General features: G+C 40.4%; 1 protein-coding gene across 1 annotated transcript; it reads right to left on the bottom strand.

Annotated features, from left to right (window-relative positions):
* Window positions 1-18,508: 18,508 nt before the first annotated feature.
* Window positions 18,509-65,380, bottom strand: LRIG3 (leucine rich repeats and immunoglobulin like domains 3). The gene is made up of 19 exons (XM_060111720.1): window positions 64,843-65,380; window positions 59,053-59,124; window positions 58,741-58,815; window positions 38,164-38,295; window positions 37,255-37,398; window positions 36,075-36,218; window positions 35,621-35,764; window positions 35,067-35,210; window positions 34,037-34,117; window positions 32,720-32,791; window positions 30,229-30,300; window positions 29,545-29,708; window positions 27,117-27,437; window positions 25,033-25,314; window positions 23,599-24,051; window positions 22,659-22,817; window positions 20,651-20,794; window positions 20,285-20,560; window positions 18,509-19,031 (listed from the first exon to the last, which is right to left on the bottom strand). Exons 1-19 carry the CDS (start codon window positions 65,076-65,078, stop codon window positions 18,787-18,789), a joined length of 3,360 nt encoding a protein of 1,119 aa, XP_059967703.1. The 5' UTR covers window positions 65,079-65,380; the 3' UTR covers window positions 18,509-18,786.
* Window positions 65,381-72,089: the final 6,709 nt, after the last annotated feature.

Here is a 72,089-nt window from a genome sequence, read left to right as displayed (position 1 = left end):
TGGCATCCAGATTTTTATTTTTAATATGAGAGAAATAACACTGGTCTGTATCCTTATTTTAAAAATCCAGAATAGAGAGAAAAATTGATAATGACAAAGGGGAAATTACTGGGTCAGTGGCCTTGAGAAGGCAAGGGAGTATCTAGTGCACAACAAAAATTGTCTTCGTGAAGTTCCCTAGAAAAACAAAGCTTCACATGGTATCATTTCATTGGGAGGGTGAAGTCTCAAGGAAGCAGAAATGTGGATAAAGAGAGTATGGTGGGAAAGGAAGAAAAACAAGAGAATCTTACTGATCTGACTACACCTTTGTGACAAACTGATCACTCTGTCTTGAGGGACATCTTCAGAGATGCCATATCAGAGACATTAAGTCCTTAAAGAGTCCAGAATTTATTCAACAGTTCATGCCTCCCATCTGTCAAAGTTGTCTTGCTTAGGAGGAGAGCCAGGGTAGGAGGCGAGAGGTGTGCATGCATAGCAAAGGAGTAAAAGAAGTTGCCATTGGGTTGTGCTCACGGTAAGTCTGGAGACTGACAGCAGAGCCCAGAATGGGCCCCTTGTCCTGTAACAGCAGTGATGGCAGTAGCATACACCTGGCTCTTTGATGGTGTAAACTGTTGCTAGGGTGCTCCAGGCAGAGGACAGGACAGTGCACTGGTCTGGGTGAGGCATAAACTGGAAATAGTACAGAAAGATCAAGCCTTTGGTTGAAGAATTGATAGTTCATCTAAAGTAAGAGAGATGGCAAGTTATTTGGACATTGATGCAGATAGGTGGGTAGTGGTGGAGTTTGTGAAAATTCTGTTCTGTTTGCTTCCATTTTCTCAGTAAAGTTCTCTGAGGACAGGAGATGAGGAGGTGTGGGAGGCTTGTGGAGAGAGGAGGTTAAAATGATCATCTAGGAGAATGGGAAGACTTGCCTTATCTAGGGAGTCTGTAAAATCTTCCTGGGGAAGGGGATCTTGAAGCTGAGACATTAAGAATGAGCTGGAGTCAACAGAATGGACAGGGGACTTAACCTTCTAAAAAAGGGAATATAGTATATGTGCTAAGACCTGGGGACCAGGAAAAGCATAACACAATTGAATATAAATATTGCTGAGTATAGTACACAATGAGCAAAAAGCAGGAGTTGAGTTTGTAGAAATAGATAGGTGAAAGGTTTACTCTTCCTGCCTTATATTTCATGGGACTATATAGATAATACCTGTAATAAGAAAGAAAGATTAAAATATATTAACAAAGAGATAATTATTCTTAACTACTTAATTACTTTTGACTAGGTAGGAATTTGGTCTTCTCTGACATTGATAATAAAAATACTTGGTGAATTAGGATTCTTCAAGTGCAAGTCAAGAGTTAAGGAATTTATAAATACTTAGGAAATTCAGATACACTGGGACTTATTGATATCCACAATTAAAGTTACACTTAGTCCCATGAATGGAAAAGTAAGCATAACTGTGAAATACAAATATGAAAAGTATTAATCATTTCACAGACAATAGACTATATTATCTTTAGCTCTGTAATGTCTTTATAGCTACTATATCAGATGGGAATTTAATGACATATAATACTTCATATCTTTAGAAGTATCCTAAGAGCATACTCAGAATTACACAAACACACATCTATGCACATACATAGATATTCATAACTTTGGCAGGGACGCTAGACAAAATGTGAAATGGAAGAGCGTAAAAATAAAACCAATTACTATCTTGGTAATAAGAGTTCTTTCGCTCTACTTAGGCATCTCTCTGAAAATAAGAGTATGCATTAACATCAATTCAGATAGTAATATGTTTTGATACTTATATCTCTAAAAGGTTTTTATTCCTCTCATAAATACTCAAAATATACTTGGACATAATGACATCTAAAACTCTAAAGAATTAAAAGCAAATTTGACAGAGTAATGAGACTCCAGTTTAAGAACAAGTCACGCTTGCGGTATATTCAAATTTTAGACGTTCAACTAAACTTGCTAATACTGCCCTACTTATCTTGTGTCCTGATATAATGCATCTTTGAGGACACCCCTTTGATTTTATTCATTCCTCACTGCAGTATTTTCGTGTCTACTATGTACTCAGAGTTATGCTAAAAGCGATGGAAAATACTAAAAGAAGTACCTACCCTTGGGAAGGTTCACAGAGAAAACTTGTGAAAACTACCTTTCTCCCTCCATCCTCCACTCAGATAAGATAATTGGCTTAAATCCATGAGGCTTCTCAAAGTGGAAGAGGGGTCAGGTAGAATCACATGAATCATGTATGTGTCCATCATTAGCCATACTTGGCCGGCAGTGTTCTTTTCCTTTCTTCCTCCCCTCTATTCTCTACACCCCATTCTCCTCTCCCCCTCCCTTTCCGCCCCACCCCGCCTTTTTTGGTCTGAATTTGATGAAGTTTAAGTGGTTGAATTAAATCACACCTTGCTTTGGTTAATCATCTAGGGAGCTCTTTAGGAATTGGGGAAACATTTTATTTACGACTCAGCTTTCCACCTGTGCTGACATGGCATGGAATTTACAGCTATATTGAAAGTGTTATAACCAGCATATCAGAAATTCCACATTCTCTTGAGCTGTATTATTATGGAACATTTGTCAGGCAGCCAATTGCTGTGTCAGCCCCTAATTGATTTATATTAGCATCTGTAGGAATGAGGTGGAGTGAGGGTTGCGGGGAGGCTGGGTCCACTTCAGACTACCCAGTTCCCAAGTTTCCTGTGGACAGGAGAGGTTTGTGAACAAAATTGAACATAGACACCATGTTTTTCTGACTGTTTTACTTTTACACGAAATGTTTAAAATTACAGATGTTAACAAAACCAGTATAAACTTTTATGACGTTGTGAACAGTTGGTTGAGCTTAGCCTCTCCCTGCCATGCTATCACTTAACTGAAAAGAACACCTGGCCCTAAAAGGTGGGCTTCATTTTTCCCTGAGGGGTGAGGATAAAGAAACCAAGAAACTCCTTCAGAATGTTTTCCTCTGACAGCCTTCATTTACCAAAAAAAGAGTAGTTAGCTTTAATAGCTCTTTTTTATACTTAGATTCCACTCTTCCTGGATTAGAAACATAAATCTATATTACTCATTTAGAAACACCTGGTCTGAGGTTAGGTCCAAGTTGAGAGAAACTGGAGAAATCAGCCAAAGGGGAGGGCACTGAGAATGCCAACGGCATTCCGTTCACTGCAACATTTGGTCCTTGGGCACAAATGGTTTATACAAGAGCTCCCAAACAGCGGAGCCCCCAGAGTGTCTTGGGCAACATGATTTTAGCTGTTGGCATCATTAATAGACACCACAGTCCCTGCCACTCCCTAATGTATCCTATCTGGCTCCATCACACATTTAGGTTATGTGCCTAGACTCTGTTGGTATGTGAGTTTGCAACGATTTACACAGTGCCATCCTGAAGCTTCTGCAAGATGTGTATGGCAGGAGTGGGGGATGAGAGGAGATAGGCATGGTGTGAGCATGGAGACTATGAGCTCTATGATGAAGGAAAGGAGTTACTTAGGTTTACCTGCGTCTCTGGCTGTGGGGTGGCCACAGCTGAGAGTAACTCTAGGGAAGGGGCCTCTTTCTGCTGCTCCCGGAGAACTACTGGCTTGTCAACGGGGTCCTGGTGGCAGGCCAGGGGCACAGTGTGCCTGGGTCATAGAACTCCTGAGCCACAGCAGACCTGGGTTACAGTGTTCCTTGATCCCCATGTGCCTGGGTTACACTGGGTACATTTTGTTCATAGCATGCCTCGGTCACAGGGCTCCTTGGGTACCATTTACTTTGATCACAACTTGCTTCAGTTACAGACTCCTTCGACCTGGCACATCTTGGTCAGAATGTACCTGGGTCACACCATGATTGGGTCACAGTGCTCCTTGGTCCCCATACGACTTGGTCCCAGAATGTTGGCACAGAGCTCCTCTGACATGGTATATCTTTGTAATGGCACCAATGTTCATTGGTTGTATGATATCTTGGCCACAGCTTTCTTTCTCATGCAGGTATCTATGTGGATGGGGCTCAGCAGCCCTTGGTTATCGTGGGTCTCTGTCTCCATGTACTTGAGTCAGAGTATCTAGCATGCCTTGGTCACTAGTTACACAACGGTCACCATGTACCTGGGTCACTGTGTGCCGCAATCATAGCTCATCTGGGTCACAGCATGATGTGGCTACAATGTGACCACTGTTTGCAAAGTAATGGTAATTAGAAATAATCTCTTAGAGTATGGTGGTGGAGGGCAAGGGTAGGATTCCAGAAGCCAAGCAACAGAGACATAAATATAGCCGGGAAGATAGGTACTCAAAATCAGATTGATACACGGAGTAAAAGATACACAGTATTTAAGTTGATACATAGTAAAAGAATTTGTGCCCCATAATGTTAAAGTGGGCATTTTGGAAATATGTATGCATACACACAGAAGATAGCTACAGGATTTACACCTAAATGTTAATAATTAGTTCTCTGGGGAGTGTATTACAGTCCACTTTTATTCTTTGTAAACTTCTATGTTGTTTTTCAAAGTTCTAATTAATTTACTTTAGGGAAAATAAAGCACTTTATTCTTCAAGACTCACCTCTGATGTGACCACCACTGGGAAATCTTGCCAGATGGTTGCCAGTCAGAATCAATCACTTCTCCCTTTGGCTTACAGTCACGGTCTCTGCCATTGTCAGGGACCACACTGAGGTAGTGGCGGCCATGGACAGGAATCTGCCCCTTCATCTTATTCATCATTGTCTCTTTAAAAACATGCCTCTCCTTCACCAACAGAATATAACAGCACATTTCTATTCACAAACTACTCAGTGAACCTTTGCAATTATTTTGCAAGAATTATTCTGCAAGAATAAAACCTTTGCAAGAATTATCTGTAGCCCACTCCACTCTCCCCATCACTGTATAAATTCTGTATAGCTTAAGGAAAAAATATATAGAGATCATTTTCTCATATTTCTTCCTTCATGTTGAAATGGGGCTGACACCTTCTAGAGAGCAGGTCACTTTGCTATTCTGAAGAACAGAAGACAGGTGATTCTACAACATCCTTTAGACCACTGCAGCTGAAGAAATCTTTTCATAGTCAAATCTGGGTCTTCTTCTTCAGTGGAGGCTTACTGCTGATCCCAAGAGCAATGAAAGGACCTGCCTCAACATCCTTCAAAAACTATCAGCTCAAACACAATAAGAACATGGAATCCATTTTCGACGGTGGGGTCCTGGGCCCTTTACACTCAGCTGTGTCTAGGGCACTGTAGTCTGAGTGCTTTCAGATATGTCATTTCCCTGATCTCCACAACATTCCTGTGACAAATACTTTACTCATTTTATGTACCATATTTTAAAAGTGAGGAAATAAAAAATAGTTCCCAGAAACACTCAAAGTATAATTTCAGGTCAAATGGAGAACCCAAATCTCTGTCCTCAAAGATATAGCTTTTCATTTACATCTACAATTTCAGAGTGAGATAAGTATACGAGAAGGTCTTTTTTCTTTTCCCCATTACAAAGAATTTGTCCAAGATTTTCACTGGCAGAAATGAAACCAGGTTTCCTATTTGCTCTATGTTATTCAATAATAGAGTAAGAGTAAAATAAATAATAATAGTAGCTATCTTTATTTAACCCAGGTGCTTGGAACCATATTCTTTTGTATAACATAATCTTCACAGAAACTCTAGAAAGTAGGTGTTATCGCCCAATGGCATATAGGGAAACTGAGGTTTGGAGATATTAAATAATTCACATCTTAGGTAATTGGAGTTAGAGCAGGGATGTCTGATTCCTGAATCTGGGACTTTACCACTAAACTGATGTGTCTCATTCAATTATAAACACTTGTTTTATTTGTAATATAATAGTCTCAATGCTTGTTCCAAAAATAAACACGAAGCACTGATGAGGTTTGATCTAATTTGTTTGTATAGGAAGTTTCTCTCTTATTCTCACCCCCTTCACACACTTATCTCTCATTCAATAGTGAATGCTCCCCCAAAATTCCAAAAATATGGCCTCCCTGAAAATAAATTGAATTGTGAATCCTAAAATGTTAGGTAGGTTTCATTCATACATTTCTTTCCAACCTGCCCCTCAGAAAGTTGTTGAGACTTCTTGATTATGGAAAGGTGGATACATAATTTGACCATGGTTACCAATATGTATTAAAATGGTCACAAATTAGTAAGTTAATCATACAATAATTGCATCGTTAAAGAGTTAGCTTATCCTGTCATTCATGAAGCTTTAAAATGTGGCCAGGAGGAATCCAGAGTTTATGAGCCATCTCTTCAGGTTCTTAGAAAGCATTGTGTTGGTGGAAGTGCATTGTCTGAGTTACATCACTCTCTTACTCTGCTGAGATCAAATCAATCTCTAACATTCCTCCTTTATTTCAATCTCAGCCAACTTCTTGTTCACTGAGAAGTTAGAAGATATTATTGACAGAAGAGAACTCCCACTATCTCCCATCACCGCATGTACCCACCCTCCAGTATCAGTGTCCACATGGTCCACTTTCTCTCCTGACACCAGGGTGGATGTCACCCATGCTCATGGTTTCATGATTAAGGTGGCCCACTGGTACACTAAACTCTGGTCCTGAAATTCTCTCTCTCTCTCTCCCTCTCTTTCTCATGCATTAGCAATTTTTAATTCTCCACTAGATTTTTCTCATTAGACTAAAAACATACCAGGATTTTACTGACCGTCTTATAAAACAAAATCAATCAAACAAACAAACCTCTCTTTGCCTGGCTTTTCTCTTGCAGTGGCTGCCCTATTTCTCTTTTCTGTTACAGTAGAACACCTTGAAATAATCATTTATACTTTCTGTACCTAAATTCTTTCTTTCCACTCTCCCTTGAACCCACTCTAATCAAGTTTTCACACCCGTGACTCCACCAAAACAGGTTACTGTCAAGGTCACAAACGATCTCCACATTGCTAAATCCAATGATAAATTCTCGGTCCTGCTTTTTCTTGATCTGAATTAGCAGATTTGACACGGTCCACTATTCCCTTCTCCTTGACACACTTTTTTTTTCTGCTTGGCTTCCAAAGACACTGTCTTTGCTTGTTTCTCTCCTACTTAACTACTGGCTTCTCAGTCAGTGTAGATGGATTTTCCTCATCTCCCAGTCCTCATTGTTGGGGAAACCCAGAGCTCAGCCTTGGACTCCTTCTCTGGCTATGCTCATTCCCTAGGTGAGCTGATTTGGTCCAAAGACTTTAAATACCATCTTTATGCTAATGATTCCTGAATTTGTAAAGCCATCCAAGACTCATTTTCAACGACCAACTTGACATTTCCACTTGGATGTCACTAAGAATTCATGGATCTGTCCAAATCCGAGCTGATATTCTCTAACCTGATCTTCCCACAGTCTTCCCCATCTGAGATAAGACAACTCCAACCCTCAGTTGCTCAGACTAGAGCCCTTATGGTCATCCTTGATTCCACTTTTTCTCTCACACCTCACATCTGACCTATCAGTAATCCTGTTAACTCTAGATTCAAAATATATAAACAATATAATCCTCACTACCTTCACAACTATAACTTTAGCCCAAAGGACTATCACATCTTGCCTGGATTAATAAAATGGTCACATCATTAGTCTCTTTATTTCCAATGTGCCCTCTTTAGTCTATTGTCAACACAGCCATGAGATGAACCTGTTAACATAGAAGTCTTTCCTCAGATCAAAGCCCTTCAAGGTCTATGCCTGCTGCACTGAGAAAAGGCCAAAATCCTTGCAATGGCCCCTATGGCCCCATGATCTGACCCCTGTGTTACCTCTCCAGCAGCATCTCCTACTCTTTTCTCCCTTGTCTCCTCCCCCCCCACCCCAGTTGAATGCTCCTGCTTCAACATCCTTGCACTCGCAGTTTTTCCACTCTGTGTGGACTGCTCTGCCCCCAGATATCAACGTGGCTGAAACCCTCACTTTTTTTTTAAATTGGAGTATAGTTGCTTTACAATGTTGTGTTAGTTTCTACTGTACAGCAAAGTGAATCAGTTATGTATAAAATAGATAACTAGTGAGAACCTACTATAGAGCACAGGGAACTTTACTCAGTGCTCTGCGGTGACCTAAATGGATGGATCCCTCACTTTTTAAAGACCACTCAAATGATAGTGAATTTTCTTTGGCCACCCCGTATAAAAATTTTAGCCCCATCCCTGATACCTCTAAACCCATTTTTTTGTTTCATTTTTCTTTTTAGCATTTGTCACTAGGTAACATACTATGTATTTAACTCATTTTGCTTATTGTCTATCCTCCACATTAAGTTCAGTGAAGGCAGCAACTTCCATTTATTTTGTTTGTCCTTGTATTCCCTGCAAGTGGAATAATGCTTGACATATAAGAAGTGCTCAATACATGTTTGTTAAATAAATGAATGAATACTAGGCAATTAATACATTTTAAGTCTCCTTTTTATTCTTTATTTTTCTTTTACTTTTCTGAAAACTCTTTCCAGGCTTCATCGCTAATTCCACTTCATTGATCTGTCCCCTATACTTTTGGCTCTTATCTACTCACCCTACAAACTTTCTTGGTCTCATAACTTCTCAGGGCTTAGACTAACTTACGTGATAATGATTCACATCTATCCATCAGGAGCATTTTTCACTCTCCTGAGCTGTATGTTCTCTTCCTAACAGCCTCCTGAAATTTTCACTTGCTTTGCTAATAAGTTCTTCAAATTGTGTAAAATAAAATTCATTCCCCTCTCTCTCCAACCTTACCATGTTCTGTGTCTTGGTTAACAGTGCTACCATCTATCTAATCACAGAAGCTACAGCTTTGGTATCTTCTTCAGTTTCTCCCTCAGAATCACTTTCAATTTCAGTTAGAGGATCTTTTTCCTGGTCAGGCAGGATGACATGATTTCTTGCTTCAATCTTCACCCAGCAAGTATAAACACCTATGTATGTATGGTGATTTTATATATATATATATATATATTATAAAATATATATATATTTGTGTGTGTGTGTGCACGCACACATATATGACACAGTGACTCTCAAAAATGACATGAAAATATCTATGGACCAACTCAAGTAACAAAAAAATAGCAACACACAGCAGTAACAGAGGCTAAAGTCATGGTTCTATTAAGCTTTAAGTCAGAAAACTAGCAGATAGAACCAGAAGTTTGACCAAGAGTCAAAAGTTTCCCAGGTGTCAAAGGGAATGAAGCCAGGCTCACTGCATGAAACTGGACATGGGGACAGGGTTTCTACCTGTGAAATGTTGTAGAAAAATCAGTGACTACTGACCAGGTCTAAGGCATTTGTCAATCTGTTCACTTGTAGTGTTTGAAGGAGACAGGCTGGACTTACCCCAAGCTGCCGGTCAGCTCTTGTGATTGAATCTGAAAAGTGCCCCAGATCATGTTTAGCTTCCAATATTAAACTTCCTTCTGGACTAGGGGTCCAGCAGTGCCCCCAAGGCAATTGTAAGATGACTACAGAGGGAAAGTGGTCCTTAAATAAGCAAAGAAGAATTATAAACCTGCAAACAGAAAAATCCCAAAGCACATAATTAAAACTAACATTAAAAGAGATAGCCAACAAGATCTACAAGTGGAAGACTGTGTCAGTCTTGAAAAAATAAAAATAATGGAACAATCTATATGGAACAATCTATACATGATTCCGAAATCATTTTGTTTTAAGATTCTCAGAGACACAAAAATGTAAGACCCAGAAAAAAAATTGTGAAACACAAACTAGCAGATATAACTCAAGAAGAAATGACTAAAAACAGAAACAACCAGCGATCATGTATAGAGTCCTTGACTTTAAAAAAGAGAACCTTCTAGAATGTCATTAAAGAATTAGAGGATTCAGATACTACTGAGCTTGTTCCTAGAAAGAACACAGAGGAGAGTAAAAGAAAAATGCGAAAGATTATTTGAGGCTTCAAAACACATCTTAAAGAAGTTTGAGAATTCAACAAAAACAAACAAAGACAGATAAGCAGTTTTCTAGAAACTAATTTTTCAGAATTGAGGACATGCATTTTCATATTAAAAGTACATCCTTAGTGTCAGATATGTTAAATAAAAATAAACCCACATCTAGCTAGACCCATGTCTGTGAAATTGAAAAGCATGAAAGATAAAGTGAAAAGTATTAAAAGCTACCAGAGAGAAAAGATGAATTAGCAGCAAAAAGAAAATTACACTTAGAACTGATTTCAACAAATGATACTGGAAGACAATGGAGTAATATTTTTGAAATGTTAAGGGACAACTACCATCAATTTAACAGTTTATACTAAGCTAAACCATAATTCAAGAGTGAGGACAATATGAAGATATCTTTAGACCCACAAAAGCCATGAAAATGTAGCTTTCAGCAGGTTAAAAGAATTCCCAAATAATACAGTCCATCATAAAAAAAGTGAACCAAACTTAATGAAATTAAATATGAAAACAAAAATGATTAAAGGGGTGGTAAAAATGTGTTGGGCAATCTATATTTCATGCAAAAAAATTCCAGAAACGTCAGTAGTGATGGTGGGGGTAGTAGGATGTGGTGGGAACTCAGTGTGTAGGAAATATGTGTTTAAGTTATTACCTGGTTTGAGAGAAGGACAGAAAAGTTTCACCTTTTGTTAGGAAAAAAGAAGGAAGAGACAGAAAAAGAGAGAGAGAGAGAAATACATGTCAAAATTTTAGTGGTAACTTCCTAAAGAATAAAAAAAAATAGAGGAAAGAAAAGTAAACAAGGAAAATTTCAGTAATGTAATAGAAGTCAGGAAGGGGAGAAATGAAGAAAGCAAAGAAAAAGGATGGGAAACAGAACAAAATAAAATGGCAGAAATAATTCCAAGTATAGTAGTGATGCGAAATGATAACAGCTTGAACTCCTCTATTAAAAACTAAAGAACACCGCAGTGACTGGAGTCTGTCATACAGAGTGAAGTAAGCCAGAAAGAGAAAAACAAATATCGTATGTTAACGCATATACGTGGAATCTAGAAAAATGGTACAGATGAGCCTATTTGCAGGGCAGGAAAAGAGACATAGACGTAGAGAACAGACATGTGGACACAGGGGTGGAAGGGGAGGGTGGGACGAATTGGGAGATCAGGATTGACATATATACACTACCATGTGTAAAACAGATAGCTAGTGGGAACCTGCTGTATTGCACAGGAAGCTCAGCTCGGTGCTCTGTGATGACCTAAATGGGTGGGGTAGGGAGTAGGTGGGAGGGAGGTCCAAGAGGGAGGGGATATAGGTATACATATAGCTGATTCACTTCATTGTACAGCAGAAACTGACACAACATTGTAAAGCAATTATACTCCAATAAAAAAAACAACAACAACAACAACCAGAAAAAACTAAAGAACACCATGTAGGGAAAAATTTCAGGTACATATTCAATAGTGTTAAGTGTATTCACATTGTTGTGAAACGGATCTCCAGAATTTTTCCATCTTGTAAATTTGAAACTCTATACCTATTGAACAACGACTCCCATTGTCCCCCTCCCCCTGCCCATGGTAACCACTATTCTACTTACTGCTTCTATGAACTTGATTACTTTAGGTACCTCAAATAAGTAAACTGTACTTTAAAAATTGCACAGAAAGATTGAAAATGACAGTACTGGAGAAGATTACACCAAGCAAATAAAAATTAACTTGGTATAGAATAAATAGATGGACGTTAGGCACTCCAATCAGGTTAAGCCCTGAGCAGCATTGCTTTTTAAGAAGTGGGTCATGGAAGAAGCTTCAGTGAAGGAGAACAAGAAAAAACTGATCGGCAAAACACCAGCAGAACTAGAAGAATGTAGAGTTTCAGAAAGGAAGGAGCATGCAACAATGTATCCAGTCAATAAGGAATATTGATGAGCTCTTTTGGTGATCTTGGCAAAAGCAAATTCAGTTAAATTCGAGCAAATTCCTAACTCCCAAGTTGAAGAGGAATTATGCTTTTGAGAAGTTTGAGGAAAAATAAGAGAGAGGATTACCTAGAGGTGAGGTTAAGGAAAGATGACTATTGCTTTATAGGACTCATATAACCATAGGTTGAGGACAAAGAGATTAAGATGGAGGGGTGGCAACTTCTCTTTTCAGTTACATCTCATTAGTCTCCCCGACATAAATCACATTCTCTAACCCAAGGCCACTCACTGGTCCCTGAATAGCCTTACACATTCACCTCTCTTGATATTGGTTACAGTTTCCAGAGTCTGGAATTCCAATCCCTTTTTTGCCACTTCTTTGGACTCAGCTCAAATATGCCCTCCTCTGGAAAATCTCTGACCCCTCTCCTAGGAGAAACAAACCCTCCTTCTACTGTATCCATTGAGTTTGTAAAAACAGTCTTTTCTTCTATAACAAGGTTAAATATGTTATTTATATATGGAATATAGTTACAATGAGTTTTTAAACATCCTATCTACTAATTTTATTATCTGTGTCATTTCTAGATATGTTTCTAGCCATGGATATTTCCTCTTTATTACAAGTCATGTTTTCCTGCTTCTTTCCATGCCTGGTAATGTTTTATTGTATATCAAATAGTGTGAATTTGACCATGTTGAGTGCTGGATATTTCTGAATTCCTATAAATATTCTTGAGCTTTGCTCTGAAAGACAGCTAAGTTACTTGAAAACAGGTTGATCCTTTCAAGGCTTGCTTTTGAAGCTTTTTTAGGTCGAACAAGAGCAGTCTTCAGCCCAGGCTTAATTTTGCCCCACTGCTGAGGCAATGTCCTTAGTACTCTCCCTGTTGCCCGTTTGAACCATGAGGTTTTCCACTCTGGTTGGCGGGCACCTCTGGGAGTGCCAAGAATTGTTCGTTCTAATCCTTTTACAGGTTCCTCTTTCCCTGGTCTTTGGTAGTTGCCTTACATGCAGGTTCTGATTGGTATTCAGCCAAAGACTTGAGGCGGACCCTCTGCAGATCTCTGGGATTCTCTATCTGTGCAGTTCTCTCTTTTGTAGTGCCCTAGTGGCCTTGGCCTTCCCAGACTCCCAGCTCTGCCCCCTTGACTCAGATAGATGGCTGGCCCCATTTTCCTCCTGTGCTACAGCCTAGTACATGGGTCTCACCTGGTATCATAGGGCTCACCTCATTTGTTTCCCTTTTCTTAGGTATCACACTGCCCTGTGAGGCCTAATGCATAATGCCTGAAAACTATTGCTTCAATTATAATTATGGTTCAATGAGGAAAATAAGGGGAGGTCTAGGGGCTAGTCGTTTTCAGATTAAAAAAAATAAATGTCAATAATAAAGTTTTTACGTTATAAATGTATAACTATAAATTTTAAATATTATGGAGAAAATTCTAACTTTTGATCACAAGGAGTTTTTGCACAGATTTAATGGCTTTTCTTTTCCTACACTGCTGTTATTATTATTAGCGTAGTTTCTTAGATATTAGCATCCATGTAACATATGTGAATTATAAGGCCACTCAAAAGAACTATGCTGCGTGGGTGACAGCACTTTTTATTTTTATTGTTTTTTTGAGTAGTGATCAGCTGCGTCATAAGAAAGGCAAATCACATCCACTAATTATTGATCATATTAATATCTTTTATTATGACACACCTAGTCACCTGTTTACCTTTAGTAGACCTTTAATAGACTGAATGTGAGTTGATTTTCCTGATGAGTGATAGACCAAAACATCTGGTGATTTTTAAAAAAAAAATCCACTGATCTTTTAACTTACTTTATTTCTTCCTAGAAAATGTCCTATTGACATACAAGTTAACTGTTCTTAGTATTTCTTATACAATGACATCACAGCTGGCTCTGTAATTAACAGTTTCCCTGTGGTTTTTCTCACGATGGTTCATAGAAAGTCCTAAGGGAAGAAGTTGTTGTGCTTGGGGTAAAAGGAAAGGCTTGGTTTTGAAAAAGGAGCTGGATTCTGCCAGATAAAAGAAAAAACATTTCAGGGTAGTAATTCTGTCATCTGTCTAGGAGCTTTTGGGGGGAAGAATATTTGTTTTAATGGTATTACAGCTCAAGCAGTTAAGACAGCACCTAGTGTAGTAGTCACTCAAAAAATGTTGAACCAAAGATAAAATATGCACAGGGACAACTGACAGTGTTGTTACCAAATTCCAACTCTGAGCTGTATATATGTCAAAATAAAGCCACAGAGGGGCATAGGGGCTGGTCACAGGTATTGTGTGTACAAATGTTGGGAGTTGGGTGGGGAGGGGACATGGCTTGAAGGGTGGGCTGGGATCAGTGTGTAAAAGGTCTTGTACACTGTAACTAGGATTGAAAGTTTAGCCATCGGAGGTTTTAAACAGAAAAGTGACCCATTTAGATCTATTTTAGAAACATAATTCTGGTAACAGTGAAACAGAGGGAGAGAGACAAGGGACAAGAAGATACCACAGCAAGAGACAGATAAGGGTCTGAAGTTGGCTATGGCAATGGGATAAGGCGGAAGATATAAACAGCTCTGAGAAAATTCAGGGGCAAAACAACAGGAATGGTGATGACTGATGATTAAACAAAAAAGGGAGTGCCAGATCTGGAATCGTTTGGGGACGCAGGTGGAAAAACCAGGTAATCAGCTTGTTCTAGGACATGCTGAGTGAGCGCATGTAACACATCGAGGTAGTTCAGTTAGAATTAGACAAAATTGGTGCCAGTGACAGGCTCCCTACTAACCCATAGCATTTAACACATTGTATGATAAGAATTTATTTATGAACCTGTTTCCTGTCCCACTGGTAATTGGGACAAGGATCATTTTAATCATTTCACATCACCTATGCAAAATAAATACATAAAAAAATTTGACAACTGATGGTGTGTTGTTACCAAATTCCAACTCTGAGCTGTAGATAGGTCAAAATAAAGCCATATGCGGGGGGCTGGGGGGGAGAAATTAGGCATTTAGGATTAACATATACACAACTATTATATATAAAATAGATAACAAGGACCTACTGTATAGCACAGGGAACTATACTCAATATTTTGCAATAACCTATATGGGAAAAGAATCTGAAAAAGAATATATATATATGTGTACATAAATACATATATGTATAACCGAATCACTTTGCTGTACACCTGAAACTAACACAACATTGTAAATCAAGTATACTTCAATTAAAAAAATTTTTTTAAAGAGATAGCTCTAGATGATACATTAAAAAGTGTGGATGTATATCTGTTATATGTAGTTTTACTCTGTACTATTATTTTTCTCCCACTCTGTAATCAGTGGGGGAAAAGAGCCATATGCAGAGATATCACAATACCACCAAAACAATGACAGTACTCTCAATGTATTGTCAAACAATGAAGGCACTAGGTGTTATATTCAAACATGATTTAAGAAAAAAGTTAAACTTGTTCTTTAAAGGCCAAATCAACCATGAAACCCAATAAAGACAGAAGAAAAAAATAGTTGTAGAAGAAATCCAAGAATGAAATTGTAACAGTCGTGAATTGCTTTGCCTTATGCTTTAAAATGTATTCTTAAAAATTCTTTAATTAAAAAAATAATTCTAATAAAAAGCTACAGGTGAATAGTAGATATAATTTCTGTGTTCATAGGTATCAATCATTGTATGGGAGGATATGGAATTCAGGATATAGAATTCAGATCCTTGATACTAAACAGAATACAAATGGGAAAAGAACTTGAAATTTTTGCAATGGTAAGAATGTATTCGATAAACTGTATATCTTTCAATCTATAATAGACTTTTATGTATGTTTTATTTTGATTGTATGCCTCAGGTAAAATCGAACATCTTTATTAAAAGACACCCTACCAGTATCAGATTTCTCAAAACAAAACAAAACCCAAAAACCAAATGGCCCCAAATATTGGGATAATTCAGTATAAATATTGTGGGCAAATCCTCTTCTCTTTTAAAAGAAAATACCTACTAAAGTACCTCTGAGCCATTTTAGGTCAAATCTGCAACCTCTCGAGACTGTTCAGTACTCTCTATACGTTAGTTTAAGAAATGCCCCACAGAAATGATAAGTTCCAGTAATGGGATATTTCTGGAATACTGAAGCTATTCAATTCATGAAGAAACCGTACCCCTCTGTGAAGACTTTAATAGCTTCTTTGGCAGGACATTGTGTTTTTCAATGTGTTAAAAGAATGCTGTCTTAAAAAATAGTGAGTTCTAAATTATCCCATTACACAATTCCAATCACTGCAGATTCCAAGAGCAGGAGAGACAGAGAAGGCATTTTGCAATGACAGTTGGTTCTCATTCTCTTTGAAAAATACCAGGGTAGCACATCTATTGTAATATTGGTTATAAAGTACTCCCTATCACATTAAATCAAGAGGACTAAAACTCCTCAAGTGTGTACAAATACCAAATCATCCCTTCTTTTTTCTATCAAGTTTTTAAAATGGTAACTACCATTGGCTTTATTCTGAGAAATAACTTTCGGTTTCTTTCTTTTTTTGGTTTTCTTTCTTTCTTGGTTATTTTCTAACTGAAAATAAATGGTGATGTTTCACAGAAATTTAATTTTCATAAAATGTTGCCTACCACAATTAAGGAATATTTATTCCCCAATATCTTAAAAAAACAGATAAGATTAAACTATCCCATCATTTAGTGTCAATAGTGGAACTGAGAGAAAATATACAAAAGTTGTGTGAACATCTATTAAGATACATTGTAAAAGAATAGTCTTGTACCAGAAAGCACAGAAAGATCAAACTGAAAATTGTAAGCATTCCTTCTCATAAATAAGCCAAGTGATTTGATATTTATCTACATTTTTAATTAAGTCTATGTTATTTTAGGATATCTTAACCTACTAGATTCACTTTGTTAATTCAATATGGAGTCTCAAAATTATAGATATTCTTTTCCTGCAAATGTCAAAGGGAAATTAAGCTCCCGCTGTTTCTCCAGACAGCTAAGATTATATGTCATCCATAAGTTTCAGCACACAAGAAGAGTAAAACAAAAATCATGTTAATGTAGAGTGAATCTAACTTTTGAATTTCAGGTGTTAATGATTTAAACCTTTGTGCTTAAGTCCGGAAAAATTAAATCCTTTAAAAGAAGTTCCTAATCCTTGCATAGACCCCTTATCAATGCCTGGATCACATCTGGCAATAATGAAGACAAATTAACACGATTTGGAAGATCTAGCAATATGATAAAGCCAAACCATACAAAATCACTTCTCTGCTCTTAGTCACTGGTGGTCCCAGGAAGGATCAACTTCCTGTCTTGGACTCTGGTGTCTAAATTAAAGGAGGAAAATCTTACTGCAATCTGGGTTCCAGGCTTCTGGCTCACAAACAACAAAGCTCTAAACTCACTAAATAGGAAAACTTTACCTCCAACATACCCTCTGAGAAGAATCTGCTTTTCTAATACATGCTTTTAATTTAGTTCAAAGAACTGACAATGACATAAATTCACACCTTCAACAGGTTAGTAAATTTTAAAGTTTAATGTACTATATTAACTCCTTCAGTGCTAATAAAGGAAAAAAAAGTTTCATTGAATTATTAAACTTAATATTTGTTTCATTCAATTACTTCAAACTATGTCACTTAATTTTGGAAATGACTATATTCTTTTTTGTATGTGTATATAGGCCAGTCATGTAATGATATTTTCACCTAAATACTGCTTAAAACAAGTATTTAAAATAATTGTATACATTTAAGTAACAGATTTGATACTCAGTTTTTAACAAGTAGAGTTGTGGTGACCAAATTAGGAAAATATTTTAATTCTTCAAGAATATTGCAGAATAGCTTAAGAGTACCTTTTCTGTAAGAACTGTTCATTTAGCAGAAAACCAAGCACAGCAAAGAATTCCACCAGCATCCCATTATAACCTGGAACAGAAGATGAACACCACATCTGCTCTAGACATTTTAACTATAGAAATGCGAAATAAACCATTCTTGTTATAATTAAAGTGATGGTGGATGTGAAACTATTTGGAAAAGCACAAAGCATTAGACGACATAAAGCATTATTATAATTAAGGAAACGTGGCGTGAGCAGTGATTTCAGCAATGGTGGTTGTACTACCGTACACCGGACTACAACAACACATCTTTTCATTTGTAGAGTTAGAAATAAATTAATGTACCTCAGATCTCTGTAGCTCCCTCTCATTTACAATGTGCTTTCACATACACTAATCTGGTTTGAGTCTATATTACAACCACCCTGGGAGGTACGAAGAACGATCATTTGCTCATATTTTAACGTGCTGAATGTAATTTTCACCAATGTGAGACATGATAATATGAAATCATTAAGCCTAAAGTGTGTTGAAAACAATAAAGATTGTTATTGTATAGATGGGGCTTGGGATCAAAATGACACATTTATTAAATGTAATGTGCAAAATAAAATGAAGTGACCTCTATTCAAAAAACGTACAAGACAGTTATTGTTTAAAATGCTTTAGTACTCATTTTCAATAAAAAGGAATCTGGCATTATAAAAATACATAAAATAGTCATGGATTTATACCATTAATTTACATAAGATATTTTCTGTATAAAGCAAAGTTATAAAATAGTAAAATAGTTTTAAAAGGTATTCTTATATGAAAGTTACTCCCAGTATAAAATTTTTATAACTTTTTGTAATTTTGGTCCGTCGGTATAAATAAGACATTTTATCCTCTTAAAATTCATAGCTCCACTTAAAAACATAGGATTCTCTCTCTTTTAAATAAAAGTCCACTTGAGGTAGTATGTTAGAACTCTTCCTTGGTCTCATTCAGTCTATGTGTCCAAGTCATAGGACTGAAAATTGGAAGTCCTGTGGTTTTCTAAGGTCTGTTTATAGGTACATGTGTGATTTTCTTGCTGAAAATCTGTCCTTTCTTTCCCATCTTCCTCTGACTCACAGTCCAAGTTCGGGGAAGAACAAGCTTTCAAGTGAAAGGTTCTTGGCTGACAATCTGACGACTGTCCAGAGCTTGAAAAGGCATCCAAGTGAGGTCTTCTCAGAGGCTTTCCAAATGTTCCTGAAAGAAAGAATCCCCTTGAGCACATGGGGCCTTTTGGAGCAATCAACAAAATGCATTTCAAATGAAGGAGCATCTGCTCCCATGAATGTGAACACCCCATGGACGTTCTACAAGTCCACATTATGGGACTCAGGTGTATGGTTGTATATCTATGCTATGGAGAAAGACCTTACAGAATGGACCCGAGGGCACGTGTGCCCCTCTTACACACACATCCACTGAATACAAGCAGCCCTTCTTTACCACATCTCAGGACTTATAGTAACATTCATCATTGAGCAATGAAGTTCCCCAACAGAAGTTCTCCTGAGTCCTAGCTGCATTAATTGAGAGCCCCCAATTCTCCACAAAGCGCATTTGGATAGTAACGTACAACTGTTCCTGAGTATAGTACATTTCTCTCAAAACAACCCGTATGTCTTGCCCTTTCTTTCTTAGTAGCAAATTATTATTCCATTGACTCAAATTATTGCCTCAGTCATGTAAAAGATATTATTTTCATTTTTTCAAAAAGGAATATGAATAATTATACCACGACAGAACATGAAATTTCTTAAAGCTCGGTAAAATATTTAAAAATTCTATTAAAAAAAAAGTTGTGGTTCATTTTTCCATATTTCCATGCAGTGAAAAGATGATCTCAGTTCTTCCATCTCATCGTCCTCATGCACTAGACTAAAAAATCCACAAATGAACCTCAGCGCCAGCCAGTGTCCACCAGCACTACCGACGGCTTTAGGGCTCTGACAGCCTCCTTTGCAGGAGGTAGTCCAGCTTGGCTGACGAGCAGCTGCTGCCAGGTAGGACGCCGTCTGCCCTTTGACTGTGAGTTCAGTTATAAACCACCAGACATCCCAAACCACAGTCATGCTGTGCACACAACTCCACCCCAAAGGCTGTTGTAGCCCAAAACCACTTTTTCCACATGACTGACAAACTGTACTCCTCAGTCACTTCCAAAACTCTTGTCTTCTAGATGATGCCACACACAGAGCTGCCCAGAAAGTTCCTAAGGCTTAGCGCTGGAGTAAATACATAATCAAGTAAAATCCCCACATCTGCTTTTGCTTTTAGAAACAAAGATACAAATACAATGTCACGGCAGCATCATTAAAAAGAAAAACAAACAAAAAAAACAACACCAAAAACTATATTTCACCAGTCTGGCATTCAAAGCTCTCATGGCTCTCCCGCATGCAACTTGGAATGTGGGTCCTGAGTCAAGGTGTCTAATAATTTAATAAACTTACCCATGAAAGATTTACTCAAAGTAACTGATGCTGGCTCTGGACTTGGACTAAAATCTGCCAAAGACTTGTTCAGACATAAGTTGCTCATTCCAGGTCCTTCGTGTTGAGAGTAAGAAGAGCTGAGTAACTTCCTCACATGGGAAGGCCATCCTGTATCACTGACACTCTGCTCGCAGGATTCTTCTGAAGGATGAGGACACGGGTAGCCCTCCTTCTTCTTTATGTAACTGGGCTCAAAGTGTTCCATTAAGGCTGTTCTTGGGTCAGGACCACAACCTTTTAAATTTGGGGACAATATCAGGAGACAGAGTTAACGCTTCTGGAGGTCTCTCCAGGAAACGGAACTCAGATAAGAAAAACACATACCTGTATGATAGGCTTCAAAAGGATCTGAGCCATACATGCTCCCCTTCAAATACACAGGGCCTGAGGGTCCCAGAAAGGGACAAAGGAATGGGTCTGTGGCAGCTTCCACATCGGCTTCACTGCTGTTGTCAATGTGGCATGTCCCTTTAAAAACCACATCTTAGTCACTGAATCAATTTTGTTCAAGTACCATTCAACAGTCTCTCTCCACTTCTGACAGTTTCCATATTTATAGATGAAAAGTTTAGATAGACTATTATACAAAGGAAACACTGCAGAAATTTATGGTAGAGTTTTTTCAAAATTTATTGATGCTTACGGATTAGTAACTGAGTAAATGTGTGATATCTTACTAAAGGAGGACTTGATTAACCATTGAACTGGAGCTAACTTCATTGCTGGCCCCACCTAGTTTCCAAGAGACACTGATCTGTGTATGGACACTGCAGCTGAAGCAGCCATGGTCTGAACCACATGATGCCGCCAGCACTGCCTGCTTCCTCCAGAAAGTCACTGATGACCAGGATAAGGCATTGGCATTTAACCAATGACTGCTTAATGGCCAGTCAAAGATGAGCCCGGCCAAACAAACAAACAAAAAAACGTATCCATGAGTATCTGAGCTAAATGACCCAGAAATGATATGCTGGTTAGTAGCAGACACAGCAGCTGAAGGACAAGAGACATCATGAGGGTGAGAGATGCCATGATGGACCATGTGCCTGGGCAGTCAGAGGGTGGGTGGTGGTCTCAGCGAGAAGCAAGTGTGCAGAATGTGACTCAGTAATGCTAGTGGCCTCTAGGGCTGCTCTGAGGGGGAACCAATCTCCAGCCCCAGCATCCAGGCGACATGGCACTACTGTGCTCCAGTTGTCCCTTTAGACTTTTGTAAGCATCTTTTCAGTAAACCCTGCTCCAGCTGAATGAGCTTGGGCCTCTGATCTTTGCAGCCAAATGAGTCTAACAGGGACTACACCTTTTTTTTTTTTTTTTTTTTTTTTTGCGGTGCGTGGGCCTCTCACTGCTGTGGCCTCTCCCGTTGCGGAGCACAGGCTCCGGACACACAGGCTCAGCGGCCATGGCTCACGGGCCTAGCGGCTCGGTGGCATGTGGGATCTTCCCAAACCGGGGCACGAACCCGTGTCCCCTGCATCGGCAGGCGGACTCTCAACCACTGCGCCACCAGGGAAGCCCAGGACTACAGCTTTTTTGCTCAGATCTTCTACCTCCATACCCTCTATCACTGCCTTGCCAAGCACTTTGTAATTATTTGTGGAATTTTTTGTCTCACCACTGACTAAACTGTGAAACTGAAAACAAATATTCTTCCCTCCCAACTACGGAGTCCATCACAGAGCAGACATTCAATCAACACTTGTGGGAAAAGATGGTAAGATGTTTGAGAATAGTGTCACTAGCTGCTAGTTACTGAGCCCTTAATATGTGTCATTTTCCGTTATCATTGTATTTAATGCTCACAACAACTTAATATTGTTAAGTTGGGAAGGAATATAGCTGCCCAAGGTTACACAGGGAGCGTCAGAAGTGGGTTTTGAACCAAGCTGATGCCCTTGTATTACGCTGCCTCCTTATTATTCTTTAAACAATACAGTTCTTAAAGTGAGAGTCAGTATTAGATGTCTCTAACAGAATGCTTTTAAATCCTTTGACTTTTTTTTTTAAGACCACACATGAAACTAGTTAATGTCATTTAAGTAAGAAGAACACTCAGGGCCAAAGAACATTTACAACGTAAAGGAAGTATTACATTGCCTGGAGGAATTAAATTTTATTTAACCTACTTGTCTTCTGTTGTTGCTAGAAACAAAGATTTTTCTAGTATTTAAGAGAAGGGCATAACTATTTAATTTCAGCTTTGCTAGTGATTTTGGGCCAGGGCCCTCCATATATGGGGGTATCAATTTCTTGTGAAAATTAATATTATATTTGAACTTTCCATTGGGTTATTTCAAAACAACTACAGCCCACGTTCATTTTAAGCACGTACCATTACTGCCGTGTTGTGGTAAGAAAAATCCACCTCCTGAAGAAGTAACGAACTGGTGGTGGCTTCCACTTTCTGAGGAGACGTACCCATCCTGTCTGTCAGCTAATGTTCCCTGAGATGACAAATAACTCGGGGTGTCAGCCGGCAAGTTGGTCTCATCTGGAATCAAACAACAGCATTCCATTAACCAAGAATGATCGTAAACACCACACGGGCTTCCCTGATGAACGGTACATTCCGTTTGGTTTTCGGTTCAAATCAAATCAATCGACTCTTGCAAAACCATCTTGATGTAAGGCAAACCAGGGCTCTGCTGCTCTGGAGCGCCTGAGCTGACTTTCTACTTTATGGCCTGTGGGATATTCCTCCCAAATTTCATAAACAACAAATGCTGACAAAAGTAAAGGTAATTTTCATGAGAGCGTATCTAAGGTTTTGAATTAAGCTTGATTTCTGCCATATTCCCAACTTAATATTATTCACTGATGTAGGAGTTTTGCACATATAAGTCAAAGCCCCTCTCCTACCAATAACTAGAATCTTCCCTAGATGCCTGTACACACACATGCACAAATGCTCACACATGACAAAACGAAAAACGACGGCAGGGTGTAAGCCTCATGACTGAAGGGCTGTTCCTGGTCCTCCATCACCAGCTTGTGACAGGGTCAGACTGGTTTACGCTGTGATTTGGATCGTCTCTCATAGCCAACAGGATACTCTGATGAGGTTTTGACAGAAAGCACTCATCTTTAACCATCAGCTTTACTCTGGGCCAGGGTGTTATTTTTAGCTAACCGTAGTTCTGCAGCTTGAAACAAATGAGTCACCCTTGTGACACGGCCTGAGACTGTGAGACACACACTCAGAAGGAAATCACGGCGGGGCCATAAGCACACACACGACTCCTGCACCCTGTGCCAGGCTTCTGTTGACACACCTGTGTTGGTGATGCTGCAATCTTCATTCCTCCGCCGTGTGTGGTATATGATGACCACCCACACAAGCGACGTGCCCACCACACAGCAAACCACCGCAATGATCACGATGCCCACGGTGGCCCATCCATCATCGTCCAGTGATGAGGCAGTCATCTGAGGGGAGTCGCAGGTGGGGGTGGGGATCACACTGAGGCGCACGTGGCCCCTCTCGGTGCCCAGGGTATTAGACATTTCACATGTGTACTTCCCGGCGTCCCTGACATCAGAGTCCACAATGATTAGCAGCTGGTTGCCTGCTGCAAAAAAGTGCCTTTCAGTGACCACCAAAGGGCTGTCATCCTTGGTCCAGTTCAATCTGGGAGGAGGGCTCCCTCCCGCGATGCACTGCAGGACGGCCGTTTCCCCCTTGGTTACAGTTCGATCTAACAGGGGCCGCAAAAATGATGGCGTCTCTGAAATGACAAGTTATGTTTTAATCTCTGACATGAAATTAGGGTTCACACAGCATGAGACCTCGTGCTTAAATTTATTCAGATGGGAGCTGAAAACTGTATTCTCCCACAACCTCATGCCCATGCTTCTTTAAGACCCTAAACATGTATACAGCATCTGGGATTTCATTTCATCATTTGGCTGTCATTTACTTATAACATCAGTTAAGAATAATATTTACTATTCCTTTCTCTCAGTCTGTCTCACTCTTGGCAAGGCTGGGGAATGGTGGAAATGGGGCAAAGCAAAACATTTTAGACATTTTTTAGAATTAGGAAATGTATAAAAATAATTTCAAGCACAACTGTGTGTTGATGGATGAAAAAAATCAGAATGTTTACATTTTTAAAGGGAAACTTCCTAGTGCTAGATGTCCCAGCCTATGTTAAAATTCTGAAAGTAATTTACTTTTATTATTTGGTGTTCATAGGTTACTCTGATTTACTCTTTCAAAGATACACAAATGATTAACATGCTCACATTTTAAAAAAGCATCTGTTTAGGTAAATGATAAAAGATGAACTCAGATTTCCACAGTGGTTATGGCAGGCTGAGAAAAAAGTTAGGGCCCTTTCAATTTGTTTATACACTTATTTTCTTATATTCTTTATATTGTTAAGATTTCTGGTAGACTGCATGATGGAAACAGCAGAGAAAGGTGACTCCTGCAAAAGGGAAAGCATCAAAGCATTTACTTTTCCCCCTCCTCACATGGGAGGGAGCAGATTCATTTCACTGGCCACAGGCCTGAAGGTGTAATACACTCACGACTTCAAAGCTTCTGAGAAGCCATTGTCCCCTCCAGGAGAGGGCAGTGTCCTATGGATCATCTCTCACCCTCTCAACTTCGGACACAACTTCTCACAGCTTCTTAGGGCCTTTGGGTGAGCTGGTATATTTAAGACTAACGTATATCACAAAATCTGAAAATATCCACTTACCGAGGACAGTCAGAGTTGCATTTGCAGAAATGCTTCCTGCACTGTTTTGAGCGGTGCAGCTATACACCCCAATGTCCTCTATCTTCACGTCCACGATAAAGAACACGTCATCCTCGGGCATTACATGCATGCGTCTCTCCCTCGCGGCCGGGAAGTCTGTGCCCCCGTCCTTTTGCCAGGCTATCTGTGGGGCCGGGTGTCCCAGGGCAGCGCATTCCAAGCGTGCCATGGCCCCGGCGCGGATGGTGAGGTCCATGGGGGTTTTGGTGAACGAAGGAAGCACTGAAATCAGAGACACAACACGGGCAGTTAGCATTCTGGAGTCTGAGAGGTTCATTTTCATTCCCTTTTTTTTTTTTTTTTGATACTTATGAATGTCCCTGACATAGTAAAGGCAGGGGTTATTTCCAACCGCAAGATGAGATGGAGTGATTAAGGTATTCCCTCAAGGTTACACAGGTACAGAAATGATGGAGTCAGGATGAAACAGGTCACCTGAGCTTCAGACTGATGGTTTTTCTGCTATTTTCCAGTTGCTTTTTAGTTTCCTCAATAATTATCTGTGAGACTTTAGGCAAATCAGTTTATCTCTTTGTTACCCTGACCACACCATCTTTTTTTTTTTTTTTAAGTTCCTCCTGGCTCTAACATTCTATGACTTTAGACGTGTTTTGTCCCACAATTTTTTGTTCTATGTGTCAGGCCTCAGCAACCATTTATTGAATGAATGCATTAATGAATCATATTTTCTACCATGAAAGATACAAACAATTAAATGATAAACTGTAAAACTGTCTACCTGCCACACAAAGCACAGGATGAGATACTTTTATGAACAGCAGCTAACACTTATTGCATTTACTGAGCACTTACTCTATTCTAGGCATTCTGCTAAGTTCTTTACACAAATTATTTTATTTAACAATAATCATACCTCTATAAGGTAGGTACTATTACTCCTAACTGAAAGATGTGGAAAAGGAGGCACAGAGAGGTTAGGTAACTTGCTGAGAGTTCCACAGCTGTAAGCAGGAGTGGCAGGCTTCAAACCCAGATCTCTGAGCTAAGGGTGGTGTGCTTTCTGTTGGTGGGAATGTAAATTGGTGCAGCCACTATGGAAAACAGTATGGAGGTTTCCCCAAAAAATTAAAAATAGAGCTACCGTATGACCCAGCAATTCCACTCCTGGGCATATATCTGGAAAAGATGAAAACTCTAATTCAAAAAGATATATGCACCCCAATGTTCATAGCAGCACTATTTACAATAGCCAAGACATGGAAGCAACCTAAGTGCCCATCAATAGACAACTGGTTTAAGAAGATGTGGTACATATATACAATGGAATATTTACTCTGCCATAGAAAAGAATGAAATATTACCATTTGCAGCAACATGGATGGACCTAGAGAATTTCATGCTAAGTGAAGTCAGACAGAGAAAGACAAATATTATCACTTATATCTGGAATCTAAAAAATAAACTAATATATACATAAAAAAACAAACAGACTCACAGACACAGAAAACAAACTTACGGTTACCAAAGGGGAAAGGGAGAGGGGGAGAGATAAACTAGGAGTATGGGATTAACAGATAGAAACTATTTTACATAAAATAGATAAGCAACAAGAATTTACTGTATAACACAGGGAACTATATTCAATATCTTGTAATAACCTATAATGGAAAATTATCTGAAAAATTTACATGTAACTGAACCACTTTGCTGTACACCTGAAACTAACACAGTATTGTTAAGTCAACTATACTTCAGTTTAAAAAAAAGGTGGTATCCTTTAACTCCATACTTCATGGCTTCCCACATCAGACCAGTATATTGTGAACTCTCACAGAGCAAAAAGTGTCTGGTTCATCTTGGTTACCCACCATGCTAAGTATGGGGTCTTCAACACAAAAATTGCTTGCTTAACCAAGACTATTAATCTTGTGGAGTGAGAAGGCTTAGGTGGAGAACTGTAAGAGCAGAAGATAGGGTTAGCAGTAAGAAAAAGAGAGGAAACCAGGTGCTTTCTGTTGCTAAAACATATCTTTAAACGCAAAAGGAAAAGTCAGATCACATACTATTTACTGTGAGCTTGGCTTTGACAGAGTAGGATGACCCGAAGTGATTGGAGATGACACACTGGTATTTCCCTTCACTGGTAAATTCCACACTGCGGAGCCGAAGAATGGTGGTGTACTCCATCACTTCCCCACCCTGGGCCCGGAGGTGTGCATAATTTTCCATTTCAGCATCATGCAGTAGTTCATTGTCTTTTTTCCAAGCAAAAGTCATTGGGGAATCACTGCTGCTGGCAGCTGAGCAGATAAAACTCAAATTGGAACCTTTTATTGCCGACTGTGTTTCTGGCTGAACTGTGATCTGGGGTTTAGGAAAATCATCTGTTCAAAATGGAGAGGAGGAAACAAAACAGTTTTAAGCTTGAGTCCAAATGCCACTCAGATCTGAACACCAAGAAACTCGAAACAAACAGTGGTTTAGGTTTTTACCCTCTGTGTATGTTTCACAGATGGACCAGCAGTCCCAGTGTTGAAAATAACAGACTGGGAGAGAGTTTATAAAGTAATTCATTCATTTCAACTAGAGACTGAGCCCTATTTATCCATCAGTAACTGGGAGGAGACTGACATTTTGGAATACAGTTTATTGCAGACCTCTTGTGTTTTTTTTTTTTTTTAACATAAATACAAGAAGAAATCGGTTAAGACACTTCCAGGCTCATGGATCATCTTTAAATGATACTATTAGGAACTGCATTTTCCCCCCATATTCTTCATAAATAAGCGGAAAAATTAAGAAATCAACCATCAGTAATGATAATCAATACCACTAAAGACAGCAAATTAACACCCCACTTACCAAAAATAGAACTCATTAAAAAGACCAGTCATTTTTAGGTAGAGCAGGAAAAAACAATCCTGTAGTGAAAGGAAAAGCATTTCTCAAGCTCCCTGTGAGCCCCCGGCTCCAGCCTGGAGTTTAGAGTGTACAGTCCATCAGGTCGCTGTGCCACACTGTCAGGGCTACATTATAATTACAGCTAAGCAACTCTTTCATTCCAAACAGTTATTTTTAGTTCTCTGTTACTTTTTGGAAAAGTTACCTTTTTGAACTTCAGTTTCTCAGAGATGGCCTAAACCCAGAAGGAAGCATCTTAAAGCAACCAAAATGTATTATTTGGGTGCTCTGAAAAAAATAACGTGTGTGTGTGTGTGTGTGTGTGTGTGTGTGTGTATGTTTATGAATGGGGTATGGGGGACCCTCTGACAACTGCAATGCAGGTAATTTCCAATGCCACGCCTGCATGCTGTAATCAAGATAGTTTCTTCTTCTGTGTGATTATTCTAAAATTCTCATCTGGTAAAAAAATCTATGGGTACTATATAGATATGAGAGTGTGTGTGTGTGTGTGTGTGTGTGTGTGTGTCTCAAAGTAATAGAGAGTTCAAATCTCAAAGACTACAGAACTGAGAAATCAAGACCATGGAAAAGGAATAGCTCAGGCCCTTACAGATGAATGCCAAATGCTTATTTAGATCCAAAAGCTACATCAGATGTTTTATTTCCAGAAACTGTTGGCACCACTTAATGCTGCAACCTAAAAAAAATATGGTTTTCTTGTACTTAGCTAAACAATCATAGGCAAAGCAGTTTTAAATAAAATTTTAAAGGCCAATGTAGAATTAGATTCTGCAGTATCTTAACACACATACTAAAATTCAAACAAATTTTGATTTCATGTTCTGTATGCACATTTAGTTTTACAAAGGTCTCCATGGCAGCAAATAGTAAACAGCAGTGTAGTGCAGCAGACGGAAGACGGCACCAGAGAGATGAAAACTTGGGTTATTGATCCAGATCTGCTAACTAGCTATCTGAAGATGGGTAAGCAAATTTCTAATGCTGAGATGCTTAGATGCTAAGACAATGGACCTTAAATTTATTTACAATAAACTCAAACTTTCTGTTACTTGTAATGTTTTACCCACTAATAGTAAAATTTTTAGCAGACTATAAATCACTAGCTAATAATTTTCTCTTTCTACTCACCAGAAACAGCATCTGCACAGGATTTAAGTCAGTCTCTTCACTGAGCTCACAAGAGCCTCTCAACAACCCCTGGAACTGGGGAGAGCAGAGAGCAGCACTCCCATTTCATAGATGCGAAGACTGAGATTTAGGGAATCACAGTTAAGTAGAAGGGCAGTGACTATCCTTCAGTTCTCCCAAGATCCAACATCATTCTCTTTCTACCAAAGCACTCTGATGCCAATTTTATAAATTATAGAAAAAATTATAGAAAAAATTTTTCTCTCCGTTAGTAAAACTGTGATCATCCGCAAGCTACAGATCCATTCTCATCTACCTCAGCAGAAATAAGAGCTTTATTAAGGGAACATAAACTTATTGAAGTCCATTATTTGGACAAATGGGAGAAAAAAAACAAGAAGAATGAATAAAAAAGTCAAAGGCCATAGTTCCACTCACCACACACAAAGCCATCTGGGCTAACAGCAAAAATACTTCTTCCCTTCAGCAACTGAGGATGGGCACAACTGGCGTTTACAAAGCTCTGAAAGTTGTTTTCCGCCACCCACTGTGGGAGCCATTTTAGTTGGCAATCGCACAAAAGGCTTGATGTATTTAAGTGCCTGAGGAGAGTAATTACATTCAATTTGTTTGGTACGAAATGCAGATTTCTACAAGTATAAACTAAACTCAAGTAAATATTAACAAAGCAATGAATGGGGAAACCAAATACACACATCCCATGGACTAAATATTCTATAGTCTATCTTAAACTGCAAGATATGGAACTAGCACTGTTTTTTTTGTGTGTTGGTGGTGTTCTTACTGACCAGCAGAGACAGAAGTGCTGACACAAGGAAAATATCTTACTACGGAAAATTGGTTACTATGATGAGGCACTGTACTGTATTGGGTCCCACAAATTTCAACCGCCAATTTGTAACAGAAAGAAAAAGTAACTCCTCTTTTCAACAAAGGGAACAAAAAAACCAACTCCTCTTGCTTTCCGGTAACAAAAAGTTAAGTGGTGTGATGAATGTGCCAGACACTTTCTATGGATACATAATCCAGGATGATCCACCCCACGTCAGTTTCCCCCTCGATGCTTTATGTGAAACTCTTGGAAGGAAAAGAAAAGCTTACAGTTGCTGAAGTTTCTTCATTTGTGAGAATGCATTGCCTTGTAATGACATGATTGCGTTGTCACTCAGGTCTCTGAAAAAGCAACCAAATCAAATACATTCGAGGGAATTATGGTCACTATGTGCCTTCAGGCCAAGGGTGGGCCAACACTGCCCAAGCCATTCGCCACAAAAATACTCTCTGTGCTGATGCACAAATGGGGGTGACTAGAACTCATTAGGAAGCTTGGATTCAAGAACAAGGATATCTGCATCAGAGGCAGGTTCTGTTACAGTGAGAGAGATTTCATACCACCACATACAGGTTTTTTGACTCTTAAGGGCCTAAGCTGTTCTGCCATGGTATTTTATTACACTTCTTATTATTCAAATTCGTAACCATCAGTAACTTTTAAACGCACAAATAAAATTCCTCATAATTATGCTTTTAAAAAACCATCACGTATAGAATACCTTCTATGATACGCAACCATGTTAAGTGATTTACGTTTACACATTATTACATTTAATCCTCACATCAACCCAAAAGCAGATGGTATAACTACCTTGGCTTGGCATGAAAGGGGCAGATAAGATTTGAACTCAATTATTTTCAATTTCCAAACCTATGCTCTCAGTCACTAGCCTATTCTGTCACACACAACTCACTCACGGGGAGACAGGTAGGTGTTCAGACAAGAGGTTCTCACTAAAACAAACAAATCAACAAACACTTCAGGCAGGACATTTATAAAATGAGAGAATATTCTGGGCTGGCTTTATTTTTAACTGGTGCTTATGAGCGCTCTGGATTAAAGTCCTCTCCACAGTGATTACTACTCTGTTTTCCTTTAAAAGGGTCAGAGTGGAGAAAAGGGATTTTGAATGAGACAAGTGGCAACAGAAGACAGAATCGAGGTCCCAAACGTGGGCAGAGAAAGAGGCTGAGAGAGTCATGAAGGTTTAGGAAACTGAAGCAGAGGCTAATGCTCCATGGATCCACTAACTCCACTTTCCCAGAAATGGAATGGGTCAGATGACAAACCCTTTTGGCTAGCTTCCCTCTGAAAATAACTTGTTTCAGTAAGCCCAGCCATACTGGCCCGCCTTTCCAGATGACGCTTTGCAGAGTTGTCCCCTACAACCTGCCCTGCTACACTGTCGGCGTGGCTGGCGATCCAGAGCTCCCTGCAACCAACGGGTCATTGCGAAGAGGGCAAGATGGTGGTGCACAGATTAACAGCTAAACACACAGCACCAATGACGGTACCAAGCAAACGTGTATTTTACGTGATAACTTCTTTTGTCTGGGTTAACAGATAACACAACTTTTGGCTATAAGCATTCCTTAATAGTCAAGGTGGACACACTTGATGCTGCTTCAGACTCCCACTGAACACATATACGTGCACCCACAGTTATCAGAAGCTGGTTGGCTCTGTGCTCATGCAGGCTTTGACTCCTATCAAAGCTGGTTAGCTTGTGCTCCTCGTGCCTGAAACTATTCGAGTGCCTAAGTGTCATTTCAGAAACGTGTGCCAGGGGTTACTGGGGGCAGAAGATGTGAAGGCAAGAGCTGCTATGACAGCAGGGGCTGCCCTGGTTGGAGCCCTGCTTCGGCCAGCTGCTAACTTACAGGTTAGTTGCAAAAGAGAGTGAGAAAAAGAATACAGGAGGAAAAACAGGTTGTATGCTTTATAATTAAACAAAAGTAACGATAAACAAAATTCTCAAAGTAGTGTTAAAACTCTCCTGTCCCTCTCCAGGCCTGGAGGGATCATCTTTTTTGAGCGTCAAGATGTGCATTGCCTTCTTAACTGTCCGATGGAATCAATGAACCCTCAGAGCCACTACATCTGAACTTAAAAATTAAGATAGTCGGGCCTCCCTGGTGGCGCAAGTGGTTAAGAGTCTGCCTGCCGATGCAGGGGATACGGGTTCGTGCCCCGGTCTGGGAGGATCCCATATGCCGCGGAGCGGCTGGGCCCGTGAGCCATGGCCGCTGGGCCTGCGCATCCGGAGCCTGTGCTCCGCAACGGGAGAGGCCACAACAGTGAGAGGCCCACATACCGCAAAAAGAAAGAAAGAAAAAAAAAAAAAAAATTAAGATAGTAATAGCTATTAAATAGTTTTCTCGTGAGGATTAAATGAGAAAATATAAATAAATACCTAGCATGATGCCTGATGTGCAGTGGGTGTGTGATAAATGGTAGTTTTTAAAAAAATTAAATATACCACTGCTTGAGAGAAATAACTAAGAGAAAACCCAAAAGTGATGTATAGCAATACTCTTAAAGGCAAAAGAAATACACACCTGTACACTTATACTTTCATATAGATATACAGACGGATAAGTAGGTAGGTAGGTAGACAAAGGACGGATAGATGTGTATATTTTATTGTACTGAGAGGATACCAACAAAATTATGTATTAGTTTGTGTTACCTTTCATGACATATAAGTAGATAACCATTTCAGACTGTCTTTAGAGTAACTAAATTCCTGCTACTCACAGATGTTCTAATGCATCCAAACCAGTGAAGGCTTTTTTGGTAATGGATCGAATCCGGTTTCCCTGGAGTATCCTTAAAAAAAAAAAAATTATAATGGAACAGTTAGTAAAAGCCATTTTGGAGTGCAACTCTCCTGAAAAGAATTGCTTTTTAAATCATTTGTGAATATTCTATTTTCTTCAATTAAACAAGATATCCTTAAAAAAATGTATCCGTTGGGGCTTCCCTGGTGGCACAGTGGTTGAGGGTCCGCCTGCCGATGCAGGGGACACGGGTTCGTGCCCCGGTCCGGGAAGATCCCACATGCTGTGGAGCGGCTGGGCCCTTGAGCCATGGCCGCTGAGCCTGCACGTCCGGAGCCTGTGCTCCACAACAGGAGAGGCTACAACAGTGAGAGGCCCGCATATCGCAAAAACAAACAAACAAACAAAAAAATGTATCCATGCCATCTATTTCAGTAATACGGTTCAGCATGGTTGCATTCCACAGAGAACCCAGCAAAAATAGGTATTCGAGAAGTTACTCTGATGGTTAAATCAAAGCAGTGATTTTTCAAAGAGGTAGAAACTTTATTCCAAGTAAAATGTCTCAGAACACTAATAAATAAAGCAGGTAATACTGGAGACTTTCTCCTTACCCACCCACCCCATGGATACCTTCATCACCCACAGAAGTTTAGGACTAAATGGAAGTCAATTTGAAGATTGCTTGCTTAAAACACAGAATTTAGCCATCTTCAAGGCCATTTTGTGACTAAATAGAAACTGTATTGCTTGGAACCCACTGCAGTGTTGTCATTGGTCACTGGATCACTTCATTTAAACATTCCTGTGAGGGAAGTGCAACACTGCACGTTTCAAAATGCTGAACTTGGGGCACTAACCTTTACACAGCAGTAATCCCAAGGGTCTAAGCACTCAAAACAACTTAAAATTCTTATCTGGATACTAAAGTCAGCTGCACTAACATAAGTGTTGAGTAAAACCACTATACCCAAGGAAAAAAATCTAATCAATACACATCTTGTATAACAGTAGTCATTTGGGGAGATGACAAAGGGTAGCAACCAGATTAAGCACCTATTTTAAAACTTTTTAAAGATGTCAAGTTGTGTGTGGAACTGAGCTCAATTAAGACAAAGTGTTTAGGGAGTTCCCTGGCGGTCCAGTGGTCAGGACTCGGCGTGGCCCCGGGGTTCAAACTCTGGTTGGGGAACTAAGATCCTGAAAGCTGTGCAGTGTAGCCAAAAAAAACCCCCCAAACCCCAAAATGTTTAGGTCAAAAAGCAATGCTAATTATGAAGCAAATCATACTCACAGCCGCCTCAGTTTGTCAAGCCCAGAGAAGGCACCATTCATGTCCTCAATGGTCCAAGAAATTTCATTATTCTTCAGATCCCTGGTTCAAAAAAGGGAGAGTTACGGAAAGTGGTACGAGGTACTTAACAAAAGATACAGGCATTCTTGTTAGACATATGCTTAGAAAGCGAAGATCACCACCCAGGTGGCATGTGATTTGGAATAATTCCACATAACTCCCCGTATCATCTCTCTCTGCCCCTTTCAAAACAACAGAAAACTGTTTCTCTCCCTAACGTAGATCTTACCTCCTGCCCTCCTCCCTCAGCAGCATTTTATACTTTTGTCCGAGATGAGGAGAGGTGATTCCGGCCCTATTAACTCCTGTATCAAGATGACTAAATTCTGAAAGACTTGAATAGTCTGAAAAATACATTAAACTTTAAAACCACTGCTCCAACCACACAAGGAGCAGCTCGCCAAAGCACACAGCATGTCTTTCACTCATGTAATGCTTCAAACAGTGAACACAGCAAAACTTTCTGACAGTGCAAAAGTCAAAAGCCCATTGCACAACGTTAAAATTAACATTTGGAAGATTTTTCAAAGGCCATTTAATCCAACTCTCTCTTCTTTCTCTTGGGACCGAGATCAAGTCTGGATATAACTGGTCTGATAAACAGGCGTCTTCCTTTGCTGCACTTTGTATATCTTTTTTGCTCTGTGTAATTTTTAATCTGCATTTTTACGAAGAAAAATTAGTGGATTTAAAATTGTTTTCCTCTTGAGCAGTTACCAACTTCCTGGAGATCCTGAGAAGGCTGACTGTAATCACCAAACCAATCTGATCACTGTCCTTTTTAATCCCTTTAAGAAGCACACATGGATGAAATGGACCGATCTTAATCAAACTGATCTGGGAAAGATTAAGACACTACTTCTGAGGCTGTACACATTTCCTTCATAACAAAGGAAATGTGCTTGGAGAAAAGTGGGCACATTTAGGAACCAATTAGGTTCATGGACGAGGAGCAAAATGTGTAACTTACAAAGTCTTTAAACTGGAAAGCCCCCGGAAGGCACAATCAGCAATGTAGCTGACTTTGTTATTCCCAATGTGCAGTGTATTTAGCAAGCTTAGGCCCAGGAAGCTTGAATCATCCAACCTTGATAAGTGATTGAAAGTTAAGTCCCTGTAAAGAAAAAAGGAACAAAAAAACAAACGATAGCTTTTATTTTCCAGTTCAATGCAATGATTTGTTTAAAAAAAAAAACAGAAACAGGTAATATATATGGCCACAATTACCCTTATTTTAAAACTCTGCCTTCTTAATAATACTCAGGTAAACATTATTTCTAATCCCAGTAATTAAAAAAAACTTCTCTTTATTTGAGAATCACCACCATGGCTTTAGCCCATGTGCCACAGAATTGAAACAGCAGAGCTGGCTTCAACTTATCACAAAACTATGACTAGGTTGCCTGTGAAAAAAACTGTCACCTTGGAAACTTTGTTATGAAAATTTCACAGATCAGTGGTAAGAAGCTCATGCTCTGGCATGATTCCTGCTCTCAAACCTGAGGAGAATAAAAGGCAACTCACAGCTCACTGAGTTTCTGGCAGAACTCCCAGGCATCAGGGCTGATCCTGTTGATGGCATTTTGGCTGAGATGAAGTTCCTGCAGCATCAGCAAGCCGTAAAGCCAGCCTTTGGTAATCTCTGTTAGGTTGTTATGGTCCAGCTGCCTACATTTACAATAAGAATCAAAAGCAGGATCCCAAGTTCATTATCTAGACTCTTCAAAGGGGACATATTACAACCTATTACATATTCCTATTGTTATGAGATGTGTAGCTTTTGTTATACAAAGACATCAGCAGAAAATACTATGCTTATTAAATTCTCAGTCACATTACCTGAAACAAAACTTAATATTAAATTATAAGATTGTAAATGATGAGATTTTAACATAGGATTTCAAATAAAAGCTGCTGAATGCTCACTGAGCATTCCATGATCATACCACCTGAGTAGGAATTGATCACCCGCACTTACAAGATTTCCATGTTGCTCAGCCCCCAGAAAGCTCCATCCATAAGTTTTGTCACTCCATTTCTTTGCATTTTCAGAGACTTCAGAGCACCAAGCCCTTGGAACGTGAGCCCATCGACGTTTTTGATCTTGTTTCGGTTCAGTTCACTACATTGGATGTTATAGTTAAACAGTTAGCTTATATGACCAACTCTGGAAGCAGTAATAAAATGTGACATTACTGCAATATAGTTAAACCAGCCTGTGTTAAATTACACAGAATGTTTTAAATTTCTAAGCATTTTTATTGAGAAGAATTTTGATTTACTAGCAGTGAGTAAATTTCCTTCTGAAACATGTGATGTATTTTTGGGATAATCAAATACTGACACCAGACTGCACTTCAATTTCTAAACTGTTGTCCATTCAGTATAGAAGTAAACACATTAATATTGGTCTTTAAAGTATCCAGAATGGGAGTACTGAATATCACATTAAAACACAAGGTCTATTCAGGAGCAGGGCCATCAAGTTTATCCTGTTCAACTGCTTACAAAAGTTGATTCCTCTCTGTCACAATTTGTACTGTGTTTAATGCTTCCTCTTTAAGGCAGTCATTCTCAACCTTGGTTGCACCCTGGAATCACCTGGGGAGTTTTAAAAAATTACTGAAGCCTGGATCTTACCCCCAGAGGTTCCAATGTAATTGGTCTAGGGTGTGGCCTGGGCACTGGGATTTTTAAAAGCTCCCCAAGTATCTGTAATGTGCAGCCAAGGCTGAAAACCACTACACTGTAGGAGCCTGTTCACAGATTATTCCACCGTTATTAATGAGACAGTGCTTTACAGCTCCTTAAGCTATGAGGGGCCCTGCAGTCATTGGTACTGTTCTCACGATCCACAGCTGTGGAGAGTCACCATGATGTCTTCAGTGCCATCATGATGGCTTTGTATGGAGGTTGTTCAATGATTACACTGCTCACTCTTTCGGGAACAATCCAACCTGCCTTGTCAGGCAGAAGCCTGTACCGGGTGACTTTCAAGGCTCTTTCTGATTCAGTGATTCTACAACTCCAGCTCTCAGAGGAAAGGTGGCTACATCCTTGCTTCTAAACTCCTTCTGCCACATTGTGGATTTTAGGGGGTAGGTGCCAAGGGTTTAGAGGAGGTGAGGAAACAGAATCTAAGAGGACATTTCACTTACAGGTGTTGCAGTTGAGGCAGTCTAAACATCTTGGGTGGGAGAGCTGAGATTCGGTTCCTGTTCAGCTTCAGCACCACGAGTGTGTTGGCCAAACTGTCAAAATACCCAGGTTCCATGGATGTCACTCGGTTGCTGTTGATATACCTGTTGAAAGTCTGAAGATGAGCTTCTCTTTCTGGTTCTTTGGGAAGTTAAAGTGCATGTATTCTCTGTATATAAAAGACTCTCCAGAGAACCTACCCATCACTTGTAACAATGGACACTTAAAATAATTAACTCTTGGGCTTCCCTGGTGGTGCAGTGGTTGAGAGTCCGCCTGTCAATGCAGGGGACACGGGTTCGTGCCCCGGTCCAGGAAGATCCCACATGCTGTGGAGCAGCTGGGCCCGTGAGCCACGGCCGCTGGGCCTGCGCGTCTGGAGCCTGTGCTCCGCAACAGGAGGGGCCGCAGCAGTGAGAGGCCCGCGTATCACACACACACACACACACACAAATTAACTCTTTAGGCCCTTGAAGGCCAATATCGAGTATGATTCACACATACCTCTGGGGGAAAAAGTGACTAAAATATTTGAAGATAACAAACATTACCCAATTTTTGTGAAATTCATTTATTAATGAAATACACCAGGCATTTAATTTTGATTATTTTTTTACAGAAGCACTTGGTTTTTCTATAACAGTCAAAGGATGTCTCAATTTTTGTAATCCAATACTGTAAGAATAAAATGAAGATTGTGGTTATTCAGGCTTACAGAAAATTACCAGTCAATAAGAAAGTTACATTTTTGATCCGTCAGCAGTAAGAAATGGTCAGAGTTCTGGTCCCTATCTTAAAGTTGTTTCCTTTTTTAATACAGCACAAAATTTTCATCACAGGTGAAAACCGTTAAAAACAACTTGACTTACAGATATTTGAGTTGCAGGGGTGGAAGTGCAGTTTTAAGCTCTGAAATATTATTGCCACTCAGGTCCAAAGTTTCGAGGGATTGAAACTGTCTCAGATGTTCAGGTAATATTTCCACAATTTTGTTTCCAGCTCTGGATTTAAAGAATAGCACAGATAACAGGGTTAATGGTACAACAATCTGAAAGGTGAAAAATATTTTCTATTTCTAACTCGTTCCTCAGAAATTTGGAAAACTGATTGTTCTACACAGCACGTTAAAAAGTTAAATAGCAACTCTTTAGTCACTTTAATGTTGCATTAAATAATGAATCATAATTTTAGAATTATGAAAAGCTTTCCTATATAAATCTGGGTGTGTTTAACAGCTGTGGTTATCGAAATGCGATGCACTTAAACTGATTTTTCTTTCTGTTATTTTGTTAACAGTCTTTCTTCCTTATCATTTTATGAAATGGGATATGAAATGACTAGCACCAAGTTGGCATTCCAGGCACTGGTGTGTTCGTTCCCTGTTCTTTCTTCTTGAGTCCTAATTCATTTCTAATTCTTCTCTTGGAAAGCATACACACTACAGGTGCCAATGAACTTAAAATACTCATCAGATTGGGCTTTTTAAAAGCCATCCTAGAGAAATCTCTTTTTCTTTGGAAATAGCAAGTTTCAATGCATTGCCATAGTCTTCAAAACCAGTGGATATGCTCCAAGGCTTTGAATATTATAAAAATAAGAGCACACCAGTCTAAATAATCTCTGGGAGCAATTAGATTTTTTAAAAGTTTGACATTAACTATCTTAAACACCAGACCATGATGTCCAATATTGTAGTCACATGTGGCTCTTTATACTTAAATTAAAATTAAATGTTAAAGTTCAGTTCCTTAGTCATAGTAGCCACATGTCAGATCCTGAATAGGTGCCTGGTATCTGTCAAATGGGCCAGTACACATACACAACATCTGCACTATCGTGGAAAGCTCTACTGGTGAGCACTATACTAGACCACAAATGAAAAAAGATAAACAAAATAAAACAAAAAGAGGCCAATCAAAGCTTTTAGAAGGTCATCAATACAACAGTTTCCAAGGGGGAGATTCAGCATTAAACAACAATCTTGCTAGAAAACAGGAACCAAACTGATGTGCAAGCCATCTTAATTGTCATATTAGACCAGGTAGCTTGGACTTTTTAGACCATTATTAGGCAGGGGAAAAATGACATGTCAAGGGAGAAAGGCTGGGATAATGGCAGAGTTCACCTACAAAGCAGGGTCTTCGCTTTACAGCTCAAGGAACAATGAAACAATCGAAGGCTCTAAGTAGAACTCTGTATGTCATATAAGTCACGTACTGCCATTTTTAGGTAAACCCTCACTTAAGGGGAAAACTTAGAAAGATATTTCATATGTGTATCTTTCTTACCAATAACTGCATTTGTATAGTGTTTTGAGTTCATTAAGTTCTTTTGCCTTATTGTAACTCTCAGGCCTCTCACCATCACAGAAGGTTCCTGAGTTAGGAGCACCTCTTATGTGTTTTCACAAGATCCTCTGCTGTGTGTGACACAGCACTTTTTACGCTGTTGGTCTTTTCTGTCATACTGTGAGCTCCTTTAAAGCAGGGCTATATATCTATCCCTGTCTTGGAATGTATATGGAATCTAATAACGCTGAGGGCATTGGATGCCAAGCTCTATGCTACGCATTTTTCATATATTATGCCATTTAATTAAAATAACATTTCTCTGCTGTTTAAATTAGGAAACTAGAGCTTTTAACCTAACTAGTCCAAGCACTGCCCCCAGGCCACCTCACAGAGTAAGTCCCTATTGGTCCCAAAGCAATCCCTGAAGGCTGTTTCATAGAACACAGTTTCAAACATTCAAACAACTTAATTTGGGCAATTAAGTTCTTACTTTCTGGAGGTGAAGATGCACCTCCAGAAAGTCTCGCAACTTCCCACTCTTGCAAAAATGCTGAGCTACCGGTTCCAAACTGCTGTGGGAATCCACACCAGCTCACTGAGCCGTCATCATGCCAACACTAAGGATGCCCTGGAAACTGAGTTCCCCCCAGTCTGTGCTTGCACCTCAGGAGGAAAAGAGGGTCACCAAGAGTTTGCATGTGTTTGGCACCCAACAGTGTAGAAGACCAGCTTCCTGAATGTGTGCAAATGCCAGGTGCTGCTTTCCCCAGTAAGTGGAGAAACCAGGTTGTACATTTTAAATCTATTTCAATAACAATGAACTAACAAAACTTCTCAAAATATTGTGAAAAATCTTCCCTATGTTACTTCTAAGGACTGTCGGGGAATCGTCTTTTTTGACCCAAGTCATCCAAAAATCTAACCCCATTTTTAAAGTAATCCTATACAAGGTAACAAGCAGGGGTGATGTATACCCTAACAGCTGAACTCTGTGATAATAGTAAGGTTAAAGAAGGGGGGCGGTTAGCAGTCTCACGTACAAGTCACAACTATCAAGCCCCTCAGATTCCCATGAAGTTTTACAGACTTTGTTTAGAGTCAAGTCAGCCATGACCTCTGATTCTGACCATTTCCCACATCTGGATTCCTCAGTGTGTAAACCCTTGATCTAGCTGTGAGGTACAGGGTAATGCAAGTGAGACAATTAGTCAATTTCTACATCCTGGAGATGGATTCAGTCCAAGAGACAAGCCACAGGGCCTCAGGGTCAGGGTGTGTGGGTTAAAGGAAACCACACTTTAGGGGACAAAAATGTTCTCTTAAAAACACAACCCAAATGTTTGCATTACCAGGAAGCCCCCCCCCCCAACAAGCAGCAGAGTAACTCTGAAGCACCCCCCCTCTCATCTCCTTCCCTCTCCGTCCGGTCCGCAGCACTGCCGCCCATCAAATTCTGCATCTGGTTTTGGTCCCCAGGTTGTCTGGGGCTAGCTAGTACAGCTACGCTTGCATTTAACAACAAGAAGAAACAGCCATGGGTTTTCTCAATAAATGGAGCAAACTGGTTTCTGGTGGGAGGGAGAGGGAGACCCACAGGTGTCTATCACGTTGCTCAAGTAAGGCTACAAGTTAGATAACAGGCCATACAATCTTTGGTTTGTGTATTCATTTGTTTATAAGGTAATTATGAACAAGGTATTAAAACTGCCAATTACTTGAGTGACGAATAAAATTTTCCTTGCAGTTAAAGTATGCTCCAGCCAAAGCAAGCCATTTCCTGAGCTGCACACCTCCTAAATTGCAGTGTGAAAGTGCTCAGTTATAAACGGAGCCTGCACAGTGCGTCTTTGTCAGCACTGCTTCCCAGCACAAAAATCCCTTACAACTGCCGGGATAATGGTCCCTGTATCACAAAATTTTAACTCTGTTCTGATGGAACTGAATTAAATCCAAATACCTGTTTCATATTAGCTCTCAGACTAACTGGCAAATAACCACCTAATATGTACGAGTTTAAAAAAAAAGAAAAAAAAAACTTGCTTTATGTCAAACAAGAAGGGTTTAAAAAAAAGACAACTACCTTAAAAAACTAGATGAAAAAATCTTTTTATCACCTAAAACCCTCAAAATAAACATACTTCATAATAGAGTGGGTCACAAGTAACCACTTCTAGGAGACAAAGATTCAATTCAACTCCAGCTTCAATTTTTCTCCAAATATGGATAAATGCCAAAATTGATGAACATATTAAAGCACTGCAGTGAATTAATATTTTTGGCAGGAAATGTGCAATGCTTCAACAAAAAACAAAACAAAACAAAACAATCTTTTTCCATTACTTAAGTTAATGTGGAAATGTCATCTTTCCATTGTTCAAAAATCTGTACTCTGAGCATAGGAAGGCGTTTCAGCCTTGTGCAAATCCATCTTAACAACCTTGAATATTTTGGTCATCTATGTTTGTTGATAGTACAAGGCGTTCCATGGTCAAATCATTGCTGAGGTCAAGTATAACCAGTCCCTTATAGACAAACACAGACTTGGGGGCCTGGTCAGCTGGAATGCAGATGGTTCCCTCAGGCATCTCAGAGGCCATGGGAATAACAGGAGGCCCAGGTATGTCAGCCTTGGCTTCTCAGGCCCAACAATAATGGTTTCACTTCGTCGCTAATTTCACCTTTCAGCCTTTGCCAAATACCTTTAAGCAGAAGCAAACCCGACTTACGATATTTACATGATGATATTTGCTCTGAGAGTCCTGAAGATCTGACAACGAACAAGATGGATATGGTCCCTGACCTCACAGCACTGAAATTCTAGTGGGGGAGAACAGGCAGGCAAAAGGGAGTGGACACAAGAGGGATAAGTGGAAGAAGAAAGGACAGTCTCCTAGGAAGTGATGGTAGCACAGGGAGATCAGCTCGGTGCTTTGTGACCACCTAGAGGTGTGGGATAGGGAGGGTGGGAGGGAGGGAGATGCAAGAAGGAAGAGATATGGGGACATACGTGTATGTATAACTGATTCACTTTGTTATAAAGCAGAAACTAACCCACCATTGTAAAGCAATTATACTCCAATAAAGATGTTAAAAAAAAAAAAAAAGTGATGGGAGGGGTGTGGGCATCAGCAAAACTTCCCGTGGGCAAGGAGGAGTCTAGAGTTCCAAGCAGAAGCAAGTGAGAGCAAGGCAAGGCTTCTTTCCCTTGAGGAAATGAGTGGAAACTGGAGAAAGAGGAAGTTGACGAGTGAGGTGCTGGGAGGAGAACAGAGTAGGTCAAGTGGAACCCTGTAAACCATGTTAGGCATTTGGCCTTTGTCTCAAGATCAAGTAGAGGGAGGAGGACAGCGGATTTCGAACGGCGGGGTGACAATATTCTTTGTGCATTTTGAAAAGACTGCTCTGGCAGCCGTGGGGAGAAAGACTGGGTGGGGGACAGGCAAGAGGAGGTCCAGAGGACAGAGGAGGGATGGAGGGACAATGGCGACGGTCTGCCTGGACACCCGTTTTGGGGGTGAAGCCCCGTTCTTCCTCTGGTTTCCAGGGCACAGGCCGTGCTTTCCCCCTCCCCTGACATACAGGCTCAGGTTTTCAGCTCTGCAGCCTCTGGACACTGGGACCCAGTTCAGCACTACTGGAGTTCCCATCCACACTACTCACTACCCCTGTGTTCTGTCTGCTTGTACGAGAGGCCCTCTAAAGCAGGGGGTCCCCTTCGAAAGCAGAGTAGGGTCCTCTCTTGCTCAGGTGTGAGATGCTGCTGACCAGAATAGCCCAGTTCTGGCATTTTCATGTCTGTAGTCACTAGGAACATGGACAAATGTGTTATTCTTATATATAAGAAATGTGTGCATTTGTTCTGATACTCGGAACACCTGCAATAAATGGAAACCCGGACTAGATTAATAACAGTAAAATATAATCTATGAGGTTATTGACCACTTGGTACAATGATGATTGGTTCTTTGTGACTCACTGTGATCTCCAGAAAGCATGACAGTCTCAAAAGAACTTCATGCACACCTAAGTGGATATAAATGGTATGAGTTTATTTCTGGAGTCAGAGGAGAGAGTCCCAGAGTGGAATATTCTTTGTGAGGAACCAGAATATCAGGTTTTTTCGCATTGGAATTCCTGCAACCAATTAAAGTGTAGCTTCTTGGTGAATAAGAAATATCTGTCAATAGTTTCAGGTGTCTCCTACCTACTGCACAACATAAAGGCAGCTGAAGGCTTTGCAGCTTGATGTGTAAAGACGTGCAAACTTGGCTATTTAGAGAAGGTATGCGTGTGTGGCATTTTCCTTTTAGAGAGGGTATGTGCAGTGAAATTTAATCTGAAACCACTTTTTTAACATGTTGCAATGCCCCCCTTTCTTAGAATGCGTTACTCTGACCACATCCCTGAAATCCAATTCAGTGACTGCAGCCAAATAATTGCTGAATCCGTGGTCACTCCATACAACCATAGAGCAAGCACATTAACTGTACTGACTGGGACAGTTGGCCTGGCCCTAAGGAAGTACTGATTGCTATATATAACTTGTAAGCAACTGGCTTAACACCATTTATAAAGGTATTACAAGTTGGTAAAGAAAACACGACATTTTGCAAACACATTAAAGATCACTTATATTTCCAACAATAACTCCTCTCCCCTCCCTACCCCCACCTCCCCACCAAAAAAAAGCTTCCTTGAAAACTACCTTGGCTGGAATAACTAACACCCCATAATATTAGGCTTCTTTTAGCAGAGAGACCGAGCAAGCCAAGAACCTCTCCCATGCAGATAAAAATAAACTGTCTCTGCTCGTCTTTTTTTTTTTTTTCTAAAAAGATAATTAAGAAGTTTCATTAAAAGAACACATGTTTAGACTGGTCCACTGGTCCTGTGGCATCTAAGGATAAAGCCAACTGAGGAAGCTTCTGCAAGGAGATAGATTCTTGATGAAGAAGCAGTTATATTAAGCAGCAAAGGAGCCACCGTAAGGAGCAAAGAATCCGTTCTTTCAGCCAGAAGTCAGGTCAACATAAAATATAATTATCTTTTGGATCGTGAACATGATAAAGTTGCCCACAATGTTTTAAAATACAGAGATCCTTCAATAATCAGGGCCCTAGTTATGTGCCAATTATAATACATGTAAGCTTGAAAAAAGAAACATAAGTTGGAAACTCATTTACACCACATAAGAAACCTTTTTTGATCTCCAAATATAAATCCTATTTAGTCCTTTTATGTAAACAGAAATTTAAGGGTAGGTCCTAGAAGACAACGGGATCCTAAACAAGACACTTACTGAACAATTATTTTAATCTGACATAATTGAATTATATACAATAAAAATTAACTCTACGTTTATTTAGTAAAATTAAAAAAAATTTTCCCTACCTCTCTTTTGAGGCAGGGTCTTCCACAGCCATTTTAACAGGTCAAACCACTGCTATGGTTAAGCTGTGAGTCTGAGTCTCTCCACAAGTTTGTGATTTACTTGTGATTGAAGAAAATCTCTGATTCATATTTGGTTCCCCAAACTCAGGATTAAATGAATGGACTCAAGATGCTGAAGTGACCAAATAGTCTTAATTAGTCTTGAAACTCTAGATCAAGCTTTAGATTGGCCCATAAGGATGTACCTCAACCGTGGTTCAAGATGCACACATCCATCAGAAAGTGGCATGACCACCACGGCTGCCAGCCAGAAACAGTACACATAAAACTGGGATTCCATACATCAGTCAACCTGTCAAAAGTAGGATCTCTTTGAAGCAGCAGTTCACACCACAGCTCCCCAGCAAGGAGATTTTGATTCTGTTCCCAGTTGTATGTCTTAATCTACCATACTTTGTAAACCTTGATTTTCTCACTGTCAATGGGAGGAAATGGAAGGAAATGTCCTCTTCCAGCTCTAAGGGGCTGTGGATTTGGATGACAATTCAGCAAATGACCAGATTTGCTACAGAGGCTTCACATAATCATAATATAAAACTGCAGCCTCTTACAGATCCTGGCCTCACTTTTGGGGGATTTCTTTCCTAGGGGAGTCCCACTGCCTGGCTGCCCAGTCTTCCTTGGTTTACTACCTCATTTTCCTGGGGCATATCCTCCATGAGCTTTCTAAGAAACCATCTGTAGAGGTACTTTTTTTTTTTTTTTTCATACTTGGAAATGTCCTTATGGGATTGACAGTTGGGCGTGTACCGAGCTGAGATTAGAAACCATGTTCCTTAGGGTTTTGAAGACTGTTTCACCCTATCACAACACTCAAGGATGTAAGTTTGAGGAGCCAGCGGCCATTCTGCTTCTCAACTCCAGTGTTTCTTAAATTGCAACAGGCATCAGAACTGGGGGTGGGGGGCTTCTTGGAGCACAGATTGTTGAGCCCCACACTGGGGGTTTCCGTCTCAGTAGGCCTGGGTGTGACCTGAGAATCTGCATTTCTACCAAGTTCCCAGGTGCTGCTGATGCTGTGAGGCTCACACTGGGGAGGGGAGAACCACTATTTATCCTTACAGGTGACCTGCTTTGTATTTTATTTTTCCTCCTCTCAGAGCTTCTCTTTAACCCTGATGTTCTAAAAGAGTAATGTCCCTCAGTGTAGGTTTTTTTTTTTTTTTTTTTTTCATTTGCTGGCACTCAGTAGGGTCTTTCAACCTAGAAATGTGTGTTCCGTGGCTCTGGGAAATTTTTTTGCCTCTTTGATAATTTCCTCTTTTCTATTTCCATAGATGTCTCTGCATGGAATTCCAATTAGATTTCCAAGTTGATCCCCTACTTTTCTTATTTTTTCCTCTCCAGTTTTCCAACTTTTTATCTTTTGGTTCTTCTTTCTGAGAGCTTTGCAACTGTCTTCCAACACTTTTATTACCTTTTTAAAGTGTCTGTTTTATATATATATATATTTTGTTGTTGTGGTTGTTTTGGCTGCGTTGGGTGTTCGTTGCTGCGTGTGGGCTTTTCTCTAGTTGCAGCGAGCGGGGGCTGGGCTACTCTTCATTGTGGTGCGCGGGCTTCTCATTGCAGTCGCTTCTCTTGTTGTGAAGCACGGGCTCTAGGCGTGCAGGCTCAGTAGTTGTGGTGCACGGGCTTAGTGGCTCTGCGGCATGTAGGATCTTCCCGGACCAGGGCTCGAACCCCTGTCTGCTGCACCGTCAGGCATATTCTTAACCACTGCGCCACCAGGGAAGTCCCTGTTATTATATTTTTAACTTTTAAGAGTCCCTTTCTTATTTTCTGAAATATTCCTTTTATTATTATTATTTACTCCTCTTTTCTTATTTTGCGGATATAACATCTCTCTTCTCTCTAGAGATATTAAGTTGTTTTGAAGTCCCCTTCTCCTTCCATTGTCTCTGATTCCCTCTTCCTATGTATTTCAGACTCTGACTTTATTCTTACAAACCCTTTCAAGAGACAGTGATCACTGGCTATCCACTCATATTTAGTAAAAAGCAGCCCCGGAAAGCTTGCTGAGGGCTGTGAGGTAAGGACTTGCTGAATGGTGAGTCTCACCACAGGTGGTCTGTTTCATGATGGATCCACATGCATCTGTCTGATCGCTCAGATCCTCCAACCTCCAGGCTGGTGGGGATAAGCTTGACTGCTAGTGTCTGGGAAGGTGAACAGGAACATAAGCTGAGGGGAGGACTGTCACCCTCATATTCAGATCAGACTTAATTTCCCTGACTGCAGAAGATGCTGCCCTCAATCCCCACCCCTTGCCCAGCTGGGCCTGTGCCCCAAATTCCAGAGACTTCGTTTCAACTCTCTAGAGAATAAACTTCTAGTTTTCTGCCTCCATCAAGGAGGGTCGGTCACTGGGCCTTAAGTTTTGGAGGGGGAACCTGGAGGTCTGCTTCTAATAAAAGAGTTTTCACCAATCCCCCATTTTCAGTCCTATTCTGCATCCCTATCTTTACCGACTTTGAATTCCTGAAGCATCCTGAGCTTCTGCAGCAAAAAAACGTTGGCTTCTTTTGGGATTCACTCCACTCTCTCTAATCATTTACAACTTGTGTGCTTGCTTGAAAGATTTTAATGAAATCTTTCATTTGGACTGTCTCCTCTCCTGTTTTCTCTTTGTTCCTGTCTGTGTGCACTTCAGTCCTTTATTTTCATTTTAAGGGAGTTCTAGGATGGAGCAGAGTGAAACAAATGTACTCAGTCCACCATGCCTTATAGGACGTCTTTAATGGGAATCTGATCAGTGAATAAGACCAGTTTTTCTCTAAAAACCTTCCCTCACAAGTTATTGTAATTTTTTAAATTGAAACATCATTCAACTTAGTCTAACAAAAAATTAGTCTATGTAAATTTTACCTTAAGATGACACTATGAACCAGAAAACATGGCATCATTATTCTGAACCTCAAATTAATAAACAGTTCTCATACAGGGGATTAATCCTGTATGAACACATCAGGCTAAATTAATGTCATTTTATTTTTCTGATATGGTCCACAGACCAATGGACTAGGAACATCACAAACACAGAATGTCTTGATCTCACCAAGTACTTAACTTGTCCTTGTGAATAAGACACAGAACATGCGGTGGTGATGATCACATAGACAAGTGAGTTTGCAACCCTAGTCTTTATTCAGAGACTGGCATGGACCTTTAGGGAAGATGCTAAGTGGTCTGCTACTGAGGCTGCCTGTGGCCTTGTGTTGTCAACGTTTGTATGAATATGAATAGAGATGTGAATAATCAAGTGCAACTCATCCATTAGATGATATGATCCCAAACCTCTCAATATACTAAAATGATGGTCTAGAAGAAACTAGAGAAATTACGCTGGGGAAAGGCAGTGTTTTGAATTTTTAGTCAATCATTTTAAAAGGCCTATTTGGAAGCAATTCGTGCGAGAATGACAATAGACTTGGGGATCTCGGCTGACCGCAACTTGGTATGTGCCAATAATACAACATGGTCCTTAAAAAGCTAACATAATGTTATGCTTCATTAACATCCCGTATTCTGGTCAAGAGACACAGTCCACCATATTCTGCATTAGACCACATCTCAATATCTTGCTCTGGGCACTGGAGTTTAGTGTCATGCTAAAGGACGAGTGTGACAGGAGGACTTTCAGAGTCTAGACCTGCACTGTCCAGCATAATAGCCACCGGCCACATGTGGCTCTTTAAATTTAAATGCAATTTAAAATTTAATTCCTCCATCACACCAGCCACATTTCATGTGTTCAATCCCCATGTGTCCAGCGGCTACCTCAGTGGACTGCACACATTTCCATTATCACAGAAAGCTCTACTGGACCGCACTGGTCTAGACCCCACATCGTATAGAAAATGGGAACTGGAACTTGAGCCAGGAGAAGAGAAAGCTTTAAGAATACCTTACAGGTTAAGACTTGTCAGTATTATGTTATGATGCGGAAAATAGACTGAAGTTGTTCTCCCCGGTGCACAGACCTAGGACAATAGGCAGAAACTACAGAAAGGCAGAGCCCAGCTTAACAGATAAAGAGTCCCAGCAATTAGAACTATTCCAAATGGAACAGCTCCTCATTCAGGAGTGAGCTTTTGTCCCGGCAAGGGCTCAAGGGGAGGTTGCATAACCTCTCTTCCAGAGAGCTCTCTTCAGTGAGAAATGCCTCTTCCAATTCAAAGTAACAAGGATTTCATGCAGACACTCAAAACTAACACGACATGGGTTCTGACCAGTTATATAATATAGTAAGCCATTTCTAATTCCCTTCACCCTTTTCTTGATACTTATATGAGGACAGAGGTGAGGAAGTGAAAGCAAGACTGACAGGAGGAGGAGAATAAGAGAAAAGAGGGATTTATACGATGAACTGATGACTGTCCTGATTCTGTAAACATGCATTCATCTTTAAAGAGTACTGACCTCTATTCCCAGGCCAATACCTTATGCAGGATGACATGGCCACTGGTGATGAAGTACAAAAGCATCTTATTTTTTTCAAAAAAAAATTATGCTCGTTTTGATTCTAACTCTGTATGTTTGTTTTGTTATAAAAAATTTAAAATGGTTTGTGCATTGTAAAACTGACAGTCCAAGAATGTGTACCATGTTTATCCTGTGCTGAATGGTACTTGCAGTGAATATTACCTTAATATTTCATGCTGCCTTCAGCCTCAGTCTAGAGACTGCTCTATCTACCAGCTAAAGCTTTCTGGAGAGGGAGGGAGACAGCCAGGCAGGTGACTTTAAGTGCTAGAAAGGAGGTGCTAATATTTATAACTGTCTTTTCTTTCATGTTTTGAATTTAGTACTTAAGCAACTTGCAGCCAGACAGAGAAGGGGAGGTGCTGGTTACGGCCCTGTTTCATTGTTCTGGTCTCTCTAACCAACAACTAGATCCCATACCTCTAGGCTAGGGAGGACAGCACAGACAGTAAAAGAAGGGAGAGAAGGAGGAAAAGTAACTAGGCCAGGACAGAGACACATGTTGAATCTTGCCTCCCAGTCATGAAAAGCAACTGCTATAACGTTATTGTTTTGTCTGTCTTGGAAGCACAAGCCTCATAAGCAGAGAGAAGTCTCTGGCAGGAGCTGTATTTGATACTTCAAAGCAGCCAGCAAAAGGCTAATGTGAAGTTGAGGGAAAGGATGAGAAAATGCTGTAGGTTCAGGATAAACACTGGTAAAACAGGAGTTCTTGTGGCAAGTTATACTGGAAGGTCAAGTTCGAGGGACTGTGGGTCAATTTTATGGACTCCAAGAGCCATCATTGAAGAAAGGTGACCAATGGGTCACCAAGTCAAATCTAAGAATGTTGCCACCTTGGAACAAAGTTTTATTAATGAAAATAATTTTAAGTGTGTACAGAGAGGCAGGAACAAAAAGTTTAACTGACTAGTCTCTTCTGCAATTAACTATGTATTAATTTGGACTGGGAAACTGACTCAGTCATTCATTTAGCAAACATGGACTGAGTGGCCACCATATGTCAGGCGCTGAGCTACATGACAGAGTTACAATGGGGACAAAAACAGACATGATCTCAGCTTTTATAAAGTTTCATTCTGGTGGTGGAAGTGGACATTAAAGAATCACAAATATACAACTGAAAATGGGATTGCATTTATGATAACAACATAGACATTGTAAATAAAGGAGATTTGAAAATGTGTAAGTCTGACTTAGCAAAAGCTGGGGAAGGGTGAGTATTCTAGGCAAAGGGACTTGAGGCAGGAACAAGCTGGCACATTCCTAGAAGTCAGGAATGATTCTAGAGAAGGCTAACAGGAAAAGAGGACTCAGGTCACGCAGAGAATTGTCTATCTTGAGAAGGATTTTTGCTCCTGATCTAAGAGCAATGGGAAATTCTGGAAGGGTTTAAAGAGCCATGACACGATCACAAATTTATGTTTCAAATACAGCCACTGTAACTTGAGAATTCAAAAACCTAGCAAATGTGTATTTTGGGGACCAGTTTATAATTAAATGTGAAGGTAAACTTAGAGAGTATTACATATATGGCCCTGTGTACAGTGAGCTCTCTTATGTGCAAATCACATATACACATTTTAAAATCCAATAAAAGATTACAACTTATCATATTAAGGTGTTTATGTGTTTGTTCTGTAAGACTTGGGCTTCATGAGCTTACTGATATTAAACACAGTAATGTCTGGCTTGCTTGTACTGGTGAAGGTGGTGGCCCTCGAATGCAATGCCCTTCACATAGGAAGACACTAGTCCATGTATCCTCATCTGTAGAGCACACAGTTGGGGATGAATTTTTCAGTTAAGGTGGTCAAATTCCTTGGACTCGTCTACACCCACATGTGGGTAAAGATGGGATACAGTTTGTGTCCACTTCATCAGAACCCTGATTCCCCAGAAACTTAAGTTGTCATTTTGAGTGAAGCGTCTCCCTAATTTCCTTAATTTACATGATAAACTGGTGACTGCTTTTCAAATACTGATTTATATAGGCTTTGGTTTAAAAAAAAAAAAAAACCTTTGTTTTTTACCTTTGAGCTTTACCTCATGGTTATAAAATTACTTAGCTATACCATCACTTGAGAACATATAAAAATGTTTGCCTTTTCCACATGCAGCTTTATTTCTGAGCTGTGAGCTATTACAATAACAATGTATTTTAAAAGTTATAAGCAGAATTTGGTGAATCATTTAAATAAATTCTGTGCCGAGCAACCAGGCAATAGCCTCTTAAGTCTCCCAAACTGATTTTTCATTAGTCTGATTTGGGGACTGTAATGAGAATGCATGCTTCTGGATGGAATTCCCACTTGACACGGTGCCGGGTTCAGTACACAGATAACAGAACACTGCAGATCTGACTTCTAGTCATTAGTTCAATTTGTGGGAAAAGGAGGTGTGGCCCTAACATACAGCAAGGCTCAGAGCACAGAACAGTTCTAAAGGTGGATGGATAACAGGTATTTGGCAAGTCGTAACTGTTAATTATCAAAGTCACATTACTGAGTGGTCTATGGCACTTGACTTTGAATATGAGCACTGTTTAATAACTACTTGAGAAAAAGGAGAGAAGCAGATTTGGTGCTTAATTGAAATGTAGTTATTTCATTCCTCTGCTTAAAAGAAAGTCAATTACTCCCCCAAAACCTGTAAAACACCTAAGCTGATCCCTGTCAGTGTAACCAAATCTCCTTCCCAGTCTAGACCTCACTCACCCTCTCACTCTACACACATTGAAAGGACAGCCCTCCTCTGCTTCTATTATCCAGGGCATCTCCTCCTTGGAGTATCTCTTTATTCTTTATTGTCTACCTGCCCATTTATACTTATTCAAAGCCCCTGGGAGGCAGAGGCCGAGTGTTCTTTTTCTTTGTTCTCCAGCACTCAGCACATAGTAGGTGGTGTTCTGGGGGCACTTTAAACAGCTCCAAATCCACCTTATAGTTATATAAACCCTCAGGTTAGAAACGGTGTTCATTTATTAATTATAATTGAGTGCTCACTGATTTTTTTGGAACTATTTGAAGAGAGCAAAAGTTTTCCTGATAACTCACCCCAAATGCCAAGTTCTTCCTCCCTCCCTCATGTTTTCTAAATCCCGCCCTCCTCCGGTGACCCTCCTGTTCGAGGATCCACTGTGCGCCCCCCCACCCCTAGTCTCTGTGCCTCCCCCCAGCCCACTGCAACTGTATCAGCAGCAGCTGTGGTTGCTCACGCCATCCGGAGCCCTTTCATGTACAATATGCCATTTGATCCTTCACCGGAACCATATGAGATAGACGGGCAGACATCTTACACTGTTCCTACAGATAAACAAAGCAGAGTTCATTAGCTCTGCCTGAGGTCAGACAGGTCATTAGTGTGAAACAAGACAAAAACCTGGGGGCCCCATTTCCAGCTCAGGTCTCTCTACTTCTACACAAGGGCCCGAGATCTCTCATCTGCTCAGATATTTGATGAGAACCTCTTAAGTGCCGGAGACTGGACTGGGCTCCTGAGGCGACAGGGAGCTCAGTAAGACAAGAGTCCAACCCTGGAGTGAGAGGTATGACAAATGCCATGGGAGAACCACAGGTACTGCACTTGTAGGAGTTTCAAAACTGAAGAAAGAAAGGTCACCACCCTTCTCCAAATTCTACAATGACTACTGTTCATGCTACAGGAATTGCTAATACTCCCTACTACCCAGGACTGTTCTCCATAGCATATAAATCAGATCAGACCTCTGATGGAAGGCAGGACTCTCATAACTTCCTGCATCCCCAAAGCATCTCCCATGCAGGAGGACACATGATGTGATGGTGCCACATCTCACGCAGACTCAGGTTCTAAAGCCCGTGGAGGGGGGAAGATCATCTATCATTGATACACCCTTGAAAAACCCTTAAAACACCAGCAAAGGTTTTTTATGCACACGTGTTCTCTCTCTCTCTCTCTCTCTCTCTCTCTCAATGATTCCTGTAGGGCCAGTTTTTCCTTTGGTGTTAGGACAGATCAATTTCATGTTTTGTTGTTGTCGTTGTTTTGTATTTTGAATTTTTAGTTCAGGACCTGATGAAGTAGTTCCCATGCACATTGGGCACAGGGGCTAGGAAATATATCTATCTCTGAAGACCAAAGTCATCCTCAGTTGTCTGAGATATACAAAGTTCAAAAGGCAAATGGGAAAGGGGGCTTTTATTTCCTGCATACTTTCATTTCACACACATTCCAGGGCATGTGCTTGCTGGATAGAATGGTGAGCTAAATCCTTTTGTTACTTAAATTACTTCTCTTGTGTTCTTCCTTTCTTTCTTTTAATTATTAGCATTGCTGTTGCTATAATTTTTTATTTTGCTTATTGCCAAGCATGCACAGCTGAACACAGGTTAAGACATAGGTAGGCATTTTCTCCACTGTAAATTTTTAGCCTCTTCTATAGACTAAGTCTCTAGGAGGAGATCTGTCTGAATAATGTTAAATGCATGTGGTTGTTCCATAAATATTCCTTAATTCAATTCATATACTAATTAAGCACCGATTGTACACCATATAACCTGCATTAAGTACTAGGGAAAACAAGAGTCAGCCCCAGAGGCCTCATAGTAAGGGGAGAAAAATATGAACAAAGTCATCTCATGGCCATGTAACAGTTGGATATACAAGGCAAGATGGGCCTGGACAGGGCAGGGGAGGCTTACGGAGATGACCCCCACCCCCAGGATGCTCCTCATGACTCCCTCCCTCACCTGCAGGCCCTAATTCAAGTGTCACATTCCCAGTGGGCCCCCGCCTCAGCCCCATTTAAAACTGTAAACTGCTCCCCCTCTTCCACCACACATACTCTAGCACTTAGTTCCTTCTGATCACATCTCGTTTTCTTTCTCTTTTTTTTTGGGGGGGGGCTGTGTCAGGTCTTTAGTTGCAGCACGCGGGATCTTCATTGCGGCGAACAGGCTTCTCTCTAGTTGTGGCGCACGGGCTCCAGAGTGCGTGGGCTCTGTAGTTTGCGGCATGTGGGCTCTACAGTTGAGGCACATGGGCTTAGCTGCCCCGCGGCATGTAGGATCTTAGTTCCCCAACCAGGGATCAAACCTGCATCCCCTGCATTGGAAGGCGGATTCTTAACCACTGGACCACCGAAGAAGTCCCATCTCTTATTTATTTTACTCTCTGTCTTTTTCCTTCCATGAGAAGATCAGCCCCACGAAGTCAGGGATTTCTGTCTGTTTTGTTCACTGTTGAACTTTGGCCTTAGAATAGCACCGAACACATAGCAGGATTTGGTAAGTCTTCAAAAAGCAGCCTTCCTGACCATCCTAAAGGGCAGCTGACCGAGCTCTCCATCTCTTCGCCCTCCTTTCTTTTCCTTCACAGCCATTATCAAGAACTGAAGTTACCTTTTCTTTTAAAGTTTGTTTACTTATTTTTCTCTCACCCCTCACACAGACAGAAGCTTCACAGTAAGAGGGAGTTTTTCGTCTGCTTTGTTCATTGTGGTGTCCCCAGCACTCTAAATAGAACCTGGTACTGTTTGTTACTTTGATAAATTTTCGTTGAATGAATGACCGTCATCCCCATGCCTGTGGCTCATGTCCACTGATCACGCAGCCTATACCAGGCAGGTTTCACTATATTCTCTCTCCCAATCCTCACAACAACCTGATGAGGTGTGTGCTATTATTATTCTCATTTTATACAGGAGGAAGCACAGACTGTACCTTGCCCAAGGGCACAAACTACCAAAGAGAAGAGCCAGCTATTAATGGCAAGCCATGCAACTTGAGCTTTGCTTTTAATCATTGTTCTACTGACTCGACGGAAGCTGCACTGTGGGACAACAGGGTCACCATCGCATCAGGTCTACTGTGGTGGCTTCCTCATCAGCTGGCCCCTCTAAGCCCCCTCCTGCCACTGCCAGGCCATTCTCCACACTAAAGCCAGAATGACATTTTCCAATAGCAAAACGAATCACCTCACTCTGCTTTAAATCACTTCAATGGCGGTGGAGCATACCTGTTGGGGTCCCACTGGCAAAAGTGACCAATATTTGTAATAACCTCTAGAAGGATGACACTGTCATCTCTGAAAAAATGACAGGGTATGAAGAAAAGGATGGACTTGGGAGAAATGCTCTACCTTCGAGATAATAACGAAAAAATTCTTATCTGGTTATGACAAATTGGCCTCTTCAGTAATTCAGAAATATGTGTGTAATATCTGATCAGAATCTCAAGTAGATGTGTTAAAATGGATTTACTTGGGCCCCACCCAAACACATTAATTCAGAATCTCTAGGGATGGGGTCAGGAAATCTACATTTTAACCAGTAATCTAGGTATCCCTTTGACATTCCTTCATGTAAACCTTTTCAAGTCTAAGATACCAGGCAAAGCACCTGCATGTTGGACGATACCATATAAACGATCAGTGTCAAGACAAGACCCAACTAGCTCTATTTTATGACCAATAAGGCCTCTTGTTCAACAGTAACGTTACATAACTTATGGATTCAAACCTGCCCTAACTCAGGTCACAGGTTTCAAAAACGTCCAAAGCTGGGCAGCTCATGCAACATGCAAGAAGCCAGAACTATCACATCTGGTAAAATCAACTCGCTTATGCCAGGTCAACAGTTTTAGTGTAAGATATGTTCATTCCAAAAATTATTCCACTTCTTCCCTTTAAATATACCATCCTGCCATGTGTAGCTAGGAAATTAAGAAAAATAAACACAGAACACAAACCATGTTTTGCCCACAGCGTGCCAGTTGACTTCTGAGCTACTGCTGTGTGGGATTCAAAGGAAAGCAAATCTATTCAGGTCTTTTACCTCCTGAAAATTCCCATGGTCAGAGATGAGCTTTGTTAATGGGGAAGCTGAATGCTCATCCAACCTTCATTCCAAGATGCTGGCATTTTACCAGGCTTCCCTGACATTATCAGAACTGGTCCCTAAGTGAATTCATCTCTGGCCATGGGTGACAACTGACCCAATATTAGTTGTTGGCTCCTGCAGCTGAGAGAAGAGGAGGGTCTTACCAGGTACAGTCTTCCCTGCATCCAGGCTGTCCAGCTTGGCAGGGGCCCTCACCGCACAGAGCAGCAATGGTATAAAAAAGAAATCTTGACAGAAGTCAGATAGTCTTGGGAACTACTTGGAAAGATATTGGATTTAATTGTGGTGCTACAGCAAATTTCTAATCTGAGCCATGTTATGTGGTTTAACAATTTTTTTTTTTGAAATTTCAGAAATGTATTTAAGTACTGACTTTTGGCTCTGGTTATTTTCAAGTGCTTCTATATAAACAAAAACAGTCTACCCTACACAAGACAGAAATTAACAGTGCTTTAGAAACAATGACTATGTATTACGAAATCCAAAGAAGCCTACAGAAGAAACAAAACATTTACAGAAAAGAACAGCCAGAGAAGTAAATTTTTCAAGATATTTCACAGATATAAAAACAATGTTTACTATGCACATGGAATTAGCAGGCCTGTGACATAAATTACTCTTTGCAGAGTCTATGTGATCTAGGCAATAAATAGGATCTATAAGAGGATCTATAAGAGGAACAAAGCAATCCCTGGTTAGATGTACTACGACAAATTAAGGGGAAGAAAGTGAGATTATTCGAGTTCAGTAAAGTTTATTCAGCACTCACTAAAGTGAAACACAAACAAAAATATGGAGAAGAGCTCAGATACTGAAGGTTTCTAGTTTTCTAATTATAAACTACAGCTTTAAAGTGTAAAAATCACGAGGTTATTTACTTCTGATCAAACTTTCGAATTTCCTTACAAGTTCTTACGCTTTCACCTCTATACCATGCCAAAGAGAAGATTGTTTTCCTCGTCCCACCCAGATTCCCAAACTCTACTGCAGACCCTCTCAGCCATGAATCATGCAGTGACCCTCAAGACCCCCTGAACGTGCTGACAGTATCTGCCAATACACAGGACAAGGACAGCAGGGCAAGGAAGTGGCATTCCCTGGGATTTAAATAGGCCCCAGTGGTCAAATGAGAATAGCTAAAGATGTTAAAGATACCAAAAGCAGTATTCCATTCAGACTCCAAAATTTTAAGCAATTGGGAAAGCCAAAACAGGTATTAATGCTAGCATAAAAACCTTTTTAAAATTCAGTGTTTATTTGTCAAATACCAACTGCTTTTTCTTTTATTCCCTTATGTTTCTGATCTTTGGAAAAACCACATCAGTATCAAATGTCACTTAGTTCTCATTCAAACAGAGGAAAGCAGACACAGCGGCTGTACCCGTGACTTAGCTGACCTGGGCCCTCAGTAAAAACAAACCTCTATAAATCACCAGATGTAAGCAATCGGGTAGTGATCACTGTAATTAATTGAACAGCTTTCCTGAAATTTACTGTACAATTTCAACCCTCCTAACACCTTTCCCAGATACAACTAACAATGGTGCTTTTTTTCTTAAATTGTTTAAAGGAGGAAAACATTTTAAACGTCAGTGGCTTAAATATATTTTTAAATTATTCAAGATTAAGGTGGTAGACTGTTTAATTTTAGAAATCAAACCATGCTCATCCTAAATGCTGTCTTTAAAGGCCAAAAGTTAACATTATTCCAAAACATCTCCACTGCATGAATATAAACATGTGATCTGCCCTAATAATACACAAAATTTAACACAATTTTACTCTTATCTGAAAACTCAGAACTGCAAAATAACATGCAATGATATTTCTAACTTCAATGACCTATTGAATTTTAACTGTATCAAATCGATATTTTGATTTGATGTTTCTGGACCTTGATTTCTACTGCAGGCGCCACACTTAAAAGAGGATAAAAGAGGATACCTCAATGCTTCATTACCAACTCCATTTCTCCTCCCCAAATAACTCCGATCATTCTCCACTAGGAACTATGTAATACCAAATCCACAGATCCCATGCCAACCATTGAGTGATACCAGAATTTAAGTCCTAGTCACCATAATCAAATACATGTCCCTATGGGGTGAAGGCGGCTTCTCTGACTCTTGAAGGCCACAGCAGCAATAACAGCATAGTGTAAGTGTTCTTGTTACAATGCTACTTAAAATTTAGGAGCGAGAGAGAGAGGCTAGGAAACAAGTCAACCAGTTTAAAGGAAGCTTATTTTGCTTGTAAGATCTGTACTCTAGCCCATATGGAACTGCCCCCACCCCGGTCCCTGCAAACATACATTCAAAACCCTCCTAACGTTCACTTACAAGGAGAGAAGTGTGATATTTGCTGAGACTGGTCCTAGATTTGGAATGGTCTCCAATTCATTGCTGTTCAGTTTCCTATAAATGCCAAAAGAGAGAGAGAGAGAGAGAGAGAGAGAGAGAGAGAGAGAGAGAGAGAAGCAGATTATGCAATCTGTAATCCACAGAGGTGAAAACTTTATAAAATTATTTAAAGATCCCTCCCAAGTTAAAAGTTTTCAATAATTCACTGTAACCCAAAAGTTCTTTACAATTAAATACTGTGATGGGTAGTACATTTGATTCAAACCTCAAGCAGAAAATAGCTGAACTCACACTTCTCGAAGGCTGTGAAGGTGGCTCATGGAACTTGCCTTGATGAAAGACAATCTGTTGTGACTTAAGTCCCTATGAAAAAACAAAAATAAAATTATAAGTAGTTTCCAAAAATCACTAATAATGCTTAATGATGTGCAAGACAGAGTGGATTTATGAACTCCTCTCAACACTAGGGACAGCATAAGAAATAATTGGTCCATCCTGTCCATAAACGAGAGGGCAAACTCCAAAATACAAACTCTGAGGACAAAGTTAGTTCAGGAGGCTGGCAGATTCAAATGCTCCAAGCCCGCAAATGTTTTAGGAGATGGTTTTTGGTCCAGGGTGAACAGATCCTTTGTGAACTGGTTGTTTGGCTTCACCCTCCCCATCCACTACCAACTCCTCACTTCCAACTTGATATGATGAAGTCATAGCTTATGAAAAGTGGCTAATTAGTCAGGTTGCTGAAACTAAAACCTCTAAAGAAACCTTATTATCACAAAACTAAGCATCAGAGTCCTTATTACAGACAAATAAAGTAGAAATTCCTTTTCACACATATTTGTTTCCCTGGGTTAAGGCACCAAATTATTTAAAGTACTGCTCTGTGTGTGTGTGTGTGTGTGTGCGTGTGTGTGTGGTGAGCAGGTAGGAAACAACCCAAACTCTCTGCTTTCCTGAATTCTCCAAATCTCAGTATCTCAATATAATGTATAATTTAAACCACATCAACCACCTAACAAAGTTAAGTAGACTGTTCAGAAATCCGTGATCAGATTTCTTTTCAATTATTAAAATAAACCTGCCTCTAACTCAGAGACTCAATATAACTTAGTAAACATTTCCATAGGACATCAACCAAACTCCTACGTATGCAGTATTCTAGGCTAGGATGTCAGGTCAGCATTGAGGATGAAAATGTGAAACAAAATCCGGCAAATACTTGGTTATATTGGTCAATACACTGACTAAGTGCCTTCAAACTGGTTTAAGGAAAATGAAATGGCTGAACAGCTACTGAAAACCAGGCTGCCAAACAGGATGGCTGAAAGCTCTCCCACTGAAAGAGGCACACCCACCCTTCCTAGATTAATTCCTTCAGTGTTTAAAAGTGAAGATTTTTTAATAACCGAAGTTAGAGATAACCAGACTTGATTGGAGAAAAGCAGGAACCATTTGCTATATACCAATACATAAGTATGCCTCCCGCAACAAAAAAAAAAGGCAGAGAAATCACATCCAGAGAAGCGCAGTGTTACTTTGTGCATATCCATTAGGGTAACAATTAGAAATCAGAGATCCTTTCAGTCTTTGAATTTTTGTTTTGACAATAAACCTGGATTTCTCTATTTCACCTAAAAGGAAAAAAAAATTTTTGCAAAAGGTTTTATTTGAAACATGTTTGCCTAAAGACCTACCAGACAGTAACAGACATGAGCAGATTTGTTCCGGTAGAGTTATAACATGAAAAAAAATCTGGCACAGTCTTTAAACTATAAAAATCCTGCAATTACAACCACTGCTGTGCATGCTCCCCACGCTGGAACCAGACACTTTCCCTCACGGCCCAGCTCGCATCCATCTGGAGTTCATCAAGGAAACCATGGGCCCCACGGCTCACGTTAGGATTCAGACAAAACCTGTGTGCTTTTAGCACCCCAGACAGTCACAGATTTCCCACAGGCTTTAAAAAACAACCGTGGAAAAGAGGTCTTCACCTGGGAGGTAGCCTGAATCAACAGAAAGGCTCATTTGGACCCACTCAACTAAAGAACGTTGCACTAAGCCTACAACTGCATCCCCTATTGTTTCAAGTGTTCAGTGGAAAAGGGGCACCCATCTGGCATTTCCAGCTCACACAGGTGATTTTCTTTTTGATTAGAAAAAACAAAAATTCCACTTTTCATTTCATTTTAAGGATTATTTCTCAGGGCAATCCCGTGAGGAAAAAAAATAAAAAGATTGCGTGCTTTAACTTTTTTTTTTTTTCCTGACCAGTAACAGGATGAAATCTCCAACAAAAGACCTGTAAAATGAGAAACTGCGCCTTTAGAGAACAGGGCACATGCTGGGGACCCCTCACTTCTGATCCAGAAGCAGGAGCTGGCAACCTTAAATATTTCAGTTACTGTGACACACTTCCATTCCAGAGCTGTGTGTACTATTAAAACCACATTATATGGGGGAGAAAAAAAAAAATCATCCCTGAAGTGACTTTTACTGCTAAATACTTAAAGCCATGAAACTTTTAATGCACCTAAATTTAGATTTAATACAGTTTATGTTTCAGAAATGATTAAAGGATGCCACATTTTCCTAAATCTCCTTGTATTGTTTTTTATGGCTAGACCATTAAAAACAAATTCAACTTGTACAATGTCGATGTTTTCTTAAACCCCATTACATTCAATAAGGAAGGCAGATTCTTTGTTTTTAGAGTTCCAGTAATGAACACCTTCCCCAGAAACCTTTCCTAAAAACCTTTTTGTAATGAGGTTAATAAATGGGAAAGGTGGCGAGGCAGGGAGGTGTGAACTATTTACCCACAACTCAGCCGGCCAAACACTTGCAAACCAAACTCTACACAACAGAGAGAAGTCTCTTTTCCTGCATATTAACAAGCGAATAAATATATATGGAAAATAATTAATATACAACATTTGGTTCCAGCTCTCATTTTCTTCCTTTTAGCATTTGGAAATCTGACTTCCAAGTCAAATTTTAAAATGCAAATCCAGCACAGCTTCTTAATCAATCCCACTGGGGCCTGCAGAGCTGCTAATTCAGCAGAAATCTAGAAAGCTGAAAAACAAAAAGCCAAGCTGTAGCTGTTTTAAGACACTGATCCAAAGTGACTCATAAATCAGCCCGCTATGTTCAAGTTTTAGTCTGGAAAATATAGAAAAACAGCTGTGAAAACCATAAGGGCTAATACCCCTAACCCGAGCCTCAATTTTGGTATGAACCAGAGGATTTATAACAGGCAGACACTAAAGAAGCCACACCAGCAGAAAGTACCTTTCAGACTTTTTTTTTGCCTGAGCCCAGCTAACTTAAAGTTTTCTATGTGAGAAGACAAATAGTTCTGAAATTCCATTGAGATTTTAATAATACTTGAATCTCTTCTTGATAATTGGGCAACTTTTCCCTCTTTTGGCTAAGTAAACATATTCTAACTAGCACTCCTCTTTGGGTTCCCAACTCTTTGTAAGCACACACTCTAGATGTAAACTCAAGTCTGCTTTTAAAGGCAGTTGTAAGGAACGCTGCAAATAGTGACTGTTTTAAGAGCCACTTTCATTAAAGGATTAAAAGTTCCTTTTTGAAAAGAGAACTAACTACAATATGACTATTTTTCAGCTCAAACAATTCAACTTTTCACACATGGGATTCCTATGGCCATAAATTACAACGGAATAAACTGGAAAAAAAAATACATACACACGTACATTAAACAGATTAAGTTTTTAACTTACCAATTCAACAAATGAAACAAAAGCTAGACACCAAACTTTTTCTGAAGAGTGCTCTCATGAAGTATTCCTAAGGAGAACTTTTACTTTCTTAATTACCTGAGGAAAAGGAAGTTAAGATATGGGGAAGAACAATATGCATTTTTCTACTTATTTCTGAACTCTGGGAACAGTCTACTTAAGAGCTTTTCAAATTATGTAAAATGTAAGAAGCAGCTATCTTATGCCTCCTGCTCCAAATACCATGTTAAAGAGAAGTTAAAGCTCAACTCCACGTATTTTTCTGCTCCTTTCAAAGGTGGAGAAAGGAGACCTCTAGAGCTTCAGGCACAAACAAAAGAAACATTTACAATAAAGAATTTGGACCACATGGTTTGGTGACAACTACAAAGTCACACAAGTACAAGAATGACAGAGCTGTCCAATGAGTGATCACAGCAGGGTTTCTGACAACAGGCGTACTGCTTATTTGTACAAGTGGAACTTATTTTCGCATACATTTAAGGAATGTGGACTTGTATTAAGACAATTTACTGCTGGCGGAAATGTAATTAAAGATTGTGCTAACCAAATAAACTGTAATTTGTTTTTAGTGTGCCACCAAATTATCTGCAAAACAAAATCCTAATTAGGTCAGCTACTTTTAAGACAATGTTTGAATAGGTATCAAACCCCTTTTGGTTTAACTCAACTTCTAATCAAAAGCAATACAGTTTTTTTTAAGACATCCAATTTTTAAAAGAGACATTCACACACAAAAATATACTGCACACTGGCATGATCCGATAGGCCACTTAACATTGAGAAACTACTGAATATAAGTTAGCTCTGGTGAATGATTCGAGCATTTCTAAACACACCCCAGGAAGCACTGTATTCTTTCTCTTTCTCATCTCTATTATTCATACATGTTCACCTCCAGTCATTCAAATGTTCAGTTCCATATGATGTCAATAGAGCCATTCACATCTCATGAATAAGGCAACATGACCTCCACAAGAGGCAATTGAACAGAATTAGCCACAACTAATTGAAAGTCTTCCTGCTTTAGGTTAAAGCCCTTATCTCCTTCTTCAATTGTAATAAAAACTACTAAACAAGACATCCCATGATAAGAGATTACATATCAATCTAAAACTCTCTACTTCTACTTTTTTTAATTAAACTGAGGCATATTAACACAAAGAATATGCTTTTGATGGTCCACGATTCTACAATTCACAAATAAAGACTCTGATGAGCACAGTGATTTAAAAACACAATTTCTTAAACTACCTGACCAAACTTCCTACCACTATTATTTGGATGTTAGGGCAGTCGACTAGAGTTGTTTCCAGAGTTTCAAATTTCCACTGCAGTTCTGCTACAGCCAGATCTAAGGATTAAGGATGGACTGCACTTTTGTTATTTTAACAGGACAGCTACTTTGAAAAAAAAGAAACACAAGTTTTGACTGTTTACATTTTGCACCAATCTTCCAATTTTAACAAAACGAGAGTGGGAGAGAATAAGATGACATGTGGAACTAAACTACATTTTCTTCCTCGTTCTGGCAGTTGGCAGTGATTTCAGGTTTTCGGACTTCACAACTAGCATCCAAAAACTTGCATAACAGCACCCAGAGCTCTCTCCCAAACCTTCTGGACCTGCTGGGAAGCTACAAAAATCACGCTCTCGGTTCTGGAACGACTCTAGCTCCTTCCCTTCCTTATCCATTGATCACTCTTGCCAACCTCTTACAGTTTGGTCGAAGAGGGGAATTTACTAACGCGAAATTAAGCCCAGGGTAAAGAACAACAAAAGGATGTCCACCACAGCTTGGACAGTGGCCGAACTCTGTAGCGGGGGCTTCCCAAACGAAAGGAGCATGGTTCGATTACTAGTTGGGAACGCGAAAAGTGGCATGAACCTGTTAGAAACTATTGAGCCGCGGGATCATCCTCTCAAACTGAGAACTGCGAACTCAGGGCGGCAGCAGGTTACCAACTCTCCCGCCCCGGCCTGGCAGGGCGTGCATCTGAGCCCCCTTGGCGAGCTCCAGGCGCAGGACGTCGATTCTGCCCCTGGGAGTTGTCAGCGGCTGCATCCCCTCGCCCACCTGCGGCCGGGTGGGGCGCTCTCAGGGCCCACCTGCGCGGCCCGCCAGGCGCTGGGGGATGGAGGGAGACTGAGGCCCGGTCGGCTCCTTTTCCATCTCCGCGGAGAGCCGCTGGAGGTCTGGGCCAAGAGGAGGTGCCCTGGAAAAAGCTGCTGCGCGCCGAGCATCCTGGCCCCTCGCCCGCAGTCCCGAATCTCGAGTGGCTCCCCCTCCGCCCTCAGGAAGAATACTTACAGCCGAGCGACCCAGGGCGGGAGCGGCTCGGGCAGACCCGACAGCCGCTGGCGACTGCAGTCCAGAAGGTCCCCGAGGCAGCGGCACGGAACGGGGCAGCGGTGCTCTGCGCCGACCCCAGAAGACGGCCCCAGGGCCCCGCGGCCGCCGCCCTCGGCCGGGCCCGCGCATCCCAGCACCGCGCACAGCAGCAATCCCAGAGCCGCCGCGGGCGCGCGGAGCCTCGGCGCGCCCATCGCGGTCCTGCAGTCCCCCGCTCTGACCCGGGATCCGCGCCGGCGCGCGCTCGGGGCCCTGCACCAACTTCCAGTCGGGAGTGGACGCCCGCGCTCGGGGCCGTGCGCGCGCGCCCTCCTCTAACGCTCCCAGGTAAACCCCTTTCTTTTAGTCCTGGCAGTAAAGCTCTTTCATGCCCCGGGGAAGCGAGAGGGAAACCGAAAAGAACGGCCAGCTGCGGCAGAGTTGCAGTGGGAGCAGCGTCCGCGCGCCAAGGCCGCTCCTCGCCCGCAAAAGAAACTTTTTCGCCTCTTCCCCGCGGCGGAGCGCCAACTCCCCGCGCGGCGGAGCCGAGGGGCGGGGCTGCCAAGGCCCGCACGAGCCCATTGGCCCGCCGGGCGCTTCGCCCCCGTGGCCACGTGACAATAACAAGGCTCCCGCCCCGGGTTGGAGCGCTGAGAAAGCGGAGCTGAGATTGTAGGAAATTCGGAGTTACATTTTCCAGCCTCTCGGGCCAGAAGTCTCCACTACGTCCTGGGAAACATATATCAAATGGAGTTGAAGAGAAAAAGGGAGTGAGCAACCAAGTGAGCAAATATTAGGCCAGCTCTCGGAGTTGGAGGTATTTGGGGGCACTTCAGGGGAGTGAAGTTAGTTCTGTTATTAGGAAACCTTGCATTCCAAATTTTAAAATAAGTATAAATTATCGTATTATTCACAGAGGAAACAATGGTTTAAATAAAAATACAGTTTTTTTTTTAACATTAACACTGGTCGCGTTTTTTCCGTATGTCAGCTCCAAAAGTAAAAAGAGTAATAAAATGAAAAAGTCATGGTATTGGAAATGGTATATTGAGTTACAAATAGCCAGCGTTAGTGCATTGGATAGAGCTGGGGGGAAATTATGGGAAATGACCCTCTAATATACCGCGATGGCAATCATAGATCGCACGCAATAGGTAAAAATAATAAAAGTAGTCACCATAATATTTCAAAGCCAAATGAAAACAAGGACCTTGCAGGAAAAATTAATATATGCACCATGGTCCACCTGTGCCTTGAGTGATGACAAATCCTGACTGAGATGCTACCAGGCTAGAAGTAGTACTTGCTGGATCCCTCCGCCAGGGGAGGATTCAGGCCTACAGGACTTGCCAGTGAAGTCTGTGCCTTGGCTTACTCTTGCAGGTGACTGAGGCCACAGGAAATGATGGAGACCTCAGAGATCATCTGGGAACACCCTCCTCCTCTGGGTGAGGAGCTACACTTGTTTGTGGCAAAAACTGAAAACTTATTTTTATACTTTCACCTCTGCACATTGTTTCTTGCATGTTGTCTGCCAAAGCCTCCTTTGGGCTGCTTAAACTGCTCATTATTGAGGCGTGGAGCTCGCTTGGAGAGTTGAGACTAACTCCAACTCATGCCCATTGATTTCCACTGTGGCAAATTACCTGTAGGAACACACCATTCACGAGGGCGGGAAAAGACTCAACTGTGAAGTTGAGGCACACCACTTTAGATATGATACCCCATCCTCTTCTTTCCAGCTACTGTTAACATCAACCCCACCACCTTTTTTTTTGATGATGTACAATTAGAAAATATTTATAATGAGGATACTTGAGTTTTGAGTTATTATTTTGCCTGCTTGGGAGTGTCATGGTCATGGTATGGATTTTCCAGCCCAGTCTCTCTCATCTATTTCATATAAGGAAAATCAGGCTTAGTGCATTGGAGTTTTTAAAAAGAAGAAAGATGCCATTATACATGTGCCATTAGGTGTAGGCATGGTGCCACGAGTATGGTGGCCTGCTCATTGATGTGTCACGCATGTGACAGATAATCAGAAATTGGGTACCATTTGGGGGGGCGGTTGGCTCATTTTCTTTCCCCATTCTGTACGCTCCTTATATTATTTCATCTTCTTTTGTGAATTCCATTTACATCCATATTCTGATATTTACCACATCTATATTTCTAGCCCAGATCTTTCTCCTAAACTCTAGACCCATGTATCTCAACCACCTGTAGGTTGTCTCAAATTGAATGTTCAAATGTAACAACATAGGGCCTCCCTGGTGGCGCAAGTGGTTGAGAGTCCGCCTGCCGATGCAGGGGATACGGGTTCGTGCCCCGGTCTGGGAGGATCCCATATGCTGCGGAGCGGCTGGGCCCGTGAGCCATGGCCGCTGAGCCTGCGCATCCGGAGCCTGTGCTCCGCAACGGGAGAGGCCACAACAGTGAGAGGCCCGCATACCGCAAAAAAAAAAAAAAAAAAATGTAACAACATATCTAGAATTAAATTTCACCACCCCCGAAACTTACTCCTTTTCCTCCTGAGTTCACTATCTCAAGCAATGATACCTGCCTCCATTCAGATGACTACTGCCCCAGAAGCCTAATTCACATTTCCTCATTCTCACCACCACCTCTACAATCAATCACTTAGCAAGTCCTAATGAAGCTAGCAACTAAACATATCTCCTATCTCTATAGACATTATGCAAACTCAGCCCCCTATCAGCTTCTTGCTTGGATTACTGACACAGCCTCTTTCCTGTCTGGCATTCCAGTCCTTTCTCCACAGTGCAGTCAAGTGATATCCCAGAAGCTCAAATCTGCTTCTGTGACTCAACTGCCTAATTCCTTTCTCGGGCTCCCATTGTCCTCAAAGTAAAGCTTAAATTCTTTAGAGTGACTTATGCAGTGTTTTTGTGTGCTTGGCCTCTACTTACCTCTTTAACTCATTTTATTTGCTCATCTCTCTTTTACTCCAGGACCTATCTGCAGTTTTCTTCCCATGCTGTGCTCTTTGCCTTTGGCCTTCCTTCACATGCTGGTCCCTCTGTCCAGATCACTCTCTGCCCCTCTTTTGTCTGATTGGTTGGCCCTTCGACTTAAGCATCCCCTCTTTTGGAGAAGGTTTTCCTGAGTCCTGTTTTAGCTATCCCTCGAATGCAGTCCCAGCACATCCGGTATTCACTGGAATGTAATTGGCCATTTTCACTCTAGTACTTCCTAAATAATGCTTAATGTGCGATAATGACTTTCCATATAACCATGTATCCTATATATCCTTTACGGGTTTTGCCGGTTACGTGATGTTGATTAAGTTACTTAAATTTTCAGTACCTCAGTTTCTTCATCTGTAAGTTGGGAATACAATAAACACTCTCTTATCTGATTTCCATTTATCAGTTTACTGGATTAGCTGTTATTCTCTGTTCCCTTTCTAAGATTTATGGACTAATGCCTAAGACTAGCTGAAATCTAATGGCTACCGGCCCCTCCCCAGTCCTCTCTTTGCATGTTTGCTCGTACCCACTGGAGTTCCAGACTTGTTTATATCTATAATTACACAATTAAATATTGCATCTACCAGAAGTAACTTCATTTCTATGGTAATGAATTTGAAGCTTGGGAAAGATTCTTTACAGGTAATCACTGACATGCACTGCTATCAGATTAGATTTGGCTGAGACAGTTGTAAAAACTGGGGAGAAATTAGAAATCTAGATTTCTTCACACACCTTGCTTTGCAAGCATCTTTAAGTTCTTGTTCCACTTTAAAGTCATCATAATTGGGAATCAATTAGCAGAGGATGTTTTATGGATGTGGCTTGTGCTTACTCAGAACTTCACATAGTTTTTGAGAAAGCAAACTATGATGATACAGAAAGTCGTTGCCACACATTAAATATAGCTATTCTCCATCTCAGTATATCCTGAACCATTCAGTCAATAGAAAGACGAACTCGTCCAACATAGGAACTTTAAATCAATGTACTATTTTCACAGATTTCCCAAACCCTTCACAAACTACAGGGCAGAACCTCCATGGCATGTCTCCCTGAGCAGGTGAGCACTGCATGTCTTTGAGGTCTCTCACAGCCCTGTGCAGTTTCTTCTAGTACCTAAACAATAGGGATGAAGACACAGTGCCAGGAAAGATGGTCTGTATTAGAGGGAAAAAAGGAACATACGATTTTGTTTAATCTCCCCAAATTTATCAGTGAATAACAGTGACCCCCAAAACAGCCTTAATGTGTCACTGAATTCTCTGATCCTCTCATGGTGTAGTTATTCACAATAACTACATATGCGCACGTGCGTGTGCGCACACACACACACACACAGGGTGCAGTAGTATCAAATGGAAATTCTCAGCTCTTGTGGTTCATCTTTCATAAACAAGGATTTAGTGTGAGGTGATCAGATTCATTTTGAATGTAGGTCTTTTAACATTTGGATTAAAATGTGATCAGGTGTTGAATTTCTCTACTCCTTAGAGGTTTATACAGGTTAACCGGGTAGCTGAAAATTGACTCTCCAGTGGAAATGACCTAAATCACACTGGACAGTTTCTCATTTATAACTTTGTCCTGGAGAATGGCAAGGTCCATCCATTTTCAGAACAGCCTCCTACCCTCCATTCTGTGGTTAGTACAACTCAGCCCCAGTGCTCTTTTCAGTTTTCCTGTTTTTTTTTTTTTTTCTCCCTCTGGCAAGTGTGAGACTTTCTTATCTTGAGTGCTGGCAAGGGCAATGACTCACCGATAAAAAGTAATAGAGGTGCTAAGCTGTCAGTTTTAACATCCAAGGACAAGAATGAAAGCTAAACACTCAGTACTTGCTTTATCATTACAATGAATGACACAGTTTGTGTAAGTGTGAACTGTGAAAAGGGAAAAGAGATAAGGCAAAGGAGGAAGAAAAGCACAAAAATCCCCAGATACTGATGCCAAAAGCAAATGTTGCTGTACTCTGTAACCTAACCATATCTTTCCCATTCATTAAGGCATTTTAGAAGAAATAGAGAGCCTCCTTTTCTCACAAAAAAAGTTGCCATGCTTCACTTAAAGAGCAGGAGAATAGAATCTTACTTTGCAAAAACCCTGCAATGAACATGTCTGAGCTCTTTAGAAAATATTTAGAAAAATGAAGATAGCCACGCATCTGTTTCTCTCAAGTTGGCCAATTGTGCGAAATTGCTTGAATTGAAAACAATGTTATCTGCATGTTCACTTAACTATAAATTAAACATGTGCTAGCTTTTATTTTACTCATTTCTCAAGTCACCCTCTAGGAATAATATGTGCCCTGAGGAAAAGTCATATGGTGGACAAAACTGGGTTCCCTGGAAATCACCTCAGTGGAGGCTAGAGCTGCTGAGAGCCCTGTGGTGGAGGTGGGAAATGGGTGAAGGCTGACAGCAGCTGTGACCCTCAGATTTTTCTCAGTGGTGAGTGGCCTTCCCCAGGAACAGAGCATTTCTGTGTGTGGTCTTCAAATTTCTCCACTCCTTTAAGGACCTCAGGATATTTTCTCTTCTTCCTATTCTGTTCCATGTCTTCCTCTAGCCAGCAGCAATACTAAGACTCCCCTGGGAATCTCAACACATAGATAATAGCCCACCCTGTCAGAAATGCAGAAATCCAAATGCTTGAGAATTTGTTACAGGGGCTGCAAGGTGGTCCCAAGTCTGACACTGAGGTCAAAAGCCCTGTAACTTTGGCTGACCGAACAACTCTATGCTTGATTTTCTTTACCTGTAAAACAGGGTGAAGAATGTTACATCAGTACACTATAAAGTTCCTGATAGATTCTAGTTACTATTACTTAACTCTCAAATTGCTGTTTTCTTTTCATTATTCGGGGAGATAAAGCGAGTTAACTACAGAAACATTCTCCTGCTGGGATTATTGACCAAAAGAATGTTGGAATTAAATAAACCCTCAACTATTTGTACTAAGTAGCAGGAGGGAAAGAATTAATGCTAAGATGGAAAACAAACCAAAAACATTTTTTAACTTTCATATAAAACCCTTCATTTGTGTGTTATGACAGCATACTGTACAGATCCTGAGATATTTTAATAGGAATTTTGTTATGCCATATCAGAAAGTTACTATATAACTCAATTTGTTATGATTTGTGCCATGAGGTCAAAAAGAATGATTAGGCATATTTACTAAAAATATTCCCATATCCCTCCTGGGAACTTTCCTGAAGAATATTTTTCTCCCACTTCTTAGATGAACAATTGGCCTATACACTAAGAATTAATTTGCATTTCCGAACCAGAAGAGGGCTTATAAATGAGTTACTTACTGTTTTTATTTATAGTTTCATTCTCTTACACATTGGATATTCACCCAGGCCTGACTATCAAATTATTAAGGTGACTTTGTCATGAATATTCTCAAAATCAAGTTCCCTGAATTCAAAACTCTGTATCTGTCCCTAAATCTAAGGATCACTGTCAAGCTACAGAATTCCCAATATTGTTCTGTGTAAGTATTTTCAAATAGAGAATGAAGAAGGATTTTCGGCTTTATGGGGTCCCTTTCAACATGACATTGTGCTTCTATTACACTGAAGGCAGAACAAATACTTTACTGCTAAAATCTTAAGTTTGTAGCCCAGAGCTTTACACACTTCTATTATGTTTAAACATACATACAAAAAGATTTCGAGGGAAATACTGACACAGGGCATGAAGAAGCTTTCAAGGGCACCTTGCTTATCTCCTTGCCCCCAGCACAACCATGTCTGCAGCAGGCAGCCTCCTCCACTCCCGTGGCAGTGATTTCAGACTTGAACAACTTTTTCAGTCTGAGCATTTATCTTTAGAGCCCACATAAATGAATTCCTTCTGCTCTCTAGCTGCCATTTGAGCTTTTCTGATTCCTCTGGGCAAAACAGAAGCTATTACCAGAAATAGTCCTTAGCTTTCCTCTTTGCAGATTAAATAATTGCAGTTCTTTTATTAAAATTTATTATTTTTAAAAATTTTATATTGGAATATAGTTGATTAACAATGTTATGTTAGTTTCAGATGTACAGCAAAGTGATTCAGTTATACGTATACTTGTATCTATTCTTTTTCAAATTCTTTTCCCATTTAGGTTGTTACATAATACTGAGCAGAGTGCCCTGTGCTACACAGTAGGGTCCTTGTAGGTTATTTTAAATATAGCAGTGTGTATATGTCATTCCCAAACTCCCAATCTATCCCTCCCCCCTACCTA

Source organism: Mesoplodon densirostris, chromosome 11 (assembly GCF_025265405.1).
Source record: "Mesoplodon densirostris isolate mMesDen1 chromosome 11, mMesDen1 primary haplotype, whole genome shotgun sequence".
Classification (NCBI taxonomy): domain Eukaryota; kingdom Metazoa; phylum Chordata; class Mammalia; order Artiodactyla; family Ziphiidae; genus Mesoplodon; species Mesoplodon densirostris.
The sequence above is the reverse complement of the archived record's forward strand: the minus strand, read 5'-3'. Positions and strand labels throughout refer to the sequence as shown.

Excerpts from the sequence above, each read along its gene's own strand:
- LRIG3 (XM_060111720.1), bottom strand. The coding sequence starts at position 65,078 with ATGGGCGCGCCGAGGCTCCGCGCGCCCGCGGCGGCTCTGGGATTGCTG. Across the intron at positions 59,125-64,842 it reads CCGCCCTGGGTCGCTCGGCT|GGACTTAAGTCACAACAGAT; the intron begins GTAAGTATTCTT and ends GTTTTTTCATAG. Across the intron at positions 32,792-34,036 it reads CTTGACAAACTGAGGCGGCT|GATACTCCAGGGAAACCGGA; the intron begins GTGAGTATGATT and ends TTTTTTTTTAAG.